Source organism: Hibiscus syriacus, unplaced genomic scaffold (genome assembly GCF_006381635.1).
Source record: "Hibiscus syriacus cultivar Baekdansim isolate YM2019G1 unplaced genomic scaffold, ASM638163v2 tig00000003_pilon, whole genome shotgun sequence".
NCBI classification, from domain to species: Eukaryota; Viridiplantae; Streptophyta; class Magnoliopsida; order Malvales; family Malvaceae; genus Hibiscus; species Hibiscus syriacus.
The window spans coordinates 1477725-1549813 of NW_024061753.1; the positions used below are offsets into that span (position 1 = coordinate 1477725).

General features: G+C 33.6%; 2 protein-coding genes and 2 pseudogenes across 2 annotated transcripts; 3 read left to right on the top strand and 1 right to left on the bottom strand.

The window, feature by feature from the left end:
* Nucleotides 1-16638: 16638 nt before the first annotated feature.
* Nucleotides 16639-18476, top strand: LOC120218766 (GPI-anchored protein LLG3-like). The gene is made up of 3 exons (XM_039215691.1): nucleotides 16639-16802; nucleotides 16953-17009; nucleotides 18122-18476. The coding sequence occupies exons 1-3, from the start codon at nucleotides 16712-16714 to the stop codon at nucleotides 18376-18378; spliced, it is 405 nt and encodes a 134-aa protein (XP_039071622.1). The 5' UTR covers nucleotides 16639-16711; the 3' UTR covers nucleotides 18379-18476.
* A 19162-nt stretch (nucleotides 18477-37638) lies between these two features.
* On the bottom strand, nucleotides 37639-40416 carry LOC120217278. Its single transcript, XM_039214471.1, has 6 exons — nucleotides 40204-40416; nucleotides 39979-40103; nucleotides 39601-39791; nucleotides 39138-39493; nucleotides 38548-39095; nucleotides 37639-38272 (listed from the first exon to the last, which is right to left on the bottom strand). The coding sequence occupies exons 1-6, from the start codon at nucleotides 40414-40416 to the stop codon at nucleotides 37639-37641; spliced, it is 2067 nt and encodes a 688-aa protein (XP_039070402.1).
* Nucleotides 40417-44735: 4319 nt separating this feature from the next.
* On the top strand, nucleotides 44736-46444 carry LOC120114180 (annotated as a pseudogene).
* Nucleotides 46445-60197: 13753 nt separating this feature from the next.
* Nucleotides 60198-63499, top strand: LOC120217385 (annotated as a pseudogene).
* Nucleotides 63500-72089: the final 8590 nt, after the last annotated feature.

The window sequence follows — 72089 nt, forward strand, 5'->3', positions numbered from 1 at the left end:
AACTGGTAATACTAAAAAGAGATTTTTGTTGATGTCAGATTGTGGTCGAAAAATATGAATCAAGTGGAAAGGGCAACCTGGGAAGAGTTATCCGGAGTCCCTCTTCATTTCTGGAACCCTACTACTTTCAAAAGAATGGTGGAACTTTGGGGAACATTTGAAGCACTCCGAGAAAACACAAATCGTACTAAGGATGGTGAGAAGATAACCATGTTGATTACTACAAACTATGCGAGGAAAATCGATGAAGTGGTGGAAGTTGACGCTGGAAGTGTTATGTACAAAGTCTTAGCGATGAAACAGGGGTTCACCGATAATTCTGATGTTCTTGTTTGTTCCAGAGACAACAAAGAAGCTAGTGAGTCTGGATAATCTCATAAACTACTTCAGTAAAGATCAGAGAGAGCTCTTCGTCAGAAGAAACGGTGGAATCAATCCGGTCGAACCAGGAGCTGTCTGTTGGAAACCCCAAGGAAGATGATGAAGCAATTAATGTTAGTTGCATTGAAAAGGCAAAACACGTTGATGGCAATAAAGAGAGTATGGTTCTAAACTGTTCTGTCAGGGAATTTGAATTAAAAAGCGGAGGGGTCGATATTAATTTGGAATGTGATTCATCGGAAAAGTTTTCCTACGTAAGGTCTTTTGGAGCAACTCCAGAGATGCTTAAGAGCCAAGACCATCATGTTGAAGAAGACACGTTGAATGATTCAGACCTTGGGAAGAGCCCTGTCGAGAGCAATGATGACATGGGAAAGCTGAATGGTAGTGTGCACAAAGTGGAGAAAGTCTCAATTCTGGAAGATACTTCGGAGATTAATTGTCACATGCTTGAAAGTAAAAATATTTGATGAAGGGGCAAGGAGTTGGGCCCTAATTCTGTTTGTGAGGTGGGTCTGATAGAAAATTGTAATCCTTTAGGCTCTTCGGGGATAAAAAAATTAGCTGACCCTATTCCCATATGTAATGGGGTGAGAGGAGGTAAGGTAGTAGACTGTCCCCAACGTCAGGTTGAGAGCAGCTTCCGTAGAAGACCTCCGGCAGTCACTTGGGTTTCTCAAAGGGTCGTGAGGCTGCAATTGGATTGGATCGTGGGAATGTAGGCCAAGGCCCAATGATAAATTTGTGTGCTGATAGTTTGAATGATAAGGTTAATATTCAATCTGAAGTTAGTGCAAACCCTGATCCCGTTGAGAATGGTAATCATGTGAGTTTTAGTGTGGAGGAGAACGGTTCGACTTTTTTCCCTGAGTTAACCAAAGTGGGAAAGAGTAGAAAGAAAAAGATATATGGATCTCTTCTAGAATTCTAAGGCAGAGTCTTGTCGGTAGTAGATAGGAGAAAAAGAGATCGAGCAATTAAGAAAAACAAGCTTAAAACGCTGATTTGGAGACCTCAGAGGTATCGGTAGATCTTTATCTGACACAAATCTTAAAGCAAAATGGCTTTTGGTGGTTTAAGAGGCATTGTTAACCTTGAACTTGTTCAAGAAGCTAGGAATTCAAATTGTAGGAGACGAGAAAGTAGTGCGGGAGTTGGCTTTTGTGTAGTTTTGTGGTCCTTGTTTTGCTTTTTACCGGGAAATGGAGTTTTATTTATGGTGTTTGAATGTTGGGATTTGTTTCTATTGCTCAAGTTGTTTTGTTATGGGTTGCTTCTTTCTTTCCTTGATCTTGGAGGAAGTGGACCTTCGATGAAGAGAAAATTCGAAGGGTTGCTCAGTTCGTTAGTTGCATTATGTTGGATCTCTGCAAAGTTAGTCTTAAATGTCATGTAGTTCGTTGGTCTTGTTTTAGCTTGAGGAAAGGGTGCTTCGAGATCCCTTTTTAAGGCTAGGTGGTGTTGTTAATCAGGAGCTGAGAAAATGTTGATGAACAGGTTGATTTCATAAGCTGCGTGTTGTTGACATATCTATGATGTTGCGTTTGATGGTGTCGGTCTTGTTGATTAGGGTGAAAATAATCTAAAATTCTTCTTTTAAGTGGTGTGTGGAGATTCAAAACATAACCCCTCCTTTCTTTTCAATGCTTGGTGAGACAGAGTTAAACATTAATAATGCTAGGCACACAAAGAACTTCCTTGAACATGATATTTAACAGAATTAGTGCTAGGCACACAAAGTACTTCCTGAATTGGTATTTTAGCATAATCAATACTAGACACTTAAGATGCCTCCTTGAACATGATATTAGCACAATTAGTTTAAGCACACAAAGTACCTCTTTGAACATGAGATTTTACCACAATTAGTGTTAGGCACTTAAGATACCTCGTCGAACACCATATTTTGTACAACTAGTGCTAGGAACGCAAAGTACTTCTTGAACAGGATATTTTAATACAATTAATGCTAGACACTCAAGATATCTCTTCGAACATGATGTATCCGAACTTTATGACTAGCCATATACTAGACTAATTCCAGAATTATAACGAGGACCGTTTAACTTGTCATTCATATTCTTGCGTGATAACATATGCTTGAACATAATTCTAAATCATATCATCATCAATGAATTCGTGACATATGTCATTTTAACTCTGTAGATTTATAGTTATCCATGTTATCATAAAAATCATGTCACTTTATTCTTGTGTTACCATTATATCTTTTTATACATGATTCTACTTTCCATGTTTGAAAACAATGATAACATAAAAACATGAATCAATAAAAGTTTTATCATATTTTCCCTACCAATCTAATTAAGCCATTTGGCTTAATTTTGTTGAAAGAAGATAAACGAGAGAACCAATCTGGAAAAATTCTTTTATCTTCATATATTTCACAAAGAGTTCAACAGCTACATGTATATACAATCTAAAAAACTAAGCTAAGAATCTAACTGATAATAACATGTAACTGCCTAACAACTACTCTACCTCTCTACACTCCCCCTCAAGTTGGTGGGTTAAAAATGTTCATTACCCCCAACTTGGATAGTAAATAACCATGTTGTTGTATCCCTAGGCCTTTGGTAATAATGTCTGTGAGTTGTTCTCCAGTTGTCACATGTTCTACCTTAATGAGCCTTTTTTGTATTTTCTCTCTAACGAAGTGACAATCTATTCTGATGTGCTTTGTTCTCTCATGAAAGATCGGGTTTGCTGGTATCTGCAAAGCAGCTTTACTATCGCAGTAGAGCTTATCTGGTTTCATGTCCTCTTCACCAATCTCAGCCAATAGCCCTCTTAACCATACAATTTTCAGCTGTAGTAGCTATCATCCCTCTATATTCTACCTCAGAAGAAGACCTTGCTACTGTGCCATGTTTTTTTTTTTACTTCCACAAAACTAAGTAGTCTCCAAGTTTTACGCAATACCCAGTAGTTGATTTCCTTGTAATGGGGCAACCTGCCTAATCTGCATCATGGTAGGCTTTGACTTGCCTATTAGTTGAAGCCTTCAAAAAAATCCCTAAGCATGGATCCTTTTTAATGTACATGACTACCCTTAAAGCCTCCTCCGAGTGAGATTGCTTCGACTGCTACATAAAATGGCTAAGATAGTGTACTGCAAATGTGATGTCTTGCTTAGTGTCGTAACCGGTTTTCGTCCGAGCACGAAATATTTACTTGGCGGAAAAATTGATATGAATAAATGGTTTTTGAAAATAATTTAGGAGTCGCCATCGGCCTTTTGGGTTAGGTAGGTCGAATACCTAAAAATTATTTTTTTTAAAAGAGTTTTAAGAAAACATCAATTAAAAAAAATGATCTGCGTTTATAACCAAAAATTCGTTCTTTTTAATAATAAAAGAGGGATTCGTGGTCGGTTACGTTTAGGGAAGGGTTAGCACCCCTACAACGCCCAAAATTGGTACTTTTTAATTATAAATTGTCTTTATTATTAAAATTTAAAAAAAAATTCAAAATATATTTAATTTATAATCCTATTATTTCAAAATTATATAAAAAATATTTATTTATTTAAAAATATCGGAAAAGGACTTCTAGGTGCCTTAAGACAGCTCTTTTCTTTGATATTAATAAATATTAATTTAAATAAAATTAAATAATAATTTTTATAATATTTAATTTTAAAATACCAGAATATGACATCCAGTTGTATTAAGACTGCCATTTTCTTCGATAAAAAATATTATAATAATTATTAAAAATATGAATTATTATTTTTATATATATTTATGACTACATAATAATAATAAAAAATATTAAATATATAAAAAGTAAAATTAAAACAATAAAATATAACTAGAATGATATAAAAAGCAGTAAAATAAATGAAGACATTTAAAATAAATGACTAAATTATAGTAAAATTAAAATTAAAAACCTAATTCATAATTAATCAAAATTATAGGGATTAAACATGCTATTTTCTTATTTTATTAATTTAATGACTAAAATAAAACTATATAAAATTCGGATATTAGAATAAAATAAATTAAAACATACTATTCAGATTAAAATATTTATTAAAATTATAGGACTAATCTGTTATTATCCTAAATATTATTTTAATAAAAAAGACTAAAATAAATAAAACTAAAATTTAGAGATCAAATTAAAAGGATTATAAATTCGATTTAGTGACTAAATTATAAGAGTTACAAGTTTGAATGGCTACGGACGGGGTTTACCCTTTATGAAATTACAGAAATACCCTCCCCAAAACGACGTCGTTTGGGAGAGGGTATTAATACCCGAAACCGGCTGGCCCTACGGGCCAGCCTCTCATTTCTTCCTTTCTGTTCTCTCTCTAACAGAGAGAGACAAATTTCTCTCTGGTTTCTCTCTGGCTGAGGGAAGCCGGTCGTCGGCCGGCAGTCGTCTACCGTCGCAATTTACACCGCCGGCCACCGCATCCGGTGGCCGGAAAAAAATTTTTTTACACCTAAACGTAGATCGGACCATCCTATTGATGGTTCCGATGACAGTTTTCTTTAAAACAATCCCTATCAGAGCAAATCTACAAAAATACCTTCGGTTTTCGAAGGTTTCCGATGATGTATGAGGGCTTCGGTAAGTATTTCTCCGTCTTCTCCTTGCTTATTTTTGGGTTTTGTGTTTGCTGGTTGTTGGTTGCTATTTTTGTATCTTTGCTCTTGGGTTTTCTTTGTTTTTGCTAGTTATTGGTTGTTGTCTCTCCGTTCTTCCTCTTTCTTTTTTTTTCTTTGCAGGTTGGGTGATGGCTTTATAGCCATCACCGGTGTTCGTTTCGGACCGGTCCGAAGGGTAAAGTTCAGTGAGTCACCGGACTCCCAGTGGTGACTCACCGTTGAGAAAGACGTGTGCGGCTACGGCCGGTCTTCTGGAGCCTTCGGTAGACGTGGTGGCAACAGCTGGTGGGAAAGAGTGTCGGCAGCGGTGATTGGAAACTGGGGCGGCGCCGCGTGGCCCTAGGGTAATGATACCCTAGGGTTTCATCTGGAACCTTTCTGTGGACCGTTGGATCAAAATCAGATCCAACGGTCATGAGAAACTGACTGCTGCTGGTGATGATAGAAACCCTAAATTGGGTTTAGGGTTTAGCTAGGCCATTTGGTCGGGTCTGGTTGTAATCGGGCCAGAATTGGGCCTTGGGTTGTATCTGTAATAAAATAATAATATTAATAATAATAATATTAATAACAAAACTAATAATAATAATAATAAAAATAAAAATAATAAATATAATAATAAAACCAAATGTAAAAAAAAAACTAGTGTCTTCAGCTGCCCCTCTTTGCTCATTCTTGTGTTAACAAGAATAGGGCAAAGATGAAAAGATAATAAGTTTTTTTTTTCATTTGACTTCATTTGATTATGATGGAGATGTTGAATAAATTCTTCTCTTTCTTCAGATGAGTTCTTCTCATTATGAACTTTCTGCTGGGGATGATGTTGACCTATTTCCTTATGTGATAGAGTCATTCAAAAGGTTAAATAAGCTCTTCTCATTATGAACTTCTTCTTTCTTTTTCAGATGAGTTCTTCTCATTATGAACTTTTTCTGGAAAGGTTGATGCTAATCTATCTACTTCTGTGATAGAATTATGCAAAAGGTTGAACAAGCTCTTCTCATTGTGAACTTCTTCTTCTTCAGATGAGTTCTTCTCATTATGAACTTCTTTTTCTTCAGATGAATTCTTCTCATTATGAACTCTACCTGGCAATGTTAATCCATCAAATGATGAATTTAAACAAAAGGTTGAACAAATTCTTCTCATTATGAACTTATTCTTCCTTCTTCAGATGACGAATTCTTCTCATTATGAACTCTTCTTCTTCAGATGACGAGTTATTCTGATTATGAACTCTATCTGGCAATGTTAATCCATCAATTGATGAATTTAAACAAAAGGTTGAACAAATTCTTCTCATTATGAACTTCTTCTTCCTTCTTCAGATGAGTTCTTCTCATTATGAACTTTCTCTGGAAAAGCTGATCCATCAATTGATGAATTCAGGCAAAAGGTTGAACAAGTTCTTCTCATTATGAACTTCTTCTTCCTTCTTCAGATGAGTTCTTCTCATTATGAACTTTCTCTGGAAAAGCTGATCCATAAAGTGATGATTTCAGGCAAAAGGTTGAACAAGTTCTTCTCATTATGAACTTCTTCTTCCTTCTTCAGATGAGTTCTTCTCATTATGAACTTTCTCTGGAAAAGCTGATCCATCAAGTGATGAATTCAGGCAAAGGTTGAACAAGTTTTCTCATTATGAACTTCTTCTTCCTTCTTCAGATGAGTTCTTCTCATTATGAACTTTCTCTGGAAATGTTGATCCATTGTTATGGATTTAAAATCTTTCCTAAAATCTTTGAAATTCCTGTTAAAAATTCAACATGGATAAAAATGAATGAAAATGCACCTATTTTTTCAAATACCTAAATATGATGCATGAATGTTAAGTTATTTGATTTCAGATTGGTGAACTGAGTGTTTCTTCAGTTGTAGAAACCTAATAGATCTTTCTTCTACAAATCAGATAATCTATCATGTTTGACAAATGTAGATATAATGTCACAAAACCTCTTGAGAATAAAACTCACTAGTATAGGCTCTTGAAAAGCTTGCATTCATGCAACATGTTGACTCTGATAACAACTCATCTGATTATGAAGTGATGGATTCATATGATTTCACAGATATCGATAGTTCTTTTAATACCGAGAAATATTGAATTCTGATTCTGATGAGGAGAATAAACTATTATTCTTGACAAAAATGGGATTCTCAGAGGCTGAAACTTCAATAACCATGGAGAGATGTGGTTCAGATTCATCAATTGCAAAATTGACAAATTTTATATGTGCTGCTCAAATGGCTAAGGCTGCTGATGCATTTCTTCCGGTAAAAGGTAGGAAGCCATTATGAAATGATCCCAATTACAAGAAAAGGCGAAACTTGGGCTATGTTTTTTTTTTTTGGAAAGGAAATAAGCAAAAGAAGCTTTAAAAGAAACTTCTTAATGAAGACGATCATGCAGTTCATCTTTTAATTCCAATGATTGGTTATGTGGTTCCTACTAAACCAAATCAGATAACTCAAAGAACACTTCCAGAAGATGCTATGAGCACATTATTCTTCCAAATTCAATGATTGGTTTTATCAAACCAGATCAGATAACTCAAAGAACACTTCCAGAAGATGCTATGAGAACATTATTCTTCCAAATTCAATGATTGGTTTTACCAAACCAGATCATATAACTCAAAGAACACTTCCAGAAGATGCTATGAGCACATTATTCTTCCAAATTCAATGATTGGTTTTACCAAACCAGATCAGATAACTCAAAGAACACTTCCAGAAGATGCTATGAGCACATTATTCTTCCAAATTCAATGATTGGTTTTACCAAACCAGATCAGATAACTCAAAGAACACTTCCAGAAGATGCTATGAGCACATTATTCTTCCAAATTCAATGATTGGTTTTACCAAACCAGATCATATAACTCAAAGAACACTTCCAGAAGATGCTATGAGCACATTATTCTTCCAAATTCAATGATTGGTTTTATCAAACCAGATCAGATAACTCAAAGAACACTTCCAGAAGATGCTATGAGCACATTATTCTTCCAAATTCAATGATTGGTTTTACCAAACCAGATCAGATAACTCAAAGAACACTTCCAGAAGATGCTATGAGCACATTATTCTTCCAAATTCAATGATTGGTTTTACCAAACCAGATCAGATAACTCAAAGAACACTTCCAGAAGATGCTATGAGCACATTATTCTTCCAAATTCAATGATTGGTTTTACCAAACCAGATCAGATAACTCAAAGAACACTTCCAGAAGATGCTATGAGCACATTATTCTTCCAAATTCAATGATTGGTTTTACCAAACCAGATCAGATAACTCAAAGAACACTTCCAGAAGATGCTATGAGCACATTATTCTTCCAAATTCAATGATTGGTTTTACCAAACCAGATCAGATAACTCAAAGAACACTTCCAGAAGATGTTATGAGCACATGGCATTTGTTCCAGTTAATGTTTGGACTTGGATATCACAGTACTTATTCGATGTAGAGCCAGACTTTGTAGATTCGAAACATTTTCATGCTGCTACACTAAAAAAGGCTATAGTCATAATTCTGCCAATTAAGAACAGATTTTCTCTTATTCTGCTTCCTCCATGTGCTGATGCTTTTCCATTGACGAAGAAGTGATGGCCTTCCTGGCATCTTAGAACAAAGTTGAACTGTTTATAAACATGTACAGGAAGTGCCAAATTGACAGAAAGGATTTGTAAGGCTCTTGAAGCTTATGACAAAGTGCCACTTTCGAGTGTCCAGAAGTATGTTCTTAATGAGTGCTGGAAAATGGAATCTAGTATGGGTTGGAAAGAATAAAGTTGCTCCACTTGAACCTGATGAGGTGGAAATGCTTCTAGGTTTCCTTAAAAACCCTACACGAGGATCTGTATAGAGACATGCTTCCCAGTGATATCAATGTCCTGTTTCTTTTTGCTGGAATCAGTGTTGCAAAGGTCACCTTCTACTGTCTTAGCATATCTTTGAAAACAAATGTGCAACAACTGAATGATGATCAGTTGGAGCAATTGATGAGTAGATTTAATGGACTCGACCTTGTTGTCAATGGCATCCAGCATAACAACCTTATTGTTCATTCTTGTAGATGGTGATGATTTGCTTACTTTGTATTCCCTGCTTTTAAAAGGTATTAACATAAAGTGATATTCAGAAATCTTTAACTTATTTCAAAATTATGTTAATTCAATAAAAGAATAAATTGAATTTTCGAAAATAAATTGAATCTCAAATAAATTGAACTTGAAATAGCTAGAATTGTATTCAAAGTTATGGCAAGCATAAAAATGATAAAAATTCAGATGTCTCAACAAATTATTAGCATAAGTATTTCTAAATTAATCAAGTTGACACAATTTAGAGAAATGATGTAAGCTTTTGTCTGGAAGATCTCAAACGTTGTCAAAATGCTCGTAGATGTGAAGTTTCTCCCAAACTATCAAAATCTTAATAGGATTCAATTGCCAGATGCCTAATATCAACCTGCATTTGAGCCGCCTTTTCAGGTTTTCAACTCAAATCCTTTCTTTGGTTACAAGATTCCCTTTGCGGGTTTTCACCTTGACCCCCCTTTTTCTTTTTTTTTTCTTTTTTGAGAGCTCTATTGGATTTCTACACAAGTTCAGGCGGAGAATGCCAATCTTATTAGGGGCAAAAAATTTGCTGGGGGTAAGAAGAAATTGACACAACTCAAGACTTGCAAGAGTGCACGCTGGTGCAAACAAAAGTGAAGATAACTTAATCAGAAATAGAATGAAGATCGCTCTTGCAGGAGTCCCCATCACGGATCAAGAAAACATACATTTATACATAATACATGAATTTGTGTCATTGCATCATACATCATTTAATACATACATGATAAATTTTGATCTCTCTCATGAGGATGTCTGTTAAAATTTGTTTTGAGAATTTTTTGTCTCTATTAAGTTGGTTTCCCTAGAAACTTCAATCATGGCCTTGTTAGAACATGTCTCCTAAGAAACTCAATCTTGTCTTACTAAAAATCATTTTCCCGTGAAACTTCAACTTGACTTCCTCGTGAAGAGAAGATAGTCTTTGTTATTCTTGACTTCCACACGAAGAAAAGTCAATCTTTGTTATTCTTGACTTCCTTGTGAAGATGAGTCAAACTTACTAATTCTTGACTTCCTCATTAAGAGAAGTCAATCTTTGTTATTCTTGACTTCCTCGTGAAGAGAAGTTAATATTTGTTATTCTTGACTTCCTCGTGAAGAGAAGTCAATCTCTGTTATTCTTGACTTCCTCGTGAAGAGAATTCAATCTTTGTCATTACTAACTTTCTCGTGAAGAGAAGTCAATCTTTGTTATTTTTGACTTCCTCGTGAAGAGAAGTAAATCTTTGTTATTGTTGACTTTCTCGTGAAGGGAAGTCAATCTTTTTTATTCTTGACTTCCTCGTGAAGAGGAGTAAGTCTTTGTTATTCCTGGCTCCCTCGTAAAGATGAGTCAGTCTTTGTTATTCCTGACTCCATCGCGAAGAGGATTCATTCTTTGTTATTCTTGACTTCCTTGCGAAGAGAATTCAATCTTTGTTAGTCTTTACTTCCTCATGAAGAGGACTAATTCTTTGTTATTCTTGACTCCCTCGCACAGAGGAGTCAGTATTTGTTAATCCTGACTCCCTCGTGAAGAGGAGTCAGCCTTTGTTAATCCTGACTCCCTCACGAAGAGGAGTTAATATTTTTTATTCCTGACTCCCTCGCAAAGATGAGTCAATCTTTCTTGACTTCCTCATGAAGAGAAGTCAATCTCTTAGGATTGTTATTCTCGACTTTATCGTACAGAGGAGTCAATATTTCTATGTTGTCTTCCTTAACTTTCTCGTGAAGATGAGTCAATCTTTTAGTGTTGTCATTCTTGACTTTCTCACGAAGAGAAGTCAAACTTTCAAATTTGGTCTTACTGAAGAGCAGTGAAGCAAATTGATTCCGATTCAATCTTCCCTGAAGAACAGTGAAGTGGATCAAAGATGTCTCGAGTTTTATCTCCCCTAAACAGTAGTGGAAAAAATTCTTCTTCTTTCAGATTTGGTCTTCCTGAAGAGCAGCAAAGCAAATCAACATTGATTCAATTTTCCCTGAAGAATAGTGGAATGAGTCAACGTTTGTCAATATGATTTTCTCTGGAGAAACAGTGGAACAGATCTCATCAGATTTCAAAGCATGAAGTCGACTAGGCGACAACTCATTGTCTCTTCGTCTTTGTCCTATTCTTGTTGATACGAGAATAAACACAGAGGGGCATCTGTAGACAGTGGTTTTTGTCCCGATAATATCATTATTATTATTGTTGTTATTATTATTATTATTATTATTATTATTATTATTATTATTATTCTTAAAGAATAATTACATTTCATCCCAGGAAAGCCAACTACAACAAATCCAGGCCCAGGACCAAGCCCTCTAACCCGACCCAAGTCACTGACCCAAATCCGCCTAGGGTTTCTCCTGAAATCTCTAGCTGCCTCCATCCTCAACCGTTGGATATGATCTAGATCTAATGGTTCACAAGGCATCATATTTAGGGTTTTTAAACCCTCAGCAGCTAGCCGTTGCTAATCCATTTGGATCGTCCACCTATCGCACGTGTGTTGCTCGCGCTCGACTCCTCAGATTCCAGCCACCGCTGCTGTCGTTTTCAGACCAAAACCAAACTTATCTCTAAAATATCAACGTCACCCCTAGTTAGCCACTGCCATAGCCCTGGTGACTCAGAGGGAGTCCCTTCCTCCGACTGGTCCGAACGAAACACTAAGTGTTCTACAAAAGAAACCAATACCTACAACAAAAAAAGGATAACAAAGAACCCTTTTCAAAGAAAGAAAAACAAATAATCGAGAGAGAGAAAATGAGGACTTACCACTCGAAGCCGTGTATCTCATCACCGAAGGAAAGAGGAACCACCAGAAACCGAAGGTAACCCATTCATTTCCCTTAGATCTAGGACGCTAGGGTTGGCTTTAGGTTGGGTGGGATGTATTTTTGGGTTAAGGGAACGACGAGCGTCATTTTTGGGGTAACTTAGGGAGGTTGCCGGCTTCCCTCCAGCGAGGAAATGTAGAGAGAAACGAGAGAATAAAATTTTTCTCCTTTTAGAGAGAGAAGCAAAAAGGAAAATTGAGAAGTATGGGCCATTTTTAGTCTAGTTTTGGGTCTTTATACCCCACTCCATGCGACCCTATTTTAGAGAGGGGGTGTCTGTATTTCTGTGCATGGATAAACCCTTCCCTGAGTCCCCCTAACTTTCTAAAATATTTAATTGGCCACTGAAATGAATGTTCATTTATCTTAATTTAGATCTCAAGATTTATTCTATTTATATTTTAGTCATTGTCTATGTTTACATGTGTTTTGGGGTAAATGTACCCTATATTTTAATAGTTTTCATTTTATTATCGAATTACGATGATGGTTAAATTACATGTCCAGTATCTAGTTTGAATGTTATTCTTGTTTATGGCCATGATTTTTGCTTATTTTACAGTTTAATCATTAAATTTAATATTTTTAATTCCTAATAATGCTATTGGTTTATTTACGATTGAAGTGCCTAACATATGAAATATTTGCATTGGATGTCTTGATCTCTTGTTAGTTTTATAATTTAATCCTTAAATTTTTCATATTTATTATTTTAATCTTTCACTTACATGTTTATAAATTTCTTGCTAGTTGTAATATTTTCAAATATTATTTAACTGGAAGAATTTATAGAAACGCACCTTAACTAACAACTATGTGTTTCCAAGAATTGTTCGAACAAAATAATATATTTGATTCTGAATAAATTTTTGTTTTAATATATTTAATATATGTATTTTATCTTAAAACTTGGGTAATATTATTTTGTATGGGGAATTCATGGAAATGCCCCTTAACTGACAAGGAAGGTATTTTCGGGAATTGTTCATGCAAAATAATACCCTGATATTTTCTAAAAAATGATCATAATTTAAATGTATATTTGAATTTTCCAATTTCAATATTTAGATAGTGTATAATCACTTAGGTACCGATTTCAGGCGTTGTGGGGGTAATAATCTTTCCCCACGCGTAATTGACTCCCGAACCCTTTTCAAAATGAATTTCTGGTTAAACGCTGATCAATTTTTATCTTTTAAAATTATTTTTCTTAAAATTATTTTAAAATGTATTTTTAGGTATTCGACCTACCTAACTCAAAGGTTGATGGCGACTCCAAATTTACTTATTTTTACATTTATTTTAAAACCCAACCTTTTCCAAGATTAAGTTGGATCGCTCCCAGCTATAGCCCTAAAAAGCTTAAGGACCGTTCCAACAAACGTAAATATTTCATTTTGAATCATACACGTATCGTTGCCTGTTATCAACAAATCGTCAACATATATTAACAACATAACAATTTTGCAACCTTCCCTCTTAGTAAATAAAGAGTAATCATCCTTACTCTGACTATACCCTTCCATCAATAATGCTTCATTCAAACGAATTTTCTACTGTCTAGATGCTTGCTTTAACCCATACAACGACTTTCATAGACGACAATCCATCTTCTCCCCTAGCTACAAAATCCTTGTGGATTATCCATGTAAACATTTTCATTCAAATCACCTTGTAGAAACTCATTATAAACATCCATTCATTGAAACAAGTGCAAAAATAATACGAACTGTGACCATTTTCATAACAGGGGAAAAGTATCAACATAGTTGATGCATTCCTTTTGATTGTAGCCCTTAACTACTAACGGAGCCTTAAAACGTCCCACCTCCCTAGAAGCCCAATTATTTTATCTTGTAAATCTACTTAAAAACAATAGGAACTTCCCCTTTAGTTAAGGGAACAACAGACTGTATTATTAGATTATAAAGGCTGAATTTCTTCTTGCATGGTACACTTCCACGATAGGTTAAAAATGGCTTCAGAAAAAGATTTAGGTTCTAAAATGGATGAGGTAGAAATAAAAATTTGAGTATTAAGAGGAAAATGAGAGTGGGAAAAAAGGGGGAAATGCTGACTATAATACCCCCAATTTTGGTTAGTGACCAAAATCTAAATTTTGAAAATTTGGTGACCAAAGTATAAAATTGTGAAAAATATAGGGACCATAGTGGTAATTTTCTCAAAACTTTTTATTCCATAAATGAATAGTTCACCCCCAAGAATGACGTTTTGGTGGTAATCAGATTTTTGATCTGAAATTTGTGTTAAAAGTTAGAAAGTGTTAAAGTCTGGTAAAAATTCGGTAAATAGGATCGAACATAAATTTTGAGAAAATTTGATGGATATTAAATTAAGCTTAGAAATATTATTTTAAAATTTTAAAATGTTTTAAAATAATGTGGATCAATGGATTTGAGAATTTATTCCCACGATCAATTTGGATAATTGGATGAAAATGGTAATATTGAAGTTTTTGGAAAAGAGCATGGGTAAGGTTGTAAAGGGTAAATTATTTTGTTCCTCTTTGAATTTGGGAAGATGATAAGTGTTATGTGGCTTGGTATGGATGTGGTTATCAAGTTTCATTAATGGTAAAGTTGTCATTTCCCTTTAAATGATTTTTAATTTCATTTAAGGTTAATAAATGACAAAATAATATGAAATTAACTAGAAATTTCATGAAAATAAGGCCTTCTTCAAGCTTCATTTCGTGCTCCTTCATTCCCTAGGTAAGAAAAAATTTTATTTTTCATTTTCAAGCAATTTTCTTAGGTTTTTGGATTAAGACGTGAAATGAAAAATTGTTCTATTCGATGAGCTCTATCATTTGGTACCAATATTGCATGCTAATCTTGTTTGAGTTCAAATATTCTAAATTCTAGGGTATATGTTCATGTTAGGGTTTAAGATTTAGAGTTTATGTTCATGTTAGGGTTTAAGAAGATGATGATGGATTTTGAGGTTTTTGATGTTGTATAATAATTTTCAAGCTTGATTGATGGTTAAAACCACCTAATGCAGCCTAGCCCTAATTTTGGGGGGGAGTTGTGATTTGATGAAATTAAGTTGGGGGTTTAATTGTATAGGTTTTGAAATGTTGAATTGTGGTTGATTTCATGCTTGAATCAAGTGAAAATCATGGAATCCCAACCCCTAGAGAATCCGACAAGAAATAGTAAAAAATTGTGAACAAAAATTTCCATGGCTTAGAAATGATATTTAGAAGGTTTTACAAGCCTTAGAAAAATTTTGAAACCATTTTTTTGTAATTTTTCAAAAGTTGGGGGACCTAGGTGGCAATTTTGAAAAGTTATGGGGTAAATGTGTAAATACCCAATAGTTGATGTAGATTTCTGTAATTTTATTTTGAAGGACTGAAATTGATGTTAGAATATGAAATTTGACTATTTTGGGAAGTTAGCAAAGTTTGGGCATTAAATGGTAAATATTGAGAATGTTGGTGACTTAAGTGGTAATAATGGCATTGTTGAGGTATTGGACTGGAAATTAAATGCTGGAATTTTATTTGAGCTATTTGGGACTTGAAATGAAAAAATAATGGCAATGGACCATTATGAGTAAAAAGGAAAAGTTAAGATAAATTTTAGAAAAATTAAAAAATAGTAGTTCTTTTGAGTATTATTATTTTGCTTAAAATGTTAGTAAGATTACTAACATGCATTTTATATTTGAATGTGCTATGCACTAATGCTTGTGTAGATCGTGATCAAACTCGTGATACAAGCAAATCGAAAGGTAAGGAAAAAGTCCAAGAACAATCGAATATCGATAGTAAGGCATAATAGTGAGACATACCAGGTGAGTGCATTTTATATGTAAGAAATAGATCGGAAATTGGCTCTAATGCCTTGTTGAAAGAAGATAAAACGAGAGAAACAATCTGGAAAATTTCTTATATCTTCATATATTTCACAAGAGTTCAACAGTTATATACATATACAATCTGAAAAACTAAGCTAAGAAATTTACTGATAATAACAACCTGTAATTGCCTATCTAACAACTACTCTACCTCTCTACAAATTTCCTCTTTTCTTTTTTTTTCTATTTTATTCTTTTCAATTTAGACCATTCTTTGAACCGGATGACACTATATCACACAATAATTATCTTTCAACGATTCAAGACATCTCCATTATCTCAAGTTTATCTTCTTCTCGAAGAGGAGGTAATTGAGAGACTTGCGACTTGTAATGGTATAACATGAGTTTCAATTGTCTAGATGAGTAAGCCACAACCTTACAACCCTACATCAAAATGCAATCCACATCAGTATGAGATACATCGTTATTCACAGTATAAGCCATAATCAAGTCATATGTAACATAAGAAACATGTGAGTTTGATAATTTCATATACAAAGATTGAATTTGATCAAATTTTTTTAAACTAGGGTTATCAAATTAAAGTATAAAGATTGAATTTGACAAAATTAACGTACATGAACTAAAACATAATTTATTCTTAGTACATTAAATTTGACCAACTTTTTTCATCTAAACTATAAATATTGTTCCAACAATTTTGCAACTTTTTTCTCCCCTCCACTTTTCACCCCCTCTTTTACGTTTTCTTTATTAGGGGAAAATAACGAGTATAAAAACGAAACAAGAAACAAAGAGAAGGTAAGAGAGTCGAAAGGCAAAGAATAAAGGAGAGACTTGCCTTTGTGAGGAGATCATAAAACATTATAGGTCTCCAATAAACCAAGAGAAAGGAATTATGGGTTCAATTTTAATTAATCTAAACTTTTCCTTTCTTGTTTTCTTTTTCCTTGTATTAGGGTTTGCCTCTTCCTCCACCCATATTTCACGTAATATTTTTTTTTCTTCATTTCTCGTTTTTTCTTCGTTTTGATGATGTATCATTTATCTGTTTCTTTTTAGCGAAATACCATGTCGTTATAATTATATTATATATACATCAAGCATTTAACTTGACACTTAGTTTAATTTGGATGCAGATCGTGTCCTTCAAGCTCAGAAAACTGATATGCGTGGTGTCCCCGAGTTTTCAATTCGTACGTTACCTTTTTGCAGCAAGTTCTTTTTTCTTTTCGATAGTTTAGGATAATTATAAGATAGTATATGTTCATAATTTTCCTTAGTCATTGACAACACACACCCTATAGACGCAACTGTTCGAACCTAAAACCTCAAGTGAGAATAATATTCTCTTTAACTACTGAGTCTACTCAATGAATTCTTTGGTGTAAGAACATAGATCTTCTTTTATATTAGTATAATAATTAGTCTAAATAAGTAAGGATTTTACTATGTTTAAATTTAAGATTTAATCTATATAAATTATTTTATGGTAAAGTACACAAATGATCCCCTGGCTATAGGGCACTACTTTGTTGAGTCTTTGACTATTAAAAGTTATAAAATGATCCCCCAACTATAGGATTTTGCTTTGTTGAGTCCCCTAACTATTAAAAGTTATAAAATAGTCACCCGACTATTTACATGTTCCAAGCTCGACATTTTTCGTTAAAAATGACAATGGTTTAAGCTAAACGTTAACATGTTAACTGAGATATGATAGTCATTTAAGATTATAAGATTAGATTTTATTATATCTCAGTTAGTAGGTTAACATCTAACTTAAACTGCTATCAATTTTTTAACGTAAAATAACAAGTTTGTAGCATATGAATAGTTGAGTAACCATTTTATAACTTTTAATAGTCGAGGGACTAAACAAAATAGCGTCCTGTAATTGGAGATCATTTATGTAATTTACTTTTTATTTTAATACGAAGTCTATTCTTTTATAATGTTATTAATTAGTTTGATTAAAATGTCAACACAAATATTTAGTTTTATCACCCCTTTCGACTATCTTACTTTACATGAATTTTTGTGTTGATATTCTTTTAAAGAATATCTATGTTGGTGAATCTATCAAGTGATCACAGTGGTAAAAGAGAATGTTGTTCTATTTATAGATCCTGAGTTCAAGCAGTTGTATTAACAGAATGTGTACGCATTGTTAATATAATAAGAAAGTTTTGAACATAAATTACATTGTAGCCACTAAAAAAAATATTTCGTTAGTGTTTTCACTAAAAACGATTAAGAATATTAACTACTTAGACCAATTAAATAACATTAATTATCAAAAGTGCAGCATGCAAACATGATTTCAAAAATATGAACTACACAATCATAACAAGCAAGTGCAAAGGACCGGAGTCCTCTAAAAAAGACTGCTGCGATGCATTGTTGGCGTTTGCTTGCCCAATCGCCGATATAATCAACGACGACAAGACGGATTGTGCTGCACTCATGTTCTGTACCATAAGACAGCATGGGGATTACCCACCAAGTATGTTCATCAACATGTGCAAAAATGGGACACATGCTCTTAATTGTCCTGAAATGTGAATACATTCGGGTGGAACCGACTCTAAACCTCCATCGGTGTGTCCTACAGAGAAAGAATTTACAATCAAAGGCAAGCACAGATAATATGCCATGTAATAAGAATCATCCTACTTTCATTTTAGAAATGTAAGTGATGTTCCACATTCTTTTATTTAATTGATAACTTTACTTTCTAAAATCGATCGTTTTTTACCAAATTAAAGCACAAAGTCTCTTCACAAATCAAGCGACTTCAGTGGTTGAGGAATTATTGTTATTTCTTGAGGTTTCAAATTCGAGCACAACATTTGCAGAAGTGTATGAGCATTCATTGTTAAATGGTTAAATTTTTTTCAACATATACTAACTTATATTGAGCACAAACTAATAAAAAATAAATAAAGCACAAAGCTTTTCTTTGGTCCAGTAAGTTTTAGGCCAAAATCAAAATTAAGCCTATGAACTATATCATTTGTCAATTTTAAGTGTATAAAATATTTCCACTCAAATTAAGTACATAATATTATTTACCTTCGTCTAACATCATGTACGTATTACCTCTGCATCTCAAAGTTTGTGGAGAACCTCTCCATGGTTAGGATGTTTGGAAAAAGAATCTCAAATATCTAACATTAAAAGTTGCGATCTTTTAATATGATTTTTATAGGCATACGTGATCTATCAAAATCAAATTTATAACCAACTGATTGTATTTGCTTATCTTTCCAACTATGAATAGTTATTATGACTATGTTTAACATCAATACTAAGTGTAACTATAAAACTTCTCGACCAAGATCGAAAGGAGGGATAAAACCCTCTTACCTCCACTCATCTTTGTTCTATCTTCTTATGGAGACAGAAAGCCTAAATACAGGCCAACGACTGTCCTACCACCAACTGTTGCTCTTTATCCAAATTAAAAAGAATGAATGAACTATAACCATCTTGACCCATTTGTTTCATCAACTGTTATCAAAACTAATATGAAAATATTAGAAAGTGTAGTATGACACTATCCAAAAAAAAAAACTTGTGAAAATGTTTACTTTTTAAAAAAAATTAAAATTTTAACTTTGGGATTGTATCAACTTTATTGGAAACTCATAATATTAATTTTCCTTGGTATTATATTTCTTTCAATAGTTGTGTTTAATCTCTTTATTCGTTGGTTGCAAATCTATGGAGTTCTAATCTTCCTTGTGATTAAGAGATATGTAGGTTAATGGCTTTATAATTAAATTAGAAAAAACTTGATTAAGAGGGTTAAGGGATTTTTTTTTTGCTTGACAAGGCAATTTTATTAGTGAAAGAGCAGCTATAGTGACTCAGTTATATGTCTTATTAAAAACCTTCCTAACCCTAAGAAGAAAAAAAGAGTACATACAATCAAGATAAAAAATATCTAAAACTAACAACAACATAACACAACAGTCAGGCAATCAATGGTTATTGAACAAAACAACAAAGCAAACTACCTAAAATAGCAATAGCACAATTAAAGCAAGGTTCAGAAATTCTAATTCGTTGATCGTTTACTGACATACGACGTTGACTTTAACCATTGATCGTCGTTAAATTTTTTTTTGAAAATCTCCCTCTTGATTTTTTTCGATGTCCTGAGTCCGATTTTACGATCCATTTTGCCAAATTCTGATATGAAAGTCCCAAAAGGAGCCCGTTAAACCGAAAATGCTTAGTATTTCTAGCATTTTTGCTTAGTTATTTGGGATGTGATTATAGAATTGATCTGAGATTATATTTTTTTGAAGGTACTCATGATTCCCCTGATCGAGGGTTGACTAGGTCCGTCGCTCCCCGTCCAGCAGATCCATATGATCCAAGTTCTTTTAGAGCTACTTGTAAGTTTCTGTAAATTATTTAATTAAAATTATTAGTTATTTTACTAGGATTTTGATACAGTTCTTTTGACTCGTAGGATTTGGCAGTGTCGTTAACCATGATAAGCAGACCAGATAGTAGGCTACCATACCAGACTTCTCAAATCGGTACATGTGTGTTCCTGATGGTGTTACATTATTGTTTTAAACTATATGTCAAAACTATTTTGAAATTTAAATATTTTGACTGCATGATATCTGTTTTACCATATGCATTGAATTATGATATCTAATTTACCGTATATTTCTATCATGATCTCTGGTTACTATATTTTTGTATTTGATTCTGGAAAATGAAATATTTTTTATGTTTTAAAGAATTAAACTATCGTTTTCACTCAACTACATGCATATTTATTATCATTTGGGGGTATTATTGGAGTAAGTATCTCAGGCCTAGACTATGACTTGTAAAACCTTGCCGTAGGCTCCTCTATTTTGTGCACAGGCTATGTCCTTATCGCAAGTCCTTATGCTATTAGTATAAGGTCCTTACTAGGCATATAGGTAGTATAGTTCAGGGGAACCTACACATTATGGTGTTCGGATTGGGGTAGTGTTTGTGTTTTAAAATCATGTTTTATAAAAAATTACTAAATTATTTATCTAAATGATTTATACACCGCAAGGAGCATACTAGGCTTTTTAGCTCACTCTTTAATTTTTAACTTTTCAGATACTATTCGATAGTAAGCTAGTAGACTTGGCATTAGGAGGATAAATTATTCTCTGTTTTTGTACCACTATACATTTTCTCATCCCTATCTCTATTATATTTTGGTGACATATGTTTTTATTGTTGTTTGCATGTACTTGTATTACCGATATTTTGTTCTGCAGATATTTTCATATAGACTTATGAGGATATGGATATATTTACCATTATGTATTTCTTTATTTTACCATTATTCATATTTTATTCACTAAAATAGATTTTAGACAGTGGTTTTAAATCTAAAAAATGTTTTCCTTAAACTGATATTTGACCGCCTAGATTTGATCGTAACGTTCAGGTCGGGTCTAGGGGGTTACACTCACAACTTCATCAATACAACTTATAAGTAAGGTAAACACCAAATAGAATCAATATCATATCAGTTTAATAACAAGTCAAATCATATTTAGAGAATGAGTTAATTACAAATCGGATTCACAATAGGTCAAATTGATAATAGATCAGATAATATTAATTATTTATCACATTAATATCGAATTCGAGTTCTTGTAAGATCAAATGCAAGTTGGGATCTATTATGATATTTTCAAGTTCCATTCTAGTACAAGACATTCTTAGATGAGATACAAATCAGGTTAAAATCTGAAATAATTTATAGCTAAGGACGAGATGTTAGTGCCGTTTGAAGTTTGAGACACATCATTGAGATCTGTGGGGCACCGAAGAGCAAGGTCCAGAATTTGTTTGACCCAAAGGTATTGACCTTTAAAGTTTCATGAGACATTCTGGTGTCGATCAGGAAAAAGTTCTTCCATTTGAAACCTTATTGCACTGGCATTGTCCTTTTTGAACGTGTTTTTGTGCATTTTTTGTATACTCAATAAATATCTTGTTGATTGAACTTATGTCGTTTTCCAAGGTTATTTGCAATAAATAAAGTTTTAACTTAGTAATTCTTTAAATATCGGATCAATTAAAGGTTCTTTTACTATTTCATTAATTATATGCTTTTGACAAGCGACAAGATTAGACCTTCCATACCCCATCCAAAGATGAAAAAATCATTACTTGGTTTCTTACCTGAAATAAAAGAGATTGAAATTTGACATCACTTCCTTCTAAAACAATAAAGTCATGCCCTTATACTCCCCGAGGCCCCAAAATCCGTACTTTTACGTTCCCGAACATAGCTAACCTTTCCATAACATTACCTTTTTCATAATCATGATTTTAAAGTCACATATTTTCTTTCCTAGACACAAAACTAACATTTTTTCCCAATCTTAATAAAACCTGGAAGCACAAAGTACAAGATGTCTGTGTGTATGAGAACCATTACTGCAAGAAGAAAGACAAGATGGAGTGTTGCATATCAAGTTTTTTCAAGAGAATTCAAATAATTGGGGCATGCTAGGAGCAAAGTGAAGTATAAATAAAGGAAATCATTGAAATAATTCTATCATGCATTAATTACATTATTTTCATTGTAAATAAAGTTAATCCTAAGTACTCGTCCCCCTGGGGATTCTTCTTTTACAAGGACTTCCGTGTATGAGATGATGAACGGCTTTTTTTAATTTATCCTTTATATATATATAATATAATATATATATATATATATTATATATAATATATATATATTCTTTGTTGTCCCCATTTGAGTATATAGTATTTTTCTTCTGATTCAACCCTAACCAAGGATCACCCTCCACACCGGGGGGCATGGTGAAGGAAATCTGCTTACAACGATGAAAGCCATCAATCCATATTTTTTGTAGAGGCAATTCATGGCGAGAAATAACAAGATATCGTAAGGTGGACCAAATACGAAGCGCTCAAAAATCAAATCGAGTCGATAACACATAGAGAAAAAAGAAAATATATAGCAAAAAGAAGAAAACAAACATAAAAATGAGAGAAAAGAATAAAAGAATAAAAAGAAAGAAAAAGAGGAATAAAAAACACTTCAAGGCAATTGACTCAATAATCCTCAAACCACAAGGATGATTGAGTACAACTAGTTTGAAGATCCAGATTCAATAAGAATATCAAGAAAGCGATGGCATAGAGAGATGAAGATGAACTCTCGAGTGAAAACCCAAAAATGGGTAGTCTATAGGGATCCAGAAAAGTAAAGAAAATGAAATGGTTATAGTCAGATTCAAATCAGCCAGAGCAAGATTGAAGATGTCAGCACAAGTTGATCCTTGGTTCGATAACCCTTAAACACTTGTTTGGTCCTATTTATCATTTTATTTCATAAGAGTGAACCCTAGCCTATGTTATGTGCCAGAAAAGTCCCTTCTAGCCATACATGGATTTCTAAGTAGAGAGATTATCTTCAGATTTCATTTCGCCCATCAGGGTTAATTTTATTTGCAAAAAATAGTTTTCTAAAATCTTTAATGCATGATAGAGAAAATAATAAAAGAAGGGTTCAGGACGTTAAATTTTAGATGACGTCTTGAAACCAAAGGAGAATTCGAGTTGAAACATGAAAAGACGACTCGAATATGAAGATTGTCAACTACTGCACAGAAACAGATTTTATACATCTTTTGATTAAGAAATACACTATCCAAAGACGCTAACGAGGGCTGGGAACCAATGAACATTTTCGAAAGATAAGCATAACGGCTACTGCATCAGATCAATAAACACCAGAATCGCAATAAGCAACCTGAAACACATTACCTTCCCAAGGCATCCTAAGCCTTATATCAACATTAATCTTTACACTTTTCAAATGTATATAATTTTTAAATGATTAAAAGAGAAGTTGATTTATTTGATATTCAATGAACTCTTGTTTTTACAATTTGTTTTGATTATGAGCCTAAAGAAAATGACAACATTTTTTAAATTTATTTAACATTTTTTTTTCACATTTCTAAAATAAAATTAAGGAGAAAAAACATTTTTCAAATAGAACAATCTCAAGTGAAAAGGTCCTTCAAGCAGGTGAGGCTCATTTTGCCTTGATCAGAAAAAAGAACAAATGATGCCAGAATAATGAAGCATTTCACAATCTTGTAAGTAATTAGTCTGACAGATCATAAGGATTGGAGGATAGAACTTCTAACATTTCCTTATGACATCGTCGGTAACCCATCAGGAAGCAAATGATCGCCTTAGTCGAAAAGGGGCACATATCTCAGTTCATAGCAAATATTTAAGACATTTCTATTAGAAGAATTGATCACTTATTTAGTGTCTATTTGATTTTGGCATCGTAAAGAGAAGCATTTAAATTATTCGTTAATATTTCTATTGATGACATATGATTGTTGATTAGCGACACAAGAGTGAGACCATTTGAGATTAAGATTTTGACATAAAAAGAGCTATGAGTACCCATATTGGGGTATTACCAAAACCATATCTCATCGAGATAACGAGATTTAAATCAAGCTGACATGGTGAATGAGCCTTACCATTTGGAATGCCAAGGGCAAAATATGAGGACAATAAGAGTTTACTAGAAACTTTCATGATAGAACCATTGAATTAGTGCCATAAAGAGGCATTAAGACCATATGTCTGACTGTAGGAGATCACTTCTTCTAAGACTGTAACGAAGAAACCAAAGATAGAAGAAATAAAAAACATGATTGGACAAGATAAACATATTACTCCCCAGAAGATTGTAAACATGAGTAGGCAAATTACTACTTCGATATTGAGGCAGGTTCCTTACAAAAGGGATCAAGTGAAAAAGGACTGAGATCTCCACTTTGAAGCCAAAAAAGGATCAATGATAAACATTTATGTATACAATAAAGTCATACATTACATTTAGAGCATTTAAGTGCATTCATCTTGTCATACATATATAATAATTCTTACATATTTCAAAAAAAAATAGAAGAGAAAGAAAAGTCATAATTCAAGCCTCAAAGGGAGGGAATTACATTAAGAGTGGTAGAAACTCAAGAATTGAGGAACCCAATACATAGAACAATCATCATTTTTAAAGTGGGCCATGTTACCCAGCTAATGTGTTTTTAAAAATTAAGTCTGATTTTCAGAGGTTTCTTGACATGGTATTTTTTTTAAATGAGCTTTCAAAAGAAACTAAGTCTGTTAACGATTTTCAAATGACCTTTCAAAGAAACAAAATTGATTTTCAGAAGTTTCTTGATGATTTTTAAATGAGTTTTTAAAAAAACTAAGTCTAATTTTCAGAAGTTTCTTAATGATTTTTAAATGAACTTTCAAGAGAAACTAAATCTGATTTTCAGAATTTTCTTAACGATTTTTAAATGAGCTTTTAAGGAAACTAAGTTTGATTTTCATAAGTTTCTTGATGCTTTAAATGAGTTTTTAGAAACTAAGCCTGATTTTTAGGGGTTTCTTGATGTTTTCAAATGAATATTCAAAGAAGTTAAGCCTGATTTTCAGGGGTTTCTTGATGTTTTCAAATGATTTTTTATAAAAACTAAGCCTAATTTTTAGGGGTTTCTTGATGATAACTATAAACGAAAGTTTTTAAGAAACTAAGCTTGATTTTCAAGGGTTTCTTTATGAGTAACTCTTTCGGGCCATCAATAAGTCTTTCGAGCATGATGCTTAAATCCTTCGGGTCATCTGTAAGTCTTTCGAGCAAGATGATAAGTCCTTCGGACCATCTATAAGACCTTCAGACAGGATGTTTTCATATGATTTAAAAAAAAGAGAAGTTATTTCCAAAGTTTCTCATTTAAATCTTTTTTGAAAGTTGATTTTTCTTGAAAAAAGTAAGAAAACGATTTCCAAAGTTTCTTATATAGTAAGTCCTTCGGGCCATCAGTAAGGCTTTCGAGCATGATGCTTAAATCCTTCGGGTCATCTATAATTCTTTCGAGCAAGATGATAAGTCCTTTGGGTCATCCATAAGACCTTCGGGCATGATGTTTTCACATGATTTTCAAAAAATGAGAAAGTAATTTTCAGAGTTTCTCATTTAAATCTTTTCTGAAAATTAATTTCTTTTGAAAAGTAAGAAAATAATTCCCAAAGTTTCTTACTTAGTAAGTCTCTCGGGTCACTATTAATTCTTTCAAGCATGGTGATTAAATCATTTGAGCCATCCATAAGACTCTCAAGCAGAATGAATTTAAAATGGACAACAGAATTTGCAACACTAAAATGCCATCATGCATATATATTCAGTCATTTGTAGAATATGAGCATACACATTATTCTTATCAAGTTCTAAATATCTGAAAGGAATTCAAAGAGCCAACAAAGATTTCATTTCACGACTTCAGCAAAGAATCAATCCATATTTTTCACCATTGAAAGAAATAGATCTCAGCAAAATTCGAGAACCTTTGGGTTAATACCTTCTGGTACTTCAAACACAATTATTACTACATATGATAATCTTTTGTAGGTTTAAAACTTTTCAAAGAGAGGGTAAACCATTCAACATTTCCAGTGGAGAGTTCATAATGAGAAAAACTCATCCGATAAGGGAGAAGAAGTTCATAATGAGAAGAACTTGTTCAACCTTAGCTCGATTCATCACATATGGAGTTGAATCAGTAACATCTCACTCGAGGGATCAACATTTCCAGTGGAGAGTTCAAAATGAGAAGAACTCATCTGATGAGGGAAAAGAAGTTCATAATGAGAAGAACTTGTTCAACCTTAACTTGATTCATCGCATATGGAGTTGAATTAACAACACCTCACTCAAGGGATCAACATTTACAGTGGAGAGTTCATAATGAGAAGAACTCACCCAATAAGGGAGAATAAGTTCATAATGAGAAGAACTTGTTCAAACTTAGCTCGATTCATCACATATGGAGTTGAATCAGCGACACCTCACTCGAGGGATCAACATTTCCAGTGGTTAGTTCATAATGAGAAGAACTCACCCGATGAGGGAGAATAAGTTCATAACGAGAAGAACTTGTTCAACCTTAACTCGATTTATCGCAATGGAGTCGAATCGGCAACACCTCACTCGAGGGATCAACATTTCTAATGGGAGAGTTCATAATGAGAAGAACTCATCCGATAAAGGAGAAGAAGTTCATAATGAGAAGAACTTGTTCAACCTTAGCTCATTTTCATCACATAGGAAGTTGGAATAACAACAATACTTGGTTCATCCATCGCATATGGAGATAGATCAGCATCAGTATTTTATTTGATTCTATCACAGAAGGAGATGAATTAATATTTCCAATAAAAGGGTTCATAATGAAAAGAACTCATCTGAAGAGGAATAAGAAGTTCATAATGAGAAGAACTTGTTCAACCATTTTTTCTCGATTATATCACAAAATGAGATAGATCAGCATCAACATTTTGTTTGATTCCATCGCAGAAAGAGATGGATCCTCATTTTCAATGAAACGGTTCATAATGAGAAGAACTCGTCTAAAGAATGAGAAAAAGTTCATAATGATAATAACTTGTTCAACCTTAGCTAGTTTCCATCACATACAGAGTTGGAACAACACCAATACTTGGCTAATCCATCGCATATTGAGTTGGATCAGCATCATCACTTTGTTTGATTTCATCACAGAATTAGGTGAATCAACATTTCCAATGAGAGCTTTCATAATGAGAAGAACTCATCTGACGAGAGAGAAGAAGTTCACAATGAGAACTTGTTCAATTAGGTCAACCATCACAGAAGAGAGTGGTCTGACATCCCCAGCGAGGACTTCATAATGAGAAGAACTCTCCCGATGAGAATAACTTGTAGCTAAGAAATTTAAGCAGTTCAAGTAAAAAAATTGTGCTTTAATTCTTTGCTCCATTCCTGTTCCACAGCAACGAGCAAAGAGGGGAAACTTTAAGCACCATTTTTACCCTGCCATCTGACCAGCACAGCAGCCCCATGTTGTTGTTCACCAACTCACCAAATCCCAGTAGCCCCATGCTCAAGCCATCCCGCTACCACTATCAATGGCACAATAACACAGCCAACGACCCCATCAGTAAATCACACGCAACAAATTAAAAACAAAAAAAAAGAAATGTAACTTAGAAGGGTTATAAAGACCCCAAAAACATATTGTAAAAGGGGCTCTCTCCCATATTTTTGAAATATATACAACAAAAAAGGGGTTCGCTTCTCCTTTCTTTCATTTTATTTTATGAGTGTATGCTTCAAAAACAAAAACAATAGAGGGAAAGGGAGAGAATAATACATTTACCTTAGGAGTGAACCTCGCCAGCAAGGGTGGTCAAGTTTAAGGCTACGTCGATCATTTATGAGGTCGGGTTTTAGTTTGGTTTAGGGTATCAATTAGATTCCAAAGAGTGAAAGGATGATGTTTTGGGTTCGTTTTAAGGAAAGTGATGGTTATTCAGACAACCATGGGTGGTGGCTGAGATGAGGCTCGTCGAGGAATGACGGTTGACGTCGTGGGGGGCTTGAGTTTGGCCGGCGGTGGTTAGAGTTGAGAGGAAAAGGGAGAGAGTTGTATTTTTTTTCTTTTGGTTTATCGTGTTACTGGAATGAATAAAAAGGGGGTTTTATTTTTTTGGCAAATCACGCGTAAGGTCCCCAGTTTCTAGGAGCTTTCTATTTTGTTCACCTATTTTAGGGGTTAATCGCCAATTGGTCCCCAAAAGTTTAGTGCCTTTTTTAGTTTTAGTCACTAGTTTAGGGGTTAATTATCTTTAAGGTCCTCGGTGTTTAGGAGTTTATTTACATCCCGGTTACTAATCCTGGGTTAAATAACCTTTAGGTCCTCCACTGTTTAGAGTCTCTTTGCATTCTAACCACTTAAAATAGGGAAAATCATGAAATAATCCCTATATGTTTAGCTTGTTTTAACATATTGGTCACTGAAGTTCTTTTATTTTGTTTTGTTTTGAATTTGGATACATTGTTTCGTTTATTTTAATTTGGTCATTAATTTATGTTTTTTATTTTTAAATTAATTGCTGACTTTTATTTTCTTCCATTTTTTTAATTTGAGCACTTTAATTTCTTTTATTTACATTTGGATATTTTTCATTTATTGCAATTTACTTATAGCAATTTATTATTTAAGCTTTACTATTTTCGTATTTTAATTTTTGTCATGATCAGTTAGCATATATTTTTCTTTGTTTGTTTATTTAAGCTAATATTTATACTTTAAAGTATGCACTTAATTTAGTCAAATTTTATTTCCAACATTGAATAACATTTAATTTTCATCTTTGCTTTAATTACCATTTATTTCTTCCTAATCGGTATTTTTAATTTTTTAGCTTTTTCCATGTAAGTTTGTTTTTGCATATAGATCTAAACATTTCAAATATATATATGAAAGCCTCATAAGCATAACTCAATTGATTACATAATTGGATTAAGGGTAGTATTTATTTATTTTTAAAATATTAAGCAGAGATTGTCTTAAAGTAACTATGTCATGTTCCGTGTTTTAAAATAAATAAATACCCTACTAGAAAAAACGCAAAAAAATCGATTACATTTAAAATTAATCAAATTTGAAGGGAAAATGAAATATTCGCTTATTTAAACTTATCGAGACAATTCGCCTAATTTTATTGGGGATTAGGTCTCGATACTTTTAAATAATTGAACATCCCTTATCTTTTCTAATCATATATAATTTGGATAAATTGGCTTAATTTCTTTCTTTGGTCGAATAAAATTATTTTAATCTTGAATTATTGGGAGAAATTGTTATATTCCTTTGTTGGAAAGAGAAATATTCGTCTTAAATTATTTTAGGGATTATTTTCTTTTTGATTGGAAATATTAGAATATTTTCTATGTTGATAAATCGGGCAAAGTAAACGAAAAAACACAAGAATTTTAACGAGGTTCGGCAATGTGCTTACATCCTCGGTGCCTAGGCGGCGCTAGAAAATTTTATTCAATTCTCATAGGTTTAGGTTACATCTCTATTTATAATAGAAAACCCTGGTACATAATTACAAAATTATCCATGTACCGTACCGCGGGGCGCAGCCCCCGCACCCCCAACCCACATAATTGTAACCCCCTCTACGAGACTTTCTTTGTAAGGACAATTGATGTTCGCTTCGCTCACTCCGCTCCATCCCCTGTCCTCTTTACCGGTATATTTATGAGCAATACCTTACAAATCTCCACCTTGGTGAATATCCTGCCCCTTAGGAAACATTCAATGTGGGTTGGGTTACCTTAGTTCTTTAACAACTTGAAACATTCAACAAGTCCAAGCAATGCTTGAACTTGTCTGTCGTAACTGGCTTGGTGAACATATCAGCGGCATTCTCATCAGTGTGTACCTTCTGAAACAAAATCTCTTCAGATGCAACCAACTCTCTGATATTGTGAAAACGTACATCAATGTGCTTAGTTCTAGCACGATATACTTGATTCTTAGCTAAGTGAATAGCACTTTGATTGTCGCAAAGCAGCTGAACTCCACCTTGCTGAACACCCAACTCCTTCACTAAACCAGTGAGCCATAAAGCTTCTTTTGCAGCTTCAGCCGCTACCATGTACTCAGCTTCAGTTGTAGATAGTGCCACTATAGATTGAACAGTAGACTTCCAACAAATAGGTCCTCCACCAAGAGTAAAAAACATACCCTGTCGTAGATCTTCTATTATCCAAGTCACCTGCATAGTCTGAATCTACATATCCTACAACCAAAGGATTATCTCGTTGACTACCAAAAACAATTCCATGTCCCACAGTACCCTTTAAGTATCGAAAGATCCACTTGACTGCTTCCCAATGTTGCTTACCAGGTTTAGACATGTACTTACAAACTTGACTAACAGCATGAGCTAAATCAGGACGAGTACATACCATTGCATACATCAAGCAGCCAACAACATTAGAATACGGAACCTTTGCCATATCTTCAGCTTCTTTATCTGTCTTAGGGCACTGTTCTGATGAGAGCTTAAAGTGGTTCGCCAATGGAGTGCTAACTGGTTTTGCGCTGCTCATCGCAAACCTTTCTAGCATTTTTTCAACATAACCCCGTTGAGATAGCCACAGTCTCCTTGAGTCTCTGTCCCTGCAAATTTTCATTCCAAGAATTTTTCTTTGCAGTACCTAAATCTTTCATATCAAATTCCTGACTCAATAAAGTTTTCAAACCGATAACATCATCCATGTTCTTCGCAGCAATCAACATATCATCAACATACAGTAATAGAAAAATAAAAGAACCATCATCAAGGCTCTTAACATAGACACAACAATCATACTCACATCGGTTGTAGCCAATCTTGATCATATAGGAGTCAAACCGTTTATACCACTGTCTCGGAGACTGTTTCAACCCGTACAAAGATTTCTTCAATCTGTAAACTAAATGCTCGTTTCCAGGTTGAGTGAAACCTTCAGGTTGCCGCATGTAGATCTGCTCCTCTAAATCACCATGCAAAAAAGCAGTTTTAACATCCATCTGCTCTAAATGCAAATCCCAACTGGCCACCAATGCAAGTACTGCTCGGATTGAAGTGTGCCTGACCACAGGAGAAAATATTTCATCATAATCAACTCCTTTCTGCTGTGAAAAACCTTTTTCTACCAAACGAGCCTTGAACTTGAACTTCTCCCCCTCTTTTTCTATTACTGCTGGTTTTTCTTATACACCCATTTGCAAGCAATCGGCTTTTTACCCTCAGGAAGGCGAACCAACTCCCATGTACGATTGTGATTCAAAGACTCCATCTCCTCAACCATGGCTACCATCCACTTGTCGTTTTCCTTACTAGTAACAGCATCATGAAAATTAACCAGATCATCACTGCTAACAATAAGTGCAAAAGAGACCAAGTCTTCAAAACCCAATCTACTCGGAGGCTTTATATTCGTCCGTCTCACCCTATCTCTGGCGAGACTATAATCCTGCAAATCATCCGTAGTGGAACCACCAGAAGTCGATTGAGAAGTTTCTGGTTTCTCAACTGGAAACTGCTCGAAATCCACCACTGTAGTGTCTTTCTTCTGTTGCAACATGGATTGTTCATCAAAAATAACATCTCTACTGATCACAATTTTCTTCGCAACTGAATCCCAAAACTTGAATCCTTTGACACCTTTCTTGTAACCCAGAAAAATGCACTCCTTCGATTTTGCATCAAGTTTGGATCTCTCATCAGCAGGTACATGCACATAAGCAGGACAACCAAAAATCCGTAAGTTATCAAAACTAACATCATGACCAGTCCATACCTCTTCTGCAACTTTCCCAGCCAATGATGCCCTTGGCGATCTGTTGATAAGATAACACACCATGTTAACAGCCTCAGCCCAGAAGTGTTTGGGAAGCCCCGCATTCAACCGCAAACATCTGGCTCTTTCATTCAACGACCTGTTCATCCGTTCCGCAACATCATTCTGTTGTGGTGTCTTGCGCACTGTAAAATGTCTCTTAATCCCGTGCTCCTTACAGAAGTGTAAGAACAGTGAATCTGTGTACTCCGTACCATTGTCAGACCGCAAACACTTGATTTTTCGTCCTGTTTGATTTTCTACCTCAGCTTTCCACAGCTTGAACTTCTCAAAAACTTCAGATTTCTGTTTCAAAAAATACACCCAAACTTTCCATGAAAAATCATCAATAAAAGTAACATAATACCTAGATCCACCCAAAGACGATGTCGTGGAAGGCCCCCATACATCAAAATGCACATAATCAAGAATCCCTTGAGTTGTGTGCCTCGCAGTCTTGAAACGGACTTTAGTCTGTTTACCAAGAACACAATACTTGCAAAAATCGAGCTTACAGCTTTTGACACCATTCAACAGATTTCTTTTGTGTAATTCTGTCATACCACGTTCACTAAGATGAACAAGACGCATATGCCACAATTTTGTAGTATCATCACAGGACTCAACAGAATGAACTCCACCTGCAACGGTACTCCCTAACAATCTATAAATATTTCCCGTAGTCATCTTTCCTTTCATCACAGTCAAAACACCTTTAACAATCCGAATGGTTTCCCTATCCTCATCAGCCTTAGGGATAAAACCATTCTTGTGCAAAGTGCCCAAAAAATCAAATTCTTCTTCAAATCTGGGATATGTCGAACACCATTCAACGTCCGAACAGAGCCATCATACATCTTAATTCTGATATCACCAATACCAACAATATTGCAACATCGATCATCACCCAAATAAACAGAACCAGAATTAACCGACCTGTATTTCGAAAACCATTCCTTATTTGGCGTGATGTGATAAGAACATCCAGAATCAAGAATCCACGCATCCGTCAATTGAGTCATTGAAATAGAAAGCATATCACCCTCACTGCAATCAGAATTGTCATCCTCGACCACGTTCACAGACTTGGATAAAACATCACGCTTCTCATCAGTCTGCTTTTTCAACTTCGGACAGTCTCGCTTCATATGTCCCGCCTCCTTGCACTTGTAACAGTGAATTGTCTTCTTATCCCTAGATTTGGATCTGGAAATCCGCTTTCCAGACCCTGCCTTCTCTGGCTTCCGTCCACGGTCTCGATTACCCTTGACATATAAGCTATCGGCTTGAGAGTTTTCCCCTGCATTCTGCTTCCGCTGGTTGTGAGCCAACAAGGCTGCAGTAATCTCCTCAACGTTGATAGTCTCTTTCCCATATGTAAGAGTAGTCACCATGTGTTCGTAAGAGGGAGGCAACGAACACAACAAAATCATCGCTCTGTCTTCATCCTCAATTTTTACATCAAGCTGAGCCAAATCAGAAACGATTTGATTGAAGACATTCACTTGTTGCGCCAAATCATGATCGTTCTGGATCTTCAGCCCATACAGCCGCTGCTTTAGATACAGTTTTGTCGTTAAGGATTTGGACATAAACTGACTTTCCAACTTCCTCCAAATTTCGTCTGGAGACGATAGATGCATGACGTGATACATAACCTCGTCCGCCAAGCATAATCGTATGGTTCCTGCCGCTCGTTGTTGCAATTCTTCCAAATCTTCCTCCTCCATCGACGCCGGCTTTGTAGGTCGCAAAGCCTTCAGGATCCCCTGCTGCGCCAACAGATCCTTCACCCTCGTTTGCCATAATCCGAAGTTACCCAGACCATCGAATTTCGCGACTTCGAATTTTGCTCCTGACATCTGATACCAATTGTTGATAAATCGGGCAAAGTAAACGAAAGAACACAAGAATTTTAACGAGGTTTGGCAATGTGCTTACGTCCTCGGTGCCTAGGCGGCGCTAGAAAATTTTATTCAATTCTCATAGGTTTAGGTTACATCTCTATTTATAATAGAAAACCCTGGTACATAATTACAAAATTAACTATGTACCGTACCGCGGGGGCTGCGCTCCATCCCCCAACCCACATAATTGTAACCCCCTCTACAAGACTTTCTTTGTAAGGACAGTTGATGTTCGCTTCGCTCACTCCGCTCCATCCCCTGTCCTCTTTACCGGTATATTTATGAGCCATACCTTACATTCTATTTTTTCTTAGAATTTTCCGTTAAATAAAAATTGTATAGTTGGATTTGGAATAATATGATCACAACTTAAATTTATATTCGAATTTTTAGATTTTCACTATTAGAGAAAATTTATAATCGATGGGTACCAATTTTTGGCGTTGTGGGGTTGCTTATCATTCCCCACACGTAATTAACCCCCAAAGCTTTTTTTATTACAAAAAATAATGAATTTTGGTTACACGTAGATCGATGCATCTTTTAAAATGATTTTTTCTTAAAAACTCTTTTAAAAGGCAATTTATACTTACTTAACCCGAAAGGTCAATGGGGACTCCTCACATTTTAAAACATTTTCAAAGAAAAACACTCAAGTCGTACTAAATTTTTCCCCACCCGAACGAAAAACGGTGTCGACACACCAATTCAAACTAAAATCCAAACTCAAATGGATTTTGAATTATCACCACTCGAATCACAAACAATTTCCAACTCAGTTTCAAATTTTACAGGTCAAATAAATTTTGTACATCCCAAGACTTAAAATTATCTGCTCATGTTGCTGGTCGATGATCATTGAAGATCCATTGTCTGTCACTATAGGTTTCTAAATATTTTCCATTGCAAATTGTATCAATACCAACGTCAGATAACAGTTCTTCCTCCGACAGAATAATCTTCTTGAAATTAATGTAAGAAATTATAGTTAATGGACGTAGAAAACAAATAACTTATTTACATTACAAGTGTATAGTTAAATACACATCATCCATTCATTCTATTAACGTTACAGCAGAACTTTAACGACTCCAAAATGACCATTTACCCTAAATCTCTTGCAGCTTTCAACACAAGAAGTTGATAACACAGATTCTGCTAGGTGAGAAGAGAAGCATCTCAATGCTATGAAATTTACAGGGAAAGCTAAACAAAAATGATGTCTTTCAACCAATGCCATCACCAAAGTCGCATTCATCGCCTAAACTTATCCCATCTGAAAAATGGATGCCTTAGCGCTTCCTGAGCTGTAAGCCTGTCGATAGGGTCATACCTAAGCAACCCTTGCAATAGATGAATCAGATCTCCAGCTGAGCGGCCCACATGCTGCATTATCAGGTTCTGCAATCATCGGAAACCATATTAGGAGGACAAGACCCAGAAATCGACTACCATGACAAAATTGCCATCCTGCATGAGAAGTGTCTGAAGACGGGTTAGCTTAACAACTTTGGTTTTTAAATACGCTAGGCGCATCGAGGCGCAAAAGATCCTTGGAGCCTAGGTGTAAAGCGCAAGGGCACGCCTTTCGTAGGTGTATTCTAGAGTACATTCACACTAAAATATCAAGACTCATTTACACTAGTTTCTAAAGTATTTCTACATAGAGTTAAAATTATCTTAATTTTGATAAGAAAACATGAATATATAGGACAATTATATGGTACTCGTGGAACAATAATTATATTCAATTATTTTATTTACTTTTAAATATTACAAATTAATTTTATTATCAATTTAAAATCTTATGTAACTCAAAATTATTATAAAAATTAAATTTTATATTTAATCAATTTTGTTAGTAAATATTATTTAATTTAATATTGTATTATTTTAAAATTAATTATATATATTATTACATAAATTAATTAAGAAAAACATAAAAATATTATTAAAATATTTTACTTTTGATTTAAAGCAAGCAAGCAACTAAAGAAACTCTATTGGGCTTATCATAAATAAAAACTATAAAGTTGGGCTATTGATTTGGGCTAATTAGTAGAACATGTGTTTTAACATGGGCCAAATTGGCCCATTATGGCACCCGGGCAAAAAATTTAGCCCATTAGGGCACTCCAATCATTTAATTTAGGATCTACGATAAATTGAACACTCCCCATGGAACTTGTCATATCGGCGTGACAAGTTCCATGGGATATATTTTTTTAATGGGTCGTGTCAGGTGGGCCACACAACTGGAATAGAAAAAAATTCTTAAGGGACTCGTCACGCTCAAATTTATTTAGCCCATTAGGGCACCCCAACCATTTAATTTGGGATCTAATGCAAATTGACAGTCCCCATGGAACTCGTCACACCGGCATGACAAGTTCCATGGGATATAATTATTTTAATGGGTCTTGTCAGGTGGGCCACACAACCGAAATAAAAAAAATTCTTGAGGGACAGTTGTTAAACGATCGAATTAATTATCAATATTAAAATTTACGTATCAAAATTAATGCTATCATGATTCAAATAATCACAATTAATATCAAGTACAATTAAGTATCAAATTTTTAAGATTAATGATAATAAATAATATGAAATTATATGAAATTAAAGCTAATAAAAATAACGAATAAAATAAAATATTAATAATATCATTAAAAGTCAAAGAGTAAATTCGAAAATTAATTATCAAAAATAAAGTACAAAGTATAGAAGATTTAAAATCTAGAAGTGTAAAATCTAAATAGGGGAAAGAGAGGGTGTTTGTATGCAATTTTACCATTTAAATTAAAACAAAAGTATGGGGGTAGTAATGTAATTTAGCCATGTCTATTAAAAAACGTAATTTTGTCTAAAATATAAATAGGAGAAAGTGCGGGGTTCTCATGAAATTTAACTATTCGAAATAAAACACAAATAGAAAGGTTGGAATGTAATTTAACCATTAAAAATTAAAACTACCTTTCACCTTTGTTGAATTCAATGGAAACGGGCACCGGCAGAAGCAATTCAATGTAAAACAGAGGGGCGTTGGCCACTTTGTTGGGTGATTAATGGGCCACGATGAACTGAGTGACGACAAACGGCATTGTTGGATTTGTAATATAATATTTTTCGACAAGTTTTTTAGCAAGTTTTTCGGCGAATTAAAGTCTGCAACGATGACTACTGCTAATGGTCTTTTTTAATTTAAATAATTTATAAATCCTAATTTTAAGTAAATTAACTTACATAAATTAATTTTTTTTAATAAAAAATCATGCTTTAAATATAATTCTATTAAAAGAAAAACCAAAATTTAATTAATAGTTAATTTTACATAAATCATCATACTTTTTAATATTTATATAATAAGGACAATTCATTTCCTTGTGGTATGTTTCGATACATCGTTTCAGTGGTATGTTGTGGTATCCGACATACGCTGTAAAATTTTTCATTTTAATAGTAAATAATTTTATTCTGAGGTTTAATATTATTTTTTTTGGATAATTATATTTCATTACCCAAGAAAAGCAGGAAACATGTTACATAAACAACAATTTAACTCATGCTAATATAAACATCAAAAGAAACAACCATTACAAGTGAACCCTAACCTTAAGAAATACCCCATTTCACATAGAGGGAATCATTCCTCGGATCAGCTCTGCTGATAGCCCATTCTTTCAGTCGAATCTGAATAGTTTCTTTGATGTCCTTCAACACATCCCCCACCAGTCTAACTTTGCCCCCAAAAAGCCTACTATTTCTCTCCTTCCAAATGCCATACACATGACTAACCCAAGCAAGCTTGAACACCCTCACAAGGAGAGATTTCCCTTTACAATAGTGAACAACACATGCCAACTCCCTATCCCAACAGCTAACCCTACGAATTACACCACACAAAGTAAGGATATCACCCCACAACTCCCTCGTAAAACCACAATCAAAGAACAAGTGATCCCTAGTCTTAGCCTCAACATCACAAAGCACACATTTATCATTTTCAATGCTTAATTCCATTCTCAAAAGTCTTACCCAGGTAGGAAGTCTATCTAAAATAGTCATCCACAAAATGATATTATGTTTTGGAATACATCCTGGAAACCAAACCAGGCTATACCATGGAACCTTTGGAACCTTGACACGCATATCCTCCCAAATCTTCCCAGTTTTAATATCACTACCTGAATCAACAAATAGATGAGAAATAGCATGCTTTAATTTCAAAATGCTTCTAAAACTCCAACTGGAATTAATAAGAATAATCATCTGCCAAAAAATCTGCAATCCTAATCACATAAGCATGAATCCAAGCTAACCAAAGGGAACCTTCATTAGCCAAAATGCTTCTAATCAACTGCACAATACAAGCTTTATTCCAGCCACCAAAATCTTTTACACCCATCCCCCTTCAGATCTTAATAAACAGACTTGTCTCCAATTTACTCGAGCACCCTTTGCAGGCATATCAGAACCCTTCTAGCAAAAACGAGAACATAATTACTTGATCTTTCTAATTACCATTCGGGCAGAATAAGCTTCCTGCACCAGTAATTAGCTATGCTGAATAAAACAACACGAACAAGTTGTAATCTGCCAGCAAAACTGAGATGCCGATTAGCACATAAATTCAACTTTGACTTTATTTTATCAATAAGGCTTTGGCAATCCTTCACAGCAAGTTTCCTAGTCACCAATGGAACACCCAAATATCTCACAGGGAGACTTCCCAACTTAAAACCAATAACCTCTCTTATGGAAACACACTGATTAGCAGAGACACTAGCCATGAATATCTCACATTTATTAGCATTTAATCTCAAACTCGACATGGAATAAAATATATCTAAAACAAATTGCACTCCAATAATAGAATCAATAGAACCTTTACAGAAAATGAGCATATTATCATCAAAACATAGGTGGGTGAAACCAATCTTTTTACATTTAGGATGAAATTTAAAAATCCCATTTATAGCAGCCACATTAAGTAGACTAGACAGAACGTTCATAGCAAGAACAAAAATATATGGCGAGAGAGGATCCCCTTGCCTTATACCTCGATCACCCTAAGATAACTAAATAGGTTGTCATTAAACACCACAAAATACCTGGGATTTGTAAAGTAGGCTAATGAATTTCTCAGGCAGCCCCAAAGCATGCAAGATGACACCAACAAACTCCCAATTAAGAGAATCAAAAGATTTTTGTAGGTCAATTTTTAAGGCACATCTCAGGGAAATATTTCTCCTAGCATAACCCCTTAAGATCTCTTGAGCAAGTAAAGTGTTACCTATTATACTCTTCTCTTTCACAAAAGCATTCTGATTCATGGAGATCATACCAGGAAATACAACAACGAATCGACTCACTAAAATTCCTGTAACAGTCTTATAAATCACATAGCAGTAAGATATAAGCCTAAAATCCTTAACCATATTCGGGTTAGGAACCTTAGGCACAAGAACTACAGTCGTTGTATTAAAAGTAAGGAGTATAGAAGAATCAGCAAAACAATACCTGATGGCAGCCTTAAAATCATCACCCACTATAGGCCAAGATCTTTTGAAAAACAAGAGTTATAAACATCCGGCCTAGGAGATTTATCATTCCCTGGCCCCCAAATGGCCTCCTTAATCTCAACATCAGAAATATCCATGCATAAAGCATCTGCAGCACCCATAGGCAAGGAATAATGAATAAGGTATTTAAGCATCCTAACATCACAACCCTTTATATCCTGATCAACCACACCCAACTGATTTCTAAAGAAATCAACCACCTTATTAGACATGACATGAAAAGAATCAAGTCTAGTTCCATATTTATCATAGAGAACCCGAATTATGTTACTTTTCCTTTTACTAGCCACCATAGAGTGAAAAAACTGAGTCCCTTGATCACCATCTCTAATCCAATTAACCTTTTCTTTTTTGCTTATAGAAAAGCAACTCTATCTCTTCAAGAGTTTTCAATTCACGCTCAACTTGTAACTCAACATCAATATTGATGCTAACAACATCTGAATCCAAATTAGCCAGTTGAATCCTAACTAGCTCCTCCCTCTTTTTCTTAACCTGACCAAATATCATTAAATCGAGCCCTATTAAGCACTTTGAGACATCTCTTCAATCTTTTAAGCTTTTGAAACAACACCTAAGCTGGATTCCCTACAACCGAGGCCTGCCAAGACTCCTCAACAACAGTCATAAACTCTTGATGTAGTACCCAGAAGTTAAAGAACTTAAATGGCTTAAGTCTAGCCACAAGAGCTTCTTTGTGCAACCAAACTAAAGCAGGGCAATGATCAGAATCTCCTAGGGCTTGGAATTCTATAACTGAATCAAGAAATGCTCCAATCCAATTGGAATTCACAATAACACGATCCATTTTGTGAGCCAGATAAGTCTCTTACTGCTTGTTCGACCAAGTAAAAAGAGGACCAGTAAATGGATGATAAAAAAGATCTAGATCCTCCATACAACTTTGAAAATCATAAATGTCAGCATTTACACCCAAATTAATATGGACCAAACTTTCTTCAGAATTCAAGATGATATTGAAGTCCCCCAATCAACGAAGGCAAAGTACCCACCATACTTTCCACAGAACTCAGCTGATGCCAAAGCTTCATACAAACACAACCCTCATTAGAATCATATACCGCAGTGATCCAAACATCCTTTCCACCAAAAGAGCCTTTGATAGAAACACTTTGAACAAAAACAAAACAAACAGAAAAGCTCAAACCCTTCTGCCAAAGGACCCAAATATGACCATTTACAACATGACTATAATTGCAACAAAATTCCCAATCACTAAACCTATTATTCAAAATCTCCCTTGATTTACCCTCCTTAACCCTTGTTTCGAGAAGACACAAAACATTTATTTGACAACTAACAACCCAACTCAATACCTTTACCTGTTTGAGGGGATTGTTAAATCCCTTAACATTCCAAAAACAAACTAACATGATAAAACAGTATAGAAAGAAGCACCACCCCTATCCTCCATCTTTTTAACTTTATCAACATGCTCTTTCTATTTCAGCTTCATGTCTTGGACTAATTTTGCCACTCCAAGAGAAGCACCTCTATGTTTTCTACCAGAACTCTCAGTAGGCATCACCACCAAACTATCAGAATCAATAGAATTAAGAACCTCAAACTTATTCTTCGATCCACCTAAAATACCTTTACCACAATCTTAAGCATGTCTGTCTCTCCCTCTTTTAGGAGGAGGATTACTTTCCTACTCATGATTCGAAGTGATAACCTCAACAACATCATGACCAACCTGATTGACCTCTGGCACAACCACCTGACCAGAAAAAATTACATCCCCTCCAAAGCAAACCACTACAACATAATCATCCACTGCAATAGAACTTTTAACATCAGAAACATTTTCAATGTTTAACACATCTTTCACAACCTCACAACCACTCACAGAAGCACCAGGATTGACCTCCTGCACAATACCCTTAACTCTCCATAGTTGTTCAACCTTTTCCCCTTGAGGATAATACTTCCCTGAATGGCCAAATCGACCACAATCAACACAGGAAATAGGCATTCAAGGCATAATAACCTTAATTTAAACCACTGATTCATCACACAAAAGCACATCAACGTGATACGGGATCTTTGAACCTGCAGAAATCTCAATACAAACATGAGCATATTGAAGTCACTCTCGAGCAGCCGTGATCGAATCCATATGAAGAGGCCTATCTAAGGCACTTGCAGTGTAACTAAGCCCTTTATTTGAGAATAACTCCAAAGAAATATTTTACAATTGAATCCAAACTGGCATTCAAACCAAATCAAAATGTAACTCCTTCGAATTTGGCTCTTACTTCCTAAGAAAAATTGGTTTATGTTGAACATGCCAATGACCATTCTTTAAAACCCAGACCCTAGCAGATGAATTAATGAATAAAAAAACAAACAAGTTTGAACCAGCTAAGATGACCTTAACCGGAGAAGATTCACCCCACATTAGCTCAACAATCTTCTGAAAAGATCCAAAATTCGGGGCCAAGCCAATGAATTGCCCAACCAACACATATCTCCACTCTAAAATCCCTTCCTCAAACACATATCACAGTGGCTTCACCACAAAAGAACCCTCAACCTCCGACGGAGGGAAAAAATCAAGCTCCTGCTCATTCACCACCGCAAACATATTCCTCCAATCAGCAGCTACCTCACCAGACATAGCCCAACAAATCCCCTAAGAAAATCACACCAGAAATCAAATGAAATTACAAAGAAAGAAGAAGGAATGATATCACATTCAATCTCTATTAGCCCAGCTAACATGCACTGAGAGAAAAAACTTAACATGCGCCATTTCAATGATGTTGAGTGTTTAATATTAATATAATATTAACAAAATTAAATTTTATTACTAGAACGGTAATATGCGAAATAAATAATTATTCCATACACCAGTTAAAAAATTATTCTACAAATACAGTTCTGATGTAGTTTTGTGTCTTATTTAGAATTTAAGATTATAGATTTCAATGTTTTAGGATTAAATAGTGATGGTTTAGATTTAGATTTAGATTTAGATTTAGATTTTAGATTTTATATGTTAGCCTTTAGAGTTTAAAATGTATAATTCACTTTTTAGATATTAAAGTTGAGAGTTTAACGACATTTAAATATGCTAAATCACATTTTTTTTTTATTGATTTAAGATAAGTATAAGGTAATATATGTTAAATGATATTAAAAAAAAATTTCATAAAATAATTTATTCTCTTATTAATAAAATAATAATTCATTCAAAAACAATATTAAATAATAATATATATCAATACTTTAAATGGACTCGATGTATGTATAGACACTCTCATATTTCTTCTATTATTAATATTTATCAAAGATGGGAACTTTTTTACTTGAATATATTTTATTTAAAAATACTTTTTATTCTTATATTACAAATAATTTATTAAGATAACATTTTTTTGTTACGTAGGACAAAAACATGTTATGTGAAAAGCATCTTTAAAAGTGTCCTTAAGAACGTGTCTTTTACCTACATGACAACAACACAAACATATGTTAGACTGAAATGAAAGAAAACGAAAAATATAGTCAAAATATGAAAAAAATAATATATATTTTCAAAAGAATAAATGCACACACAAATACATAATTGCAATTATATTTTTTTTAGTATAACCATCAGTATCCGATCTATTAATTGATTAATCTAGATCGGGTACTACAGAGGCAAAGGCGACCCACCCAATCTATTTTGTTCCATTTACAATTATATTTACGTGTTTAAATATAACACTTACACACTCATTTATTGAATGTGTTATGTGTATAATGCTATATTTAAACAGTCACGAGCTTATCAAACCTCATATTAATTAGATATGTGAGTTTTGAGTGTTTAAATATAACTGTTAAAACATGTATTTATTGAGTGATTGAACCTAAGGTTAATATATGTGTTTTGTTGTCATTGCTTAGCTTATGCTCGTGCTATTTGGATAAAATTCATTCATATTTTTACTCTATTTTTTTTCATTTTAATCCAGTTTTAGGATTCTGACCATTTTTGTCACATTAACAGAAAATGATTCTTGCCAAAAAAAAAGTCTTCTATTTACCTAACATAAAAAGATATTAAATTAGAAAATAACCTGAAAGAAGTGTCAAACTTTAAAATAGGATATATTTAAGTAAAGAAAACCAATGATAGGATAATCTTGATTTGTGGGGTGGTATTCAACTGGTGATTTTAATGCCCCGTCCATATAGGATTAAATGTTTAAACTTGGGACTGTTCACATATCAATATGCATGATCATGTTATGTCGATGGTTATTTTGGATTTTGGGAAATGAGAGAATGGTTGTTTTGATTCCTTGGGTGAGCTTTTGATTAATCGTGTCAATTTAAAAGTCTGTATGGAAATAAAAGAATTTTATTGGTCGTATCGTTTTAATTTAAGTGGAGTGTTACCGGTGAATAAGAGAATAAATGTTGGTTGATATTTTATTGTTATAAAGAGTTGTCATTAGAAAGAAGAAAGAATAAAGAAGGGCAATTATAGGAGTGTCGGCCCTCATTCCAGTCATGTTACTTATAGTATAACTTTTTAGTGTGCATGTTAGTCATATGTGATCATGATTATGATTTTTATATTAGGTTGATAAAGTATATAATTTGATAGTTAAATTTTGAATTTAGTTCTTCTCAATATGTTAGAAGTCTTGTCTAAGTACTATAATTGATTGATAGAGTTTTAACCGTTTTTAACATAAACATAGATCCGAAAGTTTTCGGAGACAAAATAAGAGAAAAAATTATAAAATTTCAAAAGATAAAAGAAATAAAAAAATATAAAAATGTTTACATTATGTAAAAATTTAAAATCTCAAATAATTACCGTGGGTCCTACCTTCTATACACCATGTCCACATAATTCGTCACTATCTACTACGGGAGATTTCAGTGCCCCACCCATAGACGAGTACGTGTTTAAAATATATCAACTCGGGAAAAAAGTATAAAATTGAGACAGTTCACTTATCAATTTGCATGACCAAATTGAGGTTGGTTTTTGTCACCGTCGCTTGCATATTAAAAGCTCTGTTAGGCGTATCCAGTTTGTACTTCTCTACTGCAAGTTCGGTCATCCTTCTATCATCTTAAATAAGCAAGTTTCACCCATAGATTTCCATCACTTTCCCTAGCAAATTTTCTTGCTCTCAGTCACCATTCCATGGATTTTCATTTCATGCTAACGCTTTCGTTGATCGGGTTGACGCTTTTGGTGGTGTTAAAGAACAAAGCTCGAACAAAAAGGCTTCCTCCAGGTCCGTGGAAGCTCCCTATTATAGGCAACCTACACCAACTCGGTGACTCACCCCATAAATCGATTCAATGGCTATCCCGAAAACACGGGTCGATGATGTTCTTGCAACTCGGCGCCGTTCCGACGCTGGTTATCTCCTCCGCCGACGCTGCGATGGAAATCTTCAAAGGCGGCACCGCCATGATGTCGTGTTTTCCGGTAGACCTAATAATTTATACGTTGCGAGGAAGTTTAGTTATAACTTGAACAGCATATCTTTCGCTCCTTATGGGGATTTATGGAGGGAGATGAGGAAGATAGCGATGGTGGAGCTTCTGAGTTCGAAGAGGGTCGACTCGTTCCGTACTGTCAGAGAAGAAGAAGTTGCAGCAATGGTGGATCATATAGCTTCGACGTCGAGCGCCGTGAATCTTAGTAAACTGTTGATGTTGTTGGCGAACAACGTCGTGTGTCGGGTAGCTTTCGGTAAGAAATACGGCGGTAAGAGCAGATTCGACTCCGCGATGCATGAAAGCCAGGTCCTCCTTGGAACGTTTGTCGTTTCGGATTACTTTCCATGGATGGGGTGGCTTAATAAGTTTAACGGCGTTGAAGCAAGAGCTGAAAAATGCTTCAAGGAACTAGACAAGCTGTACGATGAAGTAGTTGAGGACCATCTTGTTCCGACTAGATCTACGGTTGTCCACGAAGACATAGTTGATGTTCTTCTTCGATTGCAGAAGGATCCATCTCAAATTATTCCTCTCAACAATCAACAAATCAAGGGTATCCTCACGGTATGCTATAAACATTCTAGCTTTTTCTTTCCTGTAATATTTGAGTTGCGACAATAATAACTATTACGGTCCACGCCATATAAAATATATTTATCAATAGGAATGAAATACTTACCATTGTAACAATTTAAATGTTATTATCAATATCTTTCAAAAAAAAAATATTTATTAAATCAATTCAATTGAATTGAAAAATAATTTTATTTAAATGATTTCAGGATATATTTTTAGCGGGGACCGATACAATAGCGTCTACTCTCATTTGGACCTTCACCGAGCTAATAAGAAATCCATCATGTATGCACAAAGTGCAAGCTGAGGTACGAGAAGTTGCCAAAGGACACGAGATCGAAGAAATGACCTTCCCAAATTAAGTTACTTACCATTTGTCATAAAGAAGCACTTAGGCTCCACCCGCCGGCTCCGTTTCGGTCCCCCGAGAAACACGGAGGATTGCATTGTCGGAGACTACGAAATCCCAGCGAAAACAAGGATCATCATGGACGTGAGATCCATAGGAACTGATCCGAAATATTGGGAAAACCCTAATGAGTTTAGACCCGAAAGATTCATGAACAGCCTAGTCGATTTCAAAGGGAAACACTTCGAGTTTCTACCTTTCGGAGTCGGGAGAAGGGTTGTCCGGGATCAAATTTCGCTATCGTACTTGTTCAACTTGTTATCGCAAACATTTTAACTTGGTTTGATTGGGAATTACCCAATGGAATGAGGGGAAGATGTGGATGGAAGAAGAAATAGGGATAACGATGTTCAAGAAAACTCCTCTTGTTTGGTAGCTACTAGGGTTGTAAGCACACAAGCAGCTACTTGATTTGTCCCCACCATTGCTAGTCAATGGACCACCTCCATGTTGCTCTTTGTCATTGTTCTACCATTTTAAACATACAAGTTCAACCATACACTTCAAAGTTCCAATCACTTTCCCCATAAAATATCTACTCTTAATTTAAAAGCGGCGGCTAGAGATAATTTTATCCACTCTTGAATTCTTTTTTAACTCAAAATGTGCCGGCTTTTATATTAAAAAGGGGAATAAGTAATATGCATCCCCCTCGAACGCACTAACGATGACAGAGCAACCAAGTCTAATAAAACAACCCAAAAGCAGAAAAGTACAAAAGAAATAAATAATGCTGGCCTTTCTTCTACCCGTGCAAAGATGATATTTGAACGCCCACACACGGAGACTACAGAAGTTGAATAGAACCTAGACTGGGCAACGATCTGTCGACATGGAGCGAGGCTACGGTGGATCGAGCCACCGTCTATCTTCTGAGGCTACGGTGGAATATAAAATTATCTTATAAATAAAATTATAAACGTAAGATTTTAATATCACATTGGATAGAATATTTGTGTAGGCTTATAGACACGTTGCCTCCACACCTTTTTGCCAAATCGATCCAACCCATAATATCTTCTATAAATTTCTTTTATTACCTTGCATGGCACACCCAACTATTTGCTCAAAAAAATTTCTTAGTACTAAATACAATTTATAGAAATTTGGAAACTGCTATGTGAAATTATGGATTTTATAAGGGATTAAATTAAAAGATATTAAAGTCTGAAATATAAATTAAAAAGGAAATGTGGAAAATGAGGATTAAGTTGAATTTAGAAGAAAACTTAGGCCCATTTTTCTTTTCTGTTTTATTTTCAGAAAATAGTTTTCATTTTTAGTTTTTGAAAATAGAAAATATTTGAATATAAATGAAATTTCAATTCAAAAAAAAAAGTAGTTGAAAATATTTGATATATGTTTTTAAATAGAGATGAATAAATAGTTATTTAATAATTATGTTAAAATATATTAAAAAAATATTACATAAATTTAATAGATGAGTTATGCAAATATAAACAAAATTGATAAGAAATTTTATAACAAAAAATTATTTTATAATAAGAATATGATATTAATGCATATTAATATCAATTCAATTAAAAAATACATAAAAAATATTGTCGTAAACAATAGCACACAAAGTGTCATTAAATAAAAATGTTTAGTGGTATTTAAGGCCCTCAAACTTTTGGGGGAACTACAACCCTTTAACTTTTTTACCCTCAATGTGACCCTTAAACTAAGAAAAAATCAATCTAACTCTTTGATTAACAGAATCAGACGTTGTCCATCACGACACTTACATGATAGTTCCAAGCTTACATGACAATCTTAAATACTAATGTGATATTTCAAGATGCTATTGTGTAGTATATCATGGATAATGATGTGGTATATGAGCTTAATTGATTTTTGACTAAATTCGAGGCCTAATTGATTTTTTAAAATGTTTAAGGATTTAATTATTTTTTAGAAAAATTAAGAAAATAAATTTAAATAAAATATAAATATAATAATTTTTAAGATATCTAATATTAAATATAAAAATAAAAAATTAAATTATTAAATAATTTAATTAAAGGACCAAATTGAGTCTAAAAAGTTCAAGGACTATATTAAAAAAAATTTACAAAAGTTTGAGAATTTCATATACCATTAAGTCAAAAAATATTCTTAAAAAGATTTGAATCCGTGTAAGTTAAGTTAAAAATCAAAATCAAATGTTTTTCTATTTTTCAAAATTTCAAAACAATTTAATGAAAATACTGAAACATCTTTTTATGTTTTCATATTTTCACTTATTTTTGTTTTTATTTTCCATAAGTCATTTTCTAATTTTACAATCAAACACATTTTCTTCAACATTTTCTATTTTCTAAGAAAATGAAAATAAAATTAACGTATATTGTAACACCATAAACCTGATTGGGCCTAAAGTTCTACATTGGGCCATCGAGGCAACCCCTGATTTTCAAAACCTATTCATTTTCTTTTCAAACATATTGAATGGTATCATAAATAAAACATAAATAATGTTATAAACATTTTACAAAACATGAGTTATGTGACAAATGATTTAAAACCAAAATCATACAGACTCTGGTTTAATATACTGAATACATTGTACGAAAAAATATACTGAATACATGAGTAAGGTTCTACGAATACATATGCCTACTAAAACTACAATACAATACTCTGTCGGAGATGCTGGAAGTCATACTGTGATAGTGTTCCACGAACTGCTCAAGCTACCGACCTGCCAACAGAAAACATCCAAGGCTAAGCTTACAAAGCCCACTAGTATAAACTAATAGAGCACATAATTTCATAAACACAAGCATGCTAAAGATGATACTGAGCAGTAGGTACATGCATGATCTAGATAAGTGCTGCCTACTTAAGGGTTTTACTGTTCTATCTATGAGGTAGGAGTCTCATGCTTCCTTAGTCTCTACTAAGGGCCTCACCATGAGTATACAATTGGGTATCTTACCGCAATAACAAACAATGACAAAATACAATAAGCATGATATAACCAAACATCAAATATATATATTAATTGACATTGCAATCAATCATGGAAGTGTCTTAGCACTGGTACTAAAGTGCCAAGGCACTGATACAGAAGTTAATTTGCATTGATACTAAAGTGCCTTAGCACTGATACTAAAGTGCCTTAGCACTACTAGTATGTATATATATATATCACATTCATATACTTTAGACAATCGTCATACATACAAGTAGGTCAGGTGTCCTTATCATTTCTCGAGTAGTAAACAAAAGGCATAAGCCTTATGGAATATTACCTCATAAGGTTCTTATGGTTATCACACATATATTATTAACTCCCTCTTATCTTGTCATTATATCATTTACAACACAAGTAGGTGAGAACGCTCACTCACTCACTAGTATTTTGATCGTTCTTTCTCTTAGAACGTTATGCAAAAGCTTAACAGTATTTTAGTGTCTTATGCCCTTAAGATAATTAGTAATCATTACTACCCATGCATACATGAGGCACAAAGGTCACATAACACTGACATCGCTAACCCACTCCTCGCGAGTTTTCGTGCCTCACACCCTAGTTAGTTCCTAAAGTCCCTCGCACTTTGACAATGCCCCATCAGGGCAAGTAAGGTAGCCTGACTATACCCTAGCATAGTTGGACTCACTAAAGTGAGGTTATCCTCACACTAGCTGCCATCTCGTTCGTTCTCACATCTAGAATGTTATATGAAGGTTTATTAGTATTCTATTACTGTTATTTAGCAAGATGCTCTATTTAGAATATGTTTCTTAAGGACAATTTAGTCACTTTGTCTCGAGAGTGGTCTTTACGCGTTTCATGATTCAACGACAATTACTAAGTTTGTTGATCACTATCTGAAACACTAGTTAGTTCGATAACTGACTCGGGTTCATTTGAGTACGAAACTTTAATCATTCCATCGTACTTCTCTTTAATACGTAGAACTGAAAGGGATGGCTTACACTTCTTGGGTTAACTGACATTCTCGAAGCTCGCGCTTTTCACTATTATTAAATCTGACTTATTATTCGTATAACTTGTTGGTATATCCTTTGTAAGATCCTCATCCTTAACAATTCATGTACATACTGACTGAGATATTTTGACATATTACGCTTAGTATGGCTAAATCTGTTGTAACATACTCCTAGAAGTGTTTTTAGGTATATTTGGTCATTTATGTTTCCCACAGATTAAGTTTTACTATTACGAATCGTACTTAGTTTTTACGAGTCTTAAACGGTCAAATTAGCCATTCGAAATGAGTAGTATCATACTCTACTTGCAATATAATACTATAAGTCAAGTATCATTACCCCCATGAGTATTAGTACCAAACGTATTCTGTTGAGAAAAGTGGGCCTCAGTAACGATAATGTCTCCCCATATATAGATACTAACTGCAGTATCGATACTCACCGTGGCAGTATCGATACTTGATAACTCCGTAAAAAGTCTCAATTTATAGTCATTTCACTTAAGTTATTGCTCGTCTAAACAAAGTATTCACAATTTTAGTTGCATTTAGTTATATTTGTTTGTGGTGATAAGTTTTTCTTCGGCAAGATTTATTTGGTTTACTGATGCTGCTGAGGAGAAAGGGTTGTGTGGAATCTGTATGTGTAGGAACTTTACAGAGAAGAACATTTCAGTCGTGACAACATAATTTGCAAGGGCCAATGAAAGAAAGAAGAACATGAGGAGCAGATTTATCTCGCCAAGGCAGGGTTTATCTGAAGAGTCTGAAGCGGGTATGACGAAACCGCCTATATCACACGCTAGCTGGATGACCTACTTCAAGTGCAAGCAAGCCTTAAATATTCTGACAGTCGCCAGCCGCCTTTCCTTTTTTAGTCTGGACAAGATAGCAACGATTATTTAAGGAATCTTCAATCATGCGAAACCCTAGGAGATTCTTCCCTGTAAATAACTAGCCGTAGCTGCCAAAAAACAAGAGGCAAGGAATAAGAGAGAAGAGCTTTACTTAATGTGTGAGCTAGCAACTGCAGTGCTTTCCCATAGTTTACCAGCCGACCTTCCTTGGTGTCCTCCATAGCTAGACTGTAGCAGAGCAAGTGATCAGGTCTCGAAAGAGGTTGATCACCAAGGCAGGTGCGGCGTTGATAAGAATTATCACGACAAAGCCCCCGGTTTTGGGAGACGTTCTTCCTTTATTCTTAATTTCTTTACTTATTGGGGTTGTATTAAACATTGAATCTTGGATGACTTTTTTTGATAGCACCATGATTGTCTTACTTGGTGTTAATCTTTGTGTTTCCTAGACAATTATTTTATATTTATGAATGATGAATTATGTTTTTACTCATGACTGTTTTGTTCATTCTTTGAATATTTTACCTTGACACTATAAGAGCATCGAGAGATCGTCTAGGGTTTTGGTAAAACATGTCTTGGCAATGTAAGAGCATTGAGAGATTGCCTTTTGTCTAGATAGTGTCTTGGAATGGATCTGGGATGGTGAAGTTCTAACTTCTCTACCTTAGAGATAAGGAGCGGATTTCAATCGACTAAAAGGGATAGACGCTGGAGTAGGATAGACAACACCTATAGTTTACGCTGAGAGGTATTGATACAACAACAGGTCTGACAAACCAAGGGTTGTAGTTAACGCTGAGTAGTATCGCCATAGCAACCATCTAAGAATACCTAATAATCCTATCGGGCAACTTAAACAATTCATAAGAATTCATTCTAGACTTAGAGTAATTGTTGTCAATACAAAAGATTAGCATAAGTGCTCTGTGATAAGTCTGAATATGTGAGGTTGTTTGAATTATATTTAAATCAATATTTGTCTTTGCTTTGTTTTATTTCAGTAGTTTGTATATTTATTTTGCCTCGAAAAAACTTGTCTGCAATCATACATTATAATATTTCCTTGTTTTTTTAATATTAGCTTTTTAGTTTGACGAGGCAGTAGGAATTTGCTCGTGACCACTAGTTCTAGTTATGGTGAAGATAAATTTCTAAACCAATCCCTGTGGAGACGATACTCACTTACCCTATATTACTTGATTCGATTGTGTATACTTGCATAGAATTTCTTGCTTTAGCATATACATTTACAAGCGATCAAGTTTTCGGCGCTGTTACCGGGGATTGACAACTGACAAAATTTTTATTCGCCATAACAAGTTCTTGTCACTTTATATTTATCTAGTCTAATGTATATCATCATTTTCTTTTGTAGGTTTTTTATTATTGTATGACCCTAAGATCTACTGGTAAACCTTTGGAACCATTCGACCTTGAAGTTGAAAATCGTTCAGACAAAGGTTACGTGCCCAAAAAACCAGAGAACATTTAAACCAACTTCAAATGCAAAACAACATGGTAGATCTAGGAGACCCTGATACAGTAATTAATCTTCAAGTTACAAGACCAAGAGCGATACGAGATCATTTGAATTGAATTCTCGATGACCTCAACCCAGGAATAGTGGCAACTAAAATACAAGCAACTCATTTTGAACTTAAACCGGTGATGTTTAATATGCTAAACTCTATTGGCTAATTTGGTGGTTCACCCAATGAGGATGCTAGACAACATATTCGTGCTTTCCTTGAGGTTTGTGACTCATTTTGACAACAATGAGTACATGAAGACGTGCTTAAACTGAAACTCTTCCCTTATTCCCTACGCGATAGAGCGAGAGCCTGGCTTAGCGGAGTTTCTTTCGGTTCAATGGTTTCATTCCATGAATTTATGGCCTCGATAAAAGATTTCATATCTTCAACAAAAACCTTGATGCACGAGCATTCTTCAACAATAAAAAATCAAGGAAATTTGTTGCAAAGCCAAGCTGCACTTTTGCAAAGCGATAGTTCATCCTTAGAGCGTTAGAGAACCAAGTGGGTTAAATTGCCACGTCATTGCATTCTCACCCACAAGGAAATCTCCCTAGTGATAATGAAATCACTAAGTATCATGGAAAGGAGCAATGCAGTGTACTTACACTAAGGAGTGAAACACAAATTCGTATTTCCAGTTGATTTCCTCATCCTGGACTACGAAGCCAATGAAAACGCACATATCATCCTGGGACGACCCTTTTTAGCCACTCGAAGAATCCTAAGAGATGGCGAAAAAGGTGAGTTCACAATGCGGGTAGGAGAGCAAAGCGTCACAATAAATGTATTCAACTCCATGAAATATGTGGACAACTCATAAGAATGCTAATGCATTAGAGAAGTGGACTCAGTAGAAGAGATAAAAGGCAATTCTTGACCATGATGAATTTTTAAAGCTAGATGAATATAATGTTTTGTGTCATGACTCAATAACCATGATGCATGAACAAGAAAATCAGGGTCCAAGAAAATTATTTTTAGAAGACAATTCTAAGAACTATGGCCCTGACAATAAAAGTCTTAATAAAGCACAAAACGGGTTTCCTACTAACGACACCAAGACAGAGTATGAAACAAAGTCAGAGGAACAATCTAGTCTCTTTCATACTAGATCAGGTATGAAATTCGAACCCTTAGATTTTGATGAAGTTAACCCCCCAGAATCATCTTTACAATATGCACCTAAATTGGAACTTAAAACCTTGCCATCATATTTGAAATATACCTACCTAGGTAGTAATGAAACTTTGCCAATGATAATTTTTTCCAATCTAACCTCCGAAAAGGAGAATAGTTTATTAAATGCTTTGTCACAGCACAAAAAGGTTCTCTGATGGAAAATGGCAAACTTGAAGGGAATCAACCCTACCATATGCATGCACAAGATAAATTTAGAAGATAGCCATAGTACTTCGGTAGAACCATAAAAAACTCAACCGATCATGAAAAGGTAGTCATGAAGGAATCATAAAATGGTTGGATGCGAGAGTGATTTATCCTATATCCGATAGTTCATGGGTCAGTCCGATGTAGTGTGTGCCAATGAAGGGTAGTGTGACAGTGGTTAAAGGCAAACATGTCCTAACTACTAGAATAGTCACGGGCTGGTGTATATGTATGGATTACAGGAAGCTCAATAAAGCTATAAAAAAAGACAATTTTCTCCTTCCTTTTATTGACCAAATGCTAGATAGGCTAGTAGGAAAAGCATATTACTGCTTCCTTGATGGATATTCAGGATATAATCAAATAGCCATAGTATTGGAGGACCAAGAGAAGACTACCTTCACATGTCCATATGGTACATACGGATTTAGACGATTGTCGTTTGGGCTGTGTAAGCCCCAACGACCTTTCAAAGATGCATGATGGCCATTTTTTCAGACATGGTGGAAGAGTTCATGGAAATATTTATGGATGATTTCTCTGTCTCAGGTGACGATTTCAACCGATGTCTCAGCAATTTATCCAAAGTATTAAAATGATGTGAAGAAGCCAACCTAGTACTAAATTGGGAGAAACGCCATTTTATGGTAACCAAGGGAATAGTGTTGGGTCCCAAAATTTCTTGTCAATGCATCGAAGTTGATAAAGCCAAGGTGGAAGTAATAGAAAACCTACGTCCACCCACTAACGTGAGAGGTGTACACAGTTTCCTTGGATATGCAGGCTTCTACAGGTGGTTCATAAAAGATTTTTCTCAAATCTCAAAACCCTATTATCTTTTACTTCAACAAAATCAACCATTTCTATTTACTAATGATTGTTTGAATGCTTTTATAGATTTGAAGAAAAAACTTTCAGCTGCATCAATCATTGTGCCACCTGACTGGAACAAACCTTTCGAGCTCATGTGCGATGCTAGTGATTACGCAATCGGGGCAGTATTAGACAAATGCCTACTTCACATTAATATACCTTTCTTGGAAGCTATTGAACAAATGCCTACTTATGCCAAAATTATTAAGGAAATTTGCACCAAGAAAATGAGATTTGAGAAGTATTAGACAGTTGCCACGGTAAAAGAATATTGATCTACATTAAGTTGCCACTAAAGTAAAATCATCTAGGCAGCTTCATTATTCCCTATTCTATAGGAGCTAATTTCGTTGGAAAGGCATAATACGATCTTGGTTCAAGTGTGAACTATAATGCCAAAATCTATATTCTTAAAGTTTAGCATAGGAGATGCGATACCCACCTCTATGATTCTACAATTTGTCAATTGATCCCAAGTTAGATCTGAAAGAAGAGTCGAGGATGTTATAGTGAGGGTGGATAAATTCGTGTTTCCAGTTGACTTCCTTATCCTTGATTGTGAATTTGATGCCAAGGCACCAATAATTCTGGGTAGGTCTTTCTTAGCCACTGATCGTATCCTGATTGATTGTGAAAAAAGTGAACTTACCATGAGAGTGGGTGACTATAAATATTTTTCGTACTCTCGAGTATGTTGCTGACCCTTAAGAAAGCCAAAGAATTTTTGAAATGAATTCATTGATTGAAGAAGAAACCGAACAGTTTTGCCAGAACACTTTCATTCAGCGAGAAGATAAGGAATGTTCAATTGATGATGAAAGCTTAGAAGACCATGATAAATTTCCAACTAGGGTGGAACAATCTAGCTTACTACTAGCTAGATCAGGTATGAACTTTGAACCCCCCTTAATTTTGATGAATTTATTCCTTCTAAGCCATCATTCTTGCATGCACCTACCATAGGGATTAAGACTTTTCCAGGGCATCTTAAATATGTTTATTTGGGTAGTGATAATATTTTTCATGTCATTATTTCCTCTGACCTTACTACAAACCAAGAGAAAATTTTTTTAAGTGTTTTGTTGTAGCATAAAAAACGCTTGGTTGGACTATGGCTGATTTGAAGGGGATTAGTCCCACGATTTGCATGCACAAGATCCTGCTAGAAGAATGCCATGGCAACTCAATAGAACCACAACGAAGACTCAATCCCGTTATAAAGAAAGTAGTAATGAAAGAGATACTTAAATGGCTTGATGTTGGAGTGATTTACCCTATATCTAATAGCTCATGGGTGAGCCATGTTCAATGTATGCCCAAGAAAGGTGGCACGACTGTAGTTACCAATTAGGATAATGAGTTATTTCCCACTTGCACTGTCACTGGATAAAGGATATGTATGGATTATTGTAAGCTCAACAAAGCTACAAAGAATGACAATTTTCATCTACCCTTCATCGATCAAATGTTGGATTGATTGGCAGGCAAAATATTCTATTATTTCTTAGATGGATATTTCGGGTACAATCAAATTTCCATTGCACCAGAGGACCAGGAGAAGACTACATTCACTTGTCCCTATGGAACTTTTTCCATTAAGAGGATGCTTTTTGGACTATGTAATGCTCGTCAACTTTAATGGAGGAAAATGTAGTTCTCTGCATTTTGCCACGACATCTCCATTTTCTGTCACATCACACCATTATTCCATCCCCACCAACACATATTGCCTTGACATTTTTCTTTGGTACATATCATCACACTAATTATACTTATATAAAGAAGTTCTTTTTTTTGGTTAAACTCATAAATTTCCACCAATCCTTATGGATATGATACTCACTCAAAATTATATTACTTAAGCGATTGTGTATACTTGCACATTAATTGCTTATAATTTTATAGTACTCACAACACATAACACTTATGACCTTAAGATAATTCGTAATCATTACTACTCATGCATACCTAAGGCCCAAAGGTCACATAACACTAACATCGCTAACCCACTACTCATGAGGGTTCAGGCCTCACGCCCTAGTTAGCTCCTAAGGTGCCTCACACACTAAAAATGCCTCATCAAGACAACTAAGGTAGACTGACTATACCCTAGCATAGCTGGACTCACTAAAGTGAGGTTATCCTCTCATTAGCTGCTATCTCGTTCATTCTCACATCTAGAACGTTATATGGAGGCTTATTAGTCTGTTATTAATGTTATCTAGCAAGTTGCTCTATTCAGAACACTTAAGGATGTTTTAGTCACTCTGTCTCGAGAATGGTCTCCACATGATTCGTGATTCAACAACGATTACTGAGTTTGATGATCACTGTCTGAAGCACTAGCTAGCTCGATAGCTGCTTCTATTTCATTACTAAGTACGACACTCTAATCATTTCTATTGTGCTTCCCCTGAATACCTATAGAACTGAAAATGATGGCTTATACTTATTGGGTTTACTGACATTCTCAAAGTTCAAGCTTTTCACTATTATTGTATCTGACTTATTCTTCGTACAACTTGTCAATATATCCTCTATACGATCCTAATCCTTAGCAATCCATGTATGTACTTTATTGAGATATTTTGACATATTATGCTTAGTATGTTTCATCTGTTGTAACCCACTCCTACGAGTGTTTCTAGGTATATTTGGTTATTTATGTCCCCCACTAACTAAGTCTTATTATTATAGATCATACTTAGCTTTTACAGGCCTTAAATAAGTCAAATCTAACCATCTAAAATGAGTAGTATTAATACTTTACTAGCAATATCGATACCCTAGGGTCAAGTATCGATACCCATATGAGTATATGTACCAAAAATGAATTTTTTTGTGAGCATTAGCCTCATTATCGATACTATCACCCCATGTATCGATATTGTAGGGGCAGTATCGATATTCACCTTGGCAGTATCAATACTCCCTTTTGAAATCCCTAATTTTAACCCTAATTTAACAAGTATCGATATTTTTCATTCCAGTATCGATACTCAAACCCTAAAATTATTTATTTAGGCTCAAAAATCACTCAAAAGTTGTTCCAAATGACTTGGTTTGGTTTATAAACCTATTTTGAACCTTTAGTAAGTTTTTTGGAGTCTTAAGGTGTCATAAAAAAGTGTTATTAACACTTAAAATGCTCAAATCACCAAATCTTTGCAAAGTCTAAAAATTTATGACAACCCCTACTTTTCTTTAGCTAGGATTAAACCAAGACTTTAATTCTTTAAAACTTTATTGCAAGGGGGATTAAGAATGAAAATGAAATAAGAGAAAGGTCCAAGACCATTCCTTGGAGCTATTGCTACATAGAGAAGATGAAGGAAGAAGAATGAAGAAGAATGAAGAAGAATAAATGAAGACAAAAGAAATAGAATAAGATTTAAACCCTCATCTTTACAAAATGGTAAAATTGCATAATTAGTCCTTTCTTTTTTCTACCATTTAAAATCTCCTTTTTATGGCTAATTGAGCTCAAATCCAAACTCAATTAAGCCCAACGACTTTACTTATAAATTTCACGAAGTCCACTTATCTCTCGGGTAAACCCAAAACTACTAGCCCAAAATTTAGGGTGTTACATATATTTTCCAAAATCAACCGAACCATTAAAGTCTTAAAGGCGAACTCTATAAAGTTCAGTGACTATGGGTTTAATTTGCCCATTTGCGTTTGGAAATATTATTTTGCTTCCAAAAAGGAATAAGAATTTGCATATGGGAGTCTTTGAACCAGAGGCTAGATGATTGCTTAGCTAAGCCAACATTTTTGGAAAATATGACTCCATATCCTATTTTTTCTCTATTTTCTTTCTCCCAATCAAGAAAATAGCCCATTCTCTCTCTAATATGTTGTTGATGATGATTTTTCATTGTCTGATAGTTCATGAATGACACCCCTGACATCAATAGGTCTAGTGCCTCGTCCGGTGTCTTTAGCTTCATCGTCTTAGTCACCGTTGAGAAGCACAAATAGAGTGATGTTTGATCATTCAAGAAAGTTGATTTTATTCGTTCTCTACTACTCTATCGTAACATAATGATCATAAGTTATCCAAAACACTTCGATCTTCAATTTTGGAAATTTTGTTAGCATGTCGACGTCTACAGCTGATGTAGTCACCCCATATATTATCCCTTACGCATGGAAATGTCAACTGCCAACGGAGTTTTTTAGAACTTGTTTAAACTATTCCAGATCACCTGAACTTATCTAGACTGCCTTAATCGAGCCAAATTGTACTTGAATCAAGCTAAATCATGCTTAGCTGAGGAGAGCCCCGCATAGCCGAGTTGCACCTAGTTGATTCGTTGACTGCCATTGATCGTTGATCGATCATGGACCGACGTTAACTAACCGTTGATCAACATTGACTTTTTCTAAGAACACATACCTTGATAATTTTCTATGTTCTAAGTTCGTTTTTGAGGTTTTGTTTTTGCAAAGTTCAAATCTAATAAGTTGTTTATCAGTATTTGACCTTCTAATTCAAATTTGAGTTTGAAAACAATTATAGAGAGTTTCAAAGGCTAACTGATATAACTTAGAGTTAAGGTAATATTTTACTATCTTTTTTCATGTTTTACAAAACACATTGGTAATTGATTAAAGCATGAATGAATATGATTGACCATGTGTATATCATTAATTATTTCTAAATTCTTACTGAATGCTTAATAAGTATAGTAGATTGTTTGAGACTTGCATAAATTGAATAAGAAATTAGACAACTGATAAGAAATTTCAAGCTCAATGATTATTAATAAAGTAATTAACCTCAAAATCTTTGATTCTGATTATTTTTTATAAGAATTAATGCTTGAAAGACATGGATTGAGAAATGATTAAAATACCCTTAAATTGTAAAAAAAACATGGATCACCCCTGATAATAAAATTGACTCGAGAACTCATAATTGACTTAATAGAACTCTTGATTTATTTGTTAAATTCCTAATATTTTTAGGAAATCCTAGTAATTAGTATCTAATCTTCGAGGTTATAATATAATTAGATTTTCCTTATTTATGAATAAACGTCTAAAAACTAATTTACTGGAGGTACTTAATATGCGAGAATTTTCAAAATGACTGGAACACCTTCAAGTACCAAAATGACTCAAGTACCATCATGATTTAGAATTTATGAATGTCTTTGGATAAATCCTAAAAATACTGATAACATCTGAATGTTCTAGCACCCCTTAAAGGTGATAAAGCACAACCCACTACAAGAAAATGTACCTTTAATGACACACGAACGATGACACACGCTAATTTATGACTTGCAAAAAATGTCATGTTTCTTAAAATCTGAACGATTTATGACTTACAATAATGTGTGTCATATTTAATAGTCATAATCCAAAAAATTTAGCAAACACACAAAGTACACTTTTCATCGTGTGTCATCTTTAAAAGTCATCTTTTAATATATATTTGAGTTTCTTCAACCCTTTTTGTATTGTTGAGCCCACTCGAAGGCTGCTCTCAAACCGACACCATGGGTTCAATAGACACGCCGATGATAACGAAGAATGGTTCAACACAATCCCACGCCACTGTAGAGTCGGTCGGTGACGACCAGAAGCCTCTGGCCTCCTCTAACATAGTGTCGGAGCCTGAGGCAATGAAAAAGAGGAGGTCGAGTATACTCCCTCTAGAGGTGGGTACTCGGGTGATGTGCCACTGGAGGGACAACAAGTATCATCCTGTCAAAGTCATCGAACGCCGTAAGATGCATTTTTCTGAGCCTAATGATTATGAATATTAAGTTCATTACATCGAGTGTAAGATTTATGTTCTCCCTAGGCTTTCTAAATAAATTTAATTACTTTAGGCCTTTATTATTGAATTGAAAATTTTAGAATTATTTATATTGGGAACTTTGGAAATTGTTTTTTTTGTTATGGTGATGATAGTTAATAGGAGGCTAGATGAATGGGTGAAGCATGAATAACTTGATCTTGATTCTGTGGAAATAGTTGTTGATGTTAATATTGAAGACAAGGTAAAGTTTCTTTTACAATGTCGAGCATTATATTTCAGTTTCTTCTCTATTTTTGTTCTGAGGGTGTATTTATGTGAAGATTTTGCTCATGGGGTTCTCAGGTTACAAGCTTAAAAATGACTCGCCACCAAAAATATAAGATTGATGAGACACACGTAGAGGTTGTAAGTAAATGCACACCTTTTGCTCGATGATGTGTAAAGATCAGAGGCTAATTTGAAATTTCTACTTGTTGCTTTTGTGAAATTCTTTTATATGTAATTGTATGTTGCTTTCTTTTCAGCAGGGTCATGAAGAACTCGATGTTTCTAGCTTGCGTGAGCATGAGGAATTTACAAAGGTGAAAAATATTTCGACCATAGAACTTGGAAGATATGAAATTGAGACATGGTACTTTTCCCCCTTTCCACCAGAATATAATGATTCATTGAAGTTGTACTTTTGTGAGTTTTGCCTCAACTTCATGAAACACAAAGAGCAACTTCAAAGGCATATGGTGAGCTTTGCTTTAATGTAGTAGTAAAAATTTCCACCTTATAATACTTAGGGTTGTATTAGTTTATAGTAACTTAATTGTTGACTATGTTCTAGTTTCTTTATGGTAACCTTGAATATTGTAATATGATTTTACTTTTTTTAATCATGAATATAAGTTTTGTTTACCAATATTTTTGTTCTGTATGTTTTGGCTGAAAGTAACTAAGTGTCAAATGATTTGATAAGTGATGCCTGACATTTCTTCTCTCCATGTATGTTGTGGATTGAAGTCAATGATCTTGTCTTGGCAAGTGATACTTCTCATCTTGTTGTTTCTTTGCTTAATTTGTGCATAAGACAAGAATTATCCTTCTATCGATCCTCTAATACTATACAAACTATGTAGGTGTAGATATGTGAGTCTAGCTTTTCCTCGTTTTATTTCCTTTTTGTCCTAATTGATTAAGATAGAAACAATTATGGGATGTGTAGTTTGCTTGCTAAACTGCAAGTATCTAGTTTTTATGTATGATTGATTATTAATATTTATTTTTCTTTAAGTACCTGGAAATCACAAAAACTTAGTTAATGGTGCCGATGTTATTCTTCATTTGTTTCCCAAATGGTTAAGAACAGAGCTTGTGTTTTAAGATCAATATATGGCAAGAATAATCTTTATTCTTCATGTCTTCAGTTAATATCTTAAATTGCATTCCCTGTAGTGTAATCACCTATCTTATGACTTGATAGGATGGAATGTTGTACAGATGTAGGATATTATTGCCTTGAAAAAAAGGCTTTTGGAAATTCTTGGTGATATATATGTGTGTGTGTGTGTGTGTATTGTCTTTGAATTTACCCCCTTTCTAATTGCTGCAAGTTAAAAATGGGGCAAGCAAAATCAATATTAACTCTGTTTAATTTTTACTCTGTTGAGGAAGTGTGATTTAAAGTATCCCCCTGGGGATGAAATATATCGAAGTGGTACACTATCAATGTTTGAGGTATATTCTTGAAAAGCTTTTACTGCTGCTACTTTCTATTCCAAATCTAAAAAATGAAAATGAAAAGTCTTTCCTCATTCTAGTTAAGTAAAATCTATATGATTTTGGTTTTCTTTGAACCCACATTATTGCTTTTGCTTTTTGTAAGTTCATTTTTCACTGTTTTTTTACATAAAATCAAATAATCATAATATTTTTCTTGAAAGATATTTTGAAAAAAAAGGTGGTGTATGCTTTTTTCAACTTCCAATACGAGCATATAAATGTTTTTCACCATTTTTCTTTTTCTTTTTCCTATCCATTTGTTGTGTTTTCCTGCTTAAACATGTCTTGTTATAGAATGCATCAGATATTTACTGACATTGGTATTCCTTTGTTCAAATATTTTGAGACAGGTTGATGGCAAAAAGAACAATATTTATGGGCAGAATCTTTGTTATTTAGCAAAGTTGTTCATTGACCACAAGACCCTTTATTACGACGTTTCCCTATTTTTATTCTATGTTTTGTGTGAATGTGATGATCGAGTTTTCCATATGGTTGGATACTTCTCCAATATAGCTTCTATGTTTTTGTTGCATATGATTTGATGCGGTCTGGAGTTAAAATAAACCTTATAAGTCTGTGGCTATTTTAATATTTTTTTTGCGATCTACTAACTATAATAGTATCATATAGGTGATTTGATTTATAGAACTTATTGTCTATCTGTGAATTATAGCATCATTACCGATAGTGAGTTGGTTAAAAACTCTGTGGTTCTAATATCCGGCTTTGCTTAAGATGTTTTGAATCTTTCTTATTTCTTAATTTTATATATATATATATATGTATTTCATTGTTCACAGTATTTAGACTGCGTTACCCTAACACAAACAAATATATTAGCATTTTGCATCTAATCATGCAGGAAAAGCATTCAGAGGAATCCTATAATTTGGCGTGTATCCTCACCCTTCCTCCATATCAAAGGAAAGGCTATGGAAATTTTTTTATTGCATTTTGTAAGCTCTATGCTTGCTATTTTCTTTTATGAATTCTTTCCCTTATGATCTATCCTTTGGAATTTCATCGTATCGGTTATTAACTAGAGCCTTATTGTTTATTTGTCTTCGTTTTGGACCACAGCATATGAACTCTCAAAGAAAGAAGGTAAAGTTTGGCACACCTGAAAGACCACTTTCCGACCTAGGTCTGTTGAGCTACAGAGGGTACTGGACAAGAGTTCTTTTAGACATCTTGAAGAAACATAAAGGAAATATTTCCATCAAGGTATCACTATTGAAGCCATATATCAAGTCTAGTGGGCTGTGATTTATGCAATTTTTTCTACTTTATCCACTGTGAAAACTTTATTTCCATCAAGGGTGTTGTTGATATTGTACACTGCTCAAAGTGGATCTAACAAAAAAGGTTAGCCTCAATTGGATCATTGTTTTGGTGAGGACTTCGATCATTCCTTGTTTAAATTGCAGCTTTCATTTTGACTAATCGTTTATTGTAAACTGTTTGTAGTGTCCCCGTCAGTCGGGAGGTACCGAGTATGGATATTATGTTTGTAAGTTCATGAAAGAGATAGTCGAGAACATATTTGAAGTGCTGGTCAATAAGAATGTAAGAAAACTTCTCTGATACACATCTGTCATATCATACATACACATTAGTCATACAACTATCATATGGACTTGAAGTAGGATACTATTCTAAACAAATTAATGCAAGTACTTGTTAGCAAGACTGAAAACTGTGAATTCGTGTCTTGATAATGGATATAATTTATATGGGAAGTTTTACTAATTAAATGTGTAAAATTTATTTTTACATATGCTTCAAAGAATGCATATGTAAAATTGGTCATTTTAGTACTCTTTGATAGTTATATACTTCACTTTAAATAAGTATAAATTATATACTTATTTCATATTTTTACTTAGGTTGGCGATAGGAAGGAAGAATACACGGATGATGATATTCGCAAAGAATGGGTATCTTATGTGGCAAACTTTATTATGTCGTGATATTTTGTATCGACTTATTATTACAATATTTTTTATAACTTAATGTTAATATATTGTATGCAAATGGATTACTTATATATAATATGATATATATATTTAGTATTACGAGGCATTAAATGTGATTTAGTTTGATTATTTGTCAATCTATAATATATATATATATAATTTATGACATACAATCACGACACACGAATGTAAGTCATAAATTTATGACACGGAAATGTGTGTCATCTTTATTTATGACGGGGGCTTCAATGACGCGTAATGTGCGTCATAAATATATGTGTCATAAATGTGCGTCATAAATGCGTGTCATAAATGCGTGTCATAAATGCGCGTCATAAATGTGCGTCATAGATTTATGACACACAATTGCGTGTCATCTGAGATTTATGGTAGTGGCTTTAATGACGCGCATTTTTGTGACATCTGCACCCATAGATGACGAGCAATACGCGTCACTAAAGGAGTTTTTTCTAGTGACCCCTATGTGTTAGTAATTCTTGATATTATTATAATACAAGAATAAATTAAATATTGCATGTATAAATTTTCGCTTCCTCGATGTACATTCAAGGATGATTTGTGAAAGTGATCTATGTAGCACTTGTATACAATTGGGACTAAGAAAGAAATATTCGAGAAATGTCTCTGTCTAAATACTTTGTAAATATCGCATTAATGAAGTCCGGTTAGTTCGATGGGACTTAGAAGCCTAATGAATCGTCAGAAAGCTTGAATACCTCAAATCACTGTCTTACCCTTATTAGATCGATTTACCAAACTTTCTTGGATTCAAAATGAATAAAATGCTCATTTATGCCTAATTGTAGTATCACTATTGATATATCTGAATCTTAAATATTTCTATATAATAGTTCTTGAATACCCTTCTAATTTGTCCAAATCCCAAATGATCTTGATGTATCAATTTTTGAATGTTTAATTTTATATGTTATCTATTGAACCCCTTTTTATAGGGATCTAATTTCTAAAATCAATTCAAAATTGATGGTAGTTCTATGTTCCCTCTCTAGTATTACCAAGTACCTCTGAGAAATAAATTGAACATTCTAATATGCTTTATGTAGGGATCGACGCAGGATTAGAAACTGAAGGGTTTCGCTCAGAACTAGCCCTATTGAGTCGGGTTCCTTTAAAACAAATTAGGTTCAGGTCAGGTCAGGTTTTTAAGAGGTTATGTTTGGGTCGAATCGGGTTTGAATTTAGTGTGAAAAATATCTAACCTGATTAGATCCAAAAAATGTAATTTTACCTTATATATTTAGGGATAATTGTAATAATATCCATCTATATATTATTTTTTCAATTAAATCTCTATTTTTATTATATAAAAGTAATATTTTTTATAAATATATTATTTTGGGTCATGTCGAGTTGGTTCAAATTTTATCTAAAAAATGAATTGAATTCATGTCGACTGAAAGGTGTACATTTTTTGGATCTGGTTCAGCTAAGATGGAGGGTATATAATTTTTAGTTTGGTTCAGGTTGACCAGAAACATGACCTAATCCAACTCATGCATATCCCTAGTTCCATGTGCATTTGAGTATTTTATCTATTTTAGAAATGAGACCATTCTCTCTAATTTTAAAAGTATGACTCTATTGTTTGAAATAAAAACACAATCTTTGATTTCTATTTTCTGATACAAAAAATATATGGTTAATAATTTTTTATATTACTATTTTACTATTATGATATTGGTTATAGTTGAAGAAAGTATTTCAGTCTTAGTCTATAACTTGTAAGATCTTACTGCGGGCTCATTTGCTTTATGCATAGGGAGAGTCCTTACCACAAGTCCTTATGTTATATACATAAGGTCCTTACCGTAGGTTCTTATTCTACATAGAAAAGGTCCTTACCGGGTGTACAAGTGTGTGTATGGTTCAGAGAAATCTACATATTCTGGTGTTCGGATTGAGGGTAGTTAGAGAATTTTTATTGAAATTATTTATACACTTTTCTTTGTACTGATGGAGCATACTAGACTCTCATACTCAATCTCCGTAATCTATCTCTCTTTCATATTATTTCGGGTTGTAGACTTCTTAGCTATTACCTATATGTTAAATTAATTAAATTTACATAGAAAAGGTCCTTACCGGGTGTACAAGTGTGTGTATGGTTCAGGGAAATCTACATATTCTGGTGTTCGGATTGAGGGTAGTTAGAGAATTTTTATTGAAATTATTTATACACTTTTTTGTACTGATGGAGCATACTAGACTCATACTCAATCTCTGTAATCTATCTCTCTTTCATATTATTTCGGGTTGTAGACTTCTTAGCTATTACCTATATGTTAAATTAATTAAATTTCAAATCATAATTGAAACCGGTAAATGTTAGAGTCACCATGAAAGTTTTATGTTTTACCATGTACATGTTTGTTAGGCTCGATCGATCAACCAAAAATCGCCAAGAGGGGATGGGTTTGCTTTGATAGATTTTGGTGGAAACTTGAAGAAATAATTGAAACTTTTGGCATAAATCAATTTATAGTGGTTCAACTTTGTTAACCAAAGTTTATATCCACTACCTTAGCTTTCCATAACTAAGGATTTCAACAAATTTACTAATTTGATCTTAACTTTAAGAATAAGGAATAACCTTACAACTTTATCTTTTCAATGGTTAAGATAGAAGCACTTTAGTTTTTCTAAAATTAAACTAGAACCACTCTCCTTTTACAAGGTTTGAATTGGGTAAACAAGAATACCTCACTAGGTAGGTGTTTACAAAAATTAAATCTCACAAATAATGAATACAAAGATATTCAATAAGGCTCAATACGTTCTATACAAGAGAAAATAGAAAATAAGAATGAAAGACACTTTTCTCTTGATCTTTAAGCTTGGATAGGTGTATTCACCTTCTTCAAGTGTTCTTAAGGTGCTTATAAGATGATGAATGAGTTTGTAGCCATTTATAGTCGTTGAGGATGAATTATAGTCGTTTGGAGACCTTTTCCCTAACATGAAAATGCATTTGATAGACAAAGTTTCTAAACTTTTAACATGAATTCCAAAATTCTACAAAATTATGATTGTTGAAAAAAATTAGTCTGTTGTAGTTGTTCTAGGGGCGAAAGTTTCGAAACTTAATCAGACGTTTTGAAACTCACTATTCATGAACAATATTCGTGTATGAATAATGTTATGAACAATGTCAAATAGTGATTGAATAGTGTTTTTCATATTTTAAATTTAGCTTTAAACGCATTTTTAACACTTTTAAACATATTTTAATTAACTCAAAAATATTTCATATATATAAAACAATTTAGAAAACATTTTTTAAGTTATTTTGGACTTTGAATTATTTTTGAAATATTTTATTAAGTCCCAAAAAAAATTTACAAATATTTGTTATATCAAAATAAATGCTCAACAATCTCCCCATTTTTTATATAAAAAAACTTCTTTGAAAATTTGTTTTTGAGAAAAAGCTCTAATTTAAAAAATATTTAAACTCCCACTTTGTCTTTGAGAAATCAATTTTTTCACTTACTCCTCCCCTTTTGTTATATCAAAAATAATTCAAACTTCATTAGTACAAAAAGACAATGGAGAGTAAGATAAAACAAAAATAAATATTTTAAGCATATAAATCATTTGAGAACAAAAATTACCCCTTAGTTAGACATTCCATGAATCTTTTAGCACAAAAAACTTTTACACTTAAGAAATATATTGAATTTCAACATATATGAGAAAATATATTAGTAACACATGAAATTTAATAAATCCAAGACTTGCTATACTTTATGTAATAATTAGAAATGACACATTGAATTTCACAAGCATAAAGTATTACACAATGTCATTTATTTAATAAGGATACCAATAGTTAATAAGAACATATGCATGAATATTTAACCATGTGCATTAGCATTTTAAAGATACAAAAATTAATCATACATATACAAATATGGAAAATTGAAAAAATGAATTTCAACAAAAATATCAAAATTCAATAATTAAAATTAATTGATGAATATTCAAACTAATTACTATATAATCATGCAATAAAAAATATATTTCATAAATCACAATTTGCATGATTTTGATTTGTATGAATATTAAAGTCATTTTCAATGACTCCCCCTTACTTAGACGTCTCAATAAAACTTTGAAAGATAAAATTCATGGGATACTAATATGTTAAAACAATTGATATCAACTGATATTCAAGATAAAACAAAAACAAATATGATATCAATTATATTTATGGAAGATGTTAAAGAATGTATATACAAGTTAAGAAAAATATTTGAAATTTTCTTACATGTGCAACATTTAAATGATACCAATTGAAATAGATTTTAAAACCAATATTATATTTGGTATCATAAATTTAAAGTGAATCTAATTTAAAATAAAATCAATAAATCATGGATATCACTTGTCGAAAGAAAAATAATTTTCAACAAAAGCACATTTAGGTTAAGATCCTTTAAAGAAATCATAAAAATATTACTTGACCAAAAACATATTATGATGAAATAACTAATGATAAAATCTTTTAATTTTAAAACATGTCTATCATAACACATTTGCTATTATATATAAGATAATATTGTTTTATATGCATTTAATCTTAATAAAATCATGCATCAATAAACATCAAACAACATATAGTATTCATGTTCAATTCTCATGCCAAAAATAATAATAATTGTTAAAGCACAAAAATTTAATAGGCAACCATAATGCACAATCAAAGATTTAAGTTTAGAGGTTACACTTTCTTTTACGTTATTTTATGTGTGTGACTAGAGCATCCAAATTTATTTTCTTTTCACATCCTTGCTCCAACACACTTATAAGAGACATTAACTTGATTTTTGGTGTCCAAATTACTTTGGGTCATTGATTGTTAGTACCAATGTCTCTAGTTCCTTTAGAAATCCATACTTTTATAATTTTATAAAAAAAAATTATTGGACAAGTATGTAAATAGGAGTGTTCAAACGGGTAATTCGGTTAACCGACCGAACCAAATTATCCAAATTCCATTAACTGAATTGTTTCCCTATTAACCGTTAACTGAATCGAATTTTTTCTAAAAACATTTAACCAAACCGAGCTAAGTTCGGTTAATTGATCGGTTAACTGAATTAACCGAATTAATCGAAATATATAAATAATATATATTTAATATTTAATATTTTTGGGTTTATTCGGTTAATTTGGTCGATTAATTCGGTTAATTTGGTCGATTAATTCGGTTAATTTGATCGATTAATTCGGTTAATTTGGTCAATTAATTCGGTAAAAACCGAGTTTAAACACCCCTAAAGCTAAATAATAAATATATAATATTTAATAATTTTGGTTCAGTTCGGTTAATTAACCGATTTCGAACCGAATTAACCAAAACCGAAATTTGAAAAAAACCATTAACTGTTAACCGGTCTAACCCAAAATTAACCTACCGATTAACCGACCAAAACCTTTGATTCGATCGGTTAATTCGGTTTTAACCAAACAGTGAACACCCCTAAATCATGATCATGATAATGGAAATGTGAGTATTTTACCATTAAGGAGCTAAATGAATTATTAAAAATGAATTCTTTTTCCTTTTTTAAACATTTAAGCTTAACTATTAAATCAAAATTTTCTTTTATAAAATTTCACATTTCTCATTTTTGAAATCTCTAAATTCTTTTAAAAAATCTAATTTAGTTTTTAAAGAAATTCATTTTCATTTTTCAAAGTAGAAATCAATTTATTGTACTTGAAGTTCATGATCTCAAACTTCAAATATATTTCATCGTATGTGTCGTAACCGGTTTTCGCCCGGGCACGAAATTTCCTTGGCGGAAAATTAAAGTGAATAAAATAAATGGTTTTTATTAAATGTTTTGGGAGTCGTCATCGACCTTTTCGGGTAAGGTAGGTCGAATACCTAAAAATCATCTTTTAAAAGAGTTTTTAAGAAAAAAATATTTAAAAGATAAAGTGGTATGCGTTTAACCAAAAATTCATTCTTTTTAGTAATAAAAAAGGATTCATGGTCGGTTACGTTTGGGGAAGGATTAGCACCCCCACAATGCTCAAAATAGTTACCTATTAATTATAAATTGTCTTTAATAATAGAATTTAAAAATTCGAATATAAATTTAATTTATGATCATCTTATTTCAGATTTAATTGTATAATTTAAAAAACATATATAAAATGATTTTTATAAATTATAAATAAAGTATTTATTTATTTAAAATATTAGAAAAGGACATATAGTTGCTTTAAGACAACTCATTTCCTTAATATTAAAAAATAAATAAATATTAAAAATATGATAATTTTTCTTAAAAATAATTTAAATAAAACTAAATTAAATATAATATTTTACTTATTTAAAAATATCAAAAAATGACATCTAGTTACTTTAAGACAGCCCCTTTCTTAAAATTAAAAAATAAATAAATACTATTATTTAATTAAATATTTTCATATGAAATAAAATAATAATTAATTACTATATTTAAAATATTGAAACATAAAGGTTAAAAAATAAAATAAAATTGTAATTAATATTAATCAAAATAAAAGAAATTAAAAATATAGTGTCAACATACTTAATGTTATATTAATAATAAAATACCATATACACATGGATAAATATAAGAAAGGCAATCTTTACGAATGAATAGAAAAAATACTAAAAGATACAAACATCAAGATTAAAAGTAATTAGGGAAAATGAAACATTAAAAGTGAATTAATCTTTCGTGAATAGCTAATTAACAACCAATATGGGAAAGTATTTAAATAACAAATAATTGAAATTAAAGCAATTAAATCATATTCATAAATATATAAAATTCATGGTCAGAAAAATGAGAATTATAAAAATCAGTTATTAAATTATAGAATATGAACAATTAATGGACATAATTATAAATATCATGTAATATAGACATTAAGAGTGTAATTTAACCCTAAATATTAATATGGGATTAAAATAAAATTAATTAAAATTATAAGGGACTAAATAGCGTATTTACCCTAAATATATAAACATATATAAGTAATGACTAAAATACAAATAAACTAAAATTATAAGACCGAATCAGAATATTCATAAACTTGATTTAGTGACTAAAATTGAAGTTTACGAAAATTTAAGGTTGATATATACCCTTTAAACTGGCCCTAAGGGCGATTTTTTCTCATTTTTCTCTTCTGGTTCACTCTCTATATTTCCCTCGTCGGAGGGAATTCTGGCAACTACCGGCCATCGTGCTCCGGTGGTGATCGTCATCGCCGGCCACCATACACGGTGGCTGAATTTTACAAAAATACCCTAAAATGAACCCCTGAACCCCCAAGGTTGAATCCAGCCTTAGTTTCCCCTAAAAAAACTCATGATCGGAGTAGATCTAGAGGAATACCTTAGGGTATTTCAAAGGCTTCGTCGGCGTGTGTCAGCACGTAGCGTCTCCGATCACCGTGTGGTTTCCTCGATAAGCTCTCTCTCCTTTCTTTCTTTCAATTTTGTGGATTTGGTGGTTTTAGTTTCTTTCTTCTTCTCATTCTTGCCTCCTTTATTTTGTAGGTGATCGATGGTTTTTATAATCATCGACGGTGTTTGCTTCGGACCGGTCTTATGGGTGACTTTCGGTGAGTCACTAAACCTATAGTGGCGACTCACCTAAGAGTGGCGACGTTTGCGGCTGGAGTTGGGATTTCCAGAACCTTCGGTTGGAGCGTGGCAGCGGCGGGAGCGACATGTCAGAGAGGCGGTCGTCGTCGTCCCTAGGGTGATGATACCCTAGGGTTTCATGGTGGAAGGCTCTGGGCTGTTGGATCTTGCCAGATCCAACGGCTGATGGCGTTGGTGGCTGGAT

Bases quoted from the DNA above. Each gene is read 5' to 3' on its own strand.
- LOC120218766 (XM_039215691.1), top strand. From the start codon at position 16,712: ATGGGTTCAATTTTAATTAATCTAAACTTTTCCTTTCTTGTTTTCTTT. The intron at 16,803-16,952 runs GTAATATTTTTT...ATTTGGATGCAG, and splicing joins TTCCTCCACCCATATTTCAC to ATCGTGTCCTTCAAGCTCAG. The intron at 17,010-18,121 runs GTACGTTACCTT...TCAAAAGTGCAG, and splicing joins TGTCCCCGAGTTTTCAATTC to CATGCAAACATGATTTCAAA.
- LOC120217278 (XM_039214471.1), bottom strand. From the start codon at position 40,416: ATGGATCGTGTTATTGTGAATTCCAATTGGATTGGAGCATTTCTTGAT. The intron at 39,494-39,600 runs GTTTTTCAAAAG...CAACGACTGTAG, and splicing joins GCCGGATGTTTATAACTCTT to TTCTTGTGCCTAAGGTTCCT. The intron at 38,273-38,547 runs GTAATTAGAAAG...TATTAATTCCAG, and splicing joins AAGCTTATTCTGCCCGAATG to TTGGAGTTTTAGAAGCATTT.